This window comes from Triticum urartu, chromosome 4A, assembly GCF_056163025.1.
Source record: "Triticum urartu cultivar PI428250 chromosome 4A, HENAU_Tu73, whole genome shotgun sequence".
Taxonomy (NCBI): Eukaryota; Viridiplantae; Streptophyta; class Magnoliopsida; order Poales; family Poaceae; genus Triticum; species Triticum urartu.
Genome location: NC_141876.1, coordinates 536,459,023 through 536,519,970, shown reverse-complemented (window position 1 = coordinate 536,519,970; position 60,948 = coordinate 536,459,023). Strand labels below are relative to the sequence as shown.

At 45.7% G+C, this 60,948-nt stretch overlaps 6 protein-coding genes across 9 annotated transcripts; 5 read left to right on the top strand and 1 right to left on the bottom strand.

Moving 5' to 3' along the window:
- The first annotated feature begins 3,296 nt into the window (after positions 1 to 3,296).
- On the top strand, positions 3,297 to 5,455 carry LOC125552629 (uncharacterized). The gene is made up of 4 exons (XM_048716246.2): positions 3,297 to 3,612; positions 4,247 to 4,472; positions 4,705 to 4,789; positions 4,883 to 5,455. Exons 1-4 carry the CDS (start codon positions 3,365 to 3,367, stop codon positions 5,197 to 5,199), a joined length of 876 nt encoding a protein of 291 aa, XP_048572203.2. The 5' UTR covers positions 3,297 to 3,364; the 3' UTR covers positions 5,200 to 5,455.
- A 688-nt stretch (positions 5,456 to 6,143) lies between these two features.
- On the bottom strand, positions 6,144 to 9,779 carry PUB49 (plant U-box 49). Its single transcript, XM_048716244.2, has 11 exons — positions 9,512 to 9,779; positions 9,002 to 9,064; positions 8,809 to 8,912; positions 8,585 to 8,676; positions 8,399 to 8,488; positions 8,232 to 8,307; positions 7,760 to 8,121; positions 7,405 to 7,661; positions 6,992 to 7,280; positions 6,617 to 6,724; positions 6,144 to 6,521 (listed from the first exon to the last, which is right to left on the bottom strand). The coding sequence occupies exons 1-11, from the start codon at positions 9,637 to 9,639 to the stop codon at positions 6,318 to 6,320; spliced, it is 1,773 nt and encodes a 590-aa protein (XP_048572201.2). The 5' UTR covers positions 9,640 to 9,779; the 3' UTR covers positions 6,144 to 6,317.
- Positions 9,780 to 9,908: 129 nt separating this feature from the next.
- LOC125552628 (uncharacterized) lies at positions 9,909 to 12,557 on the top strand. Its single transcript, XM_048716245.2, has 5 exons — positions 9,909 to 10,193; positions 11,442 to 11,586; positions 11,677 to 11,747; positions 11,837 to 12,040; positions 12,174 to 12,557. Exons 1-5 carry the CDS (start codon positions 9,948 to 9,950, stop codon positions 12,261 to 12,263), a joined length of 756 nt encoding a protein of 251 aa, XP_048572202.1. The 5' UTR covers positions 9,909 to 9,947; the 3' UTR covers positions 12,264 to 12,557.
- A 276-nt stretch (positions 12,558 to 12,833) lies between these two features.
- On the top strand, positions 12,834 to 17,654 carry LOC125552626 (uncharacterized). Of its 3 annotated transcripts, XM_087518814.1 has the most exons (3): positions 12,834 to 15,964; positions 16,663 to 17,103; positions 17,176 to 17,654. In XM_087518814.1, the coding sequence occupies exon 1, from the start codon at positions 13,169 to 13,171 to the stop codon at positions 15,845 to 15,847; it is 2,679 nt and encodes an 892-aa protein (XP_087374940.1). In that variant the 5' UTR covers positions 12,834 to 13,168; the 3' UTR covers positions 15,848 to 15,964; positions 16,663 to 17,103; positions 17,176 to 17,654. The 3 variants fall into 3 exon arrangements, with proteins under 3 accessions (XP_087374940.1, XP_048572199.2, XP_048572196.2); XM_048716242.2 differs by having other exon boundaries at positions 16,663 to 17,654; XM_048716239.2 differs by having other exon boundaries at positions 12,835 to 15,964; positions 16,933 to 17,654.
- A 111-nt stretch (positions 17,655 to 17,765) lies between these two features.
- On the top strand, positions 17,766 to 21,938 carry LOC125527074 (endo-1,4-beta-xylanase 5-like). Of its 2 annotated transcripts, none has more exons than XM_048691648.2 (5): positions 17,766 to 18,757; positions 18,857 to 18,941; positions 19,101 to 19,147; positions 20,067 to 20,459; positions 20,553 to 21,938. In XM_048691648.2, exons 2-5 carry the CDS (start codon positions 18,881 to 18,883, stop codon positions 21,774 to 21,776), a joined length of 1,725 nt encoding a protein of 574 aa, XP_048547605.1. In that variant the 5' UTR covers positions 17,766 to 18,757; positions 18,857 to 18,880; the 3' UTR covers positions 21,777 to 21,938. The 2 variants fall into 2 exon arrangements, with proteins under 2 accessions (XP_048547605.1, XP_048547606.1); XM_048691649.2 differs by having other exon boundaries at positions 17,766 to 18,761.
- A 2,394-nt stretch (positions 21,939 to 24,332) lies between these two features.
- On the top strand, positions 24,333 to 36,830 carry LOC147976468 (protein FAR1-RELATED SEQUENCE 5-like). Its single transcript, XM_087520868.1, has 5 exons — positions 24,333 to 25,076; positions 25,431 to 26,187; positions 34,937 to 35,754; positions 36,218 to 36,325; positions 36,661 to 36,830. Exons 1-5 carry the CDS (start codon positions 24,359 to 24,361, stop codon positions 36,828 to 36,830), a joined length of 2,571 nt encoding a protein of 856 aa, XP_087376994.1. The 5' UTR covers positions 24,333 to 24,358.
- The last annotated feature ends 24,118 nt before the right edge of the window (positions 36,831 to 60,948 follow it).

The window sequence follows — 60,948 nt, the reverse complement described above, 5'->3', positions numbered from 1 at the left end:
CACTTAGATTTTTGCCAGTGTAATTTCCCTAAAGTAAACTGTATAATTGCTCTGTAATTACTATGTAATTCATGTGATTTTTGCACTGTAATCTCCCATTTCTGATTTTCACTGTAATTCATGTGCTTTCTTGGCTGTATGCCTTTTGATTACTCTGTAATTTGTGTCAGGTTTACACTGTAATTTCTTCTGTTCTTGAGTGTAAGTTCCATTAGTCTACACTGTAAGTGGTGTCTCCTGGTTGTGTTATGCGCTGGGGCTGTGTATTAGCTGGGATATGTGGAGGGGAGGGGTAGTACAAGGTGAGATCTGGGCCTTTTTGTGGGTTGCAAGTTCAAGGTCAGCTGTTCGCTGCTTTTCCTCTTCTTTTAGTTGTCAGGTGTAATTACCTAATTTTTCCAGTGTGAATTGTCATAGTGTAATTACAATGGATTTAAAGTGTTATTTCAATGTAGTTATAGTGTAATTTATCTCAGCATTACAGTGCAATTTGTCCTAGACTTACAGTGTATTTTCACCTAATATTTTTTCAATGTCATAGTGTAATTACAGTGGATTTATGTAGTTGCAGTGTAATTTATCCCAAGTTTACAGTGCAATTTGTACCAGACTTACAGTGTATTTTACCTAATTTTTCCACTGTGTCATAGTGTAATTTATCCCAACTTTACAGTGCAATTTTTGTCCCGGACTTACAGTGTAATTTGAATGTAGTTACAGTGTACTTTACCTAATAATCCCAATGTGATTTTTATCATAGGATTTGAGTGGATTCTTAAAGTGTAATTTAGGCCAGTTTGCACAGTAATTTTATCTAGATTTTCAGTGTAATTATGTCCAGGTTTAGCTAGTTTTCACTGTACTTTGCTTGGATAAGTACTGTAGGGATTTCGAATGCTTCAGCTAAATTTATTTTTTGCCATTTTTACACTGTAATTTCTATGGTTCAGAACTGTAATTGTCAGTTAGAATATAGTGCATTTTTACGCTTGAATTGGATGTCTTTCACCATTATTTAACTTCTTTTCCTTTGTTGTCTTTGTGTTCTGTTTATAGGTTTAAATGGGTAAGCTACGGAAAGTCTCTCATCGGGATATTCCATTAGTATCATATTTATAGAGTGCAGATTCTCGGAGTGAACCTTTTGTGCCTAATGATTTTGCAGAAGAGCTTCTTATCGTGTGTCTCTGGTAGTTTATTTATTTCTACTTCTTTATTTGTTTATTTCTTTATGTTCTTAGTTTGATGTATTTATTTTGGTCTGTGTTATTTCTTATTTGTTTTGCAGGAACTATCTGGTAATGAAGGAGGGTTCGACAAAGCTCTTCCAAAGTTCTATCTGAATCAAGTCTGTTTTATTTTATCTTGTATTTTTTATTAATTTTGATTTTGGGTATTTACTTTCGGGCGACCCTTGTGTTTTTGTTATTTTCAGGAAGTAAAATGCTTGAAGAGGAAATTATCATATGCTTCAAGGAGGAATGTGTATAGTTCCTCATTATTGTTTATTTGTTCTTTAATGCATGTTCCCCTGGTTTAGGGTTTTCTCAGCATATCATAATTTTAGAGATTAGTATTGCTATATTTCTTTTGTAGTATGATTCTTCAGTGGATGTCCCTGATTGTGTTTTTTTGGTAATCCCCAATGTTGTAGCCCTGCAATTGCCCTATGTTATCAGTCTTAGATCCCTCCAATGATTTTTTCAGTTCCCTTTGTATTAGAGTGTAAGCTCATGTATTAATGTGTACTTTCAGTAGGTTTTTCGTTGGTAAATCATGTGTGCTTAATCATGTATTTGGCAGTATTTTTCATGTGCTCACACCATAGTTCATGAGTTTGCCATGTTTTCATTACACTGTGATATTCATGTGATTTCTAGTGTAATTCCAATTCTTAGTCACTGTATTTTTAGATATGTTACAATGTAATCTACCCCCAGAGTTGTACTATAATTCCCATGAATTTCCTGTTTTTCATTTTTCATTTGCTCTTCTTCTTGTTATTCATATGTAAGCAGTACGGTTTTCAGAGTGTTCAGCCGTATTTGTGTAGTTTATGCGTAAGTTTTGTATTTTACTAAGGAATTTGTAGTAATCTGAATAAATATTTTGAGTGGTTGAAATGTTATTTTTAGTTTTGTTGCTTGTGTATTTCAAAGCTTTATTTGCTTATTTGTTCTATTGTATGTGTTTTGATATGTGTTTCACTTTTGCTATTGTTTTGTAGAGACAGAAACGATCTAGTGATTTCGCTTGTGCCACTTTCACTAGAAATTCTGGGAAGTTCTTCTCTGGTGTTGTCGATGAAATGTGTCCTAGATATCAGGGTGTTATCCAAACATATGGCATGGGTTGTCTCTTAAATTTACCATAATTACAATTGATGTTGATCTATCTCTTTGTAGATGAAGAGAAATTCCTCCTGATTTGTTCATGTGAGAGGTGAAGAGAGAAGATGGTGAGCAGTTGGGGCAGTTGCTGACCTGTGGATGTTGCTGAATCCCCTTTGATGTTTTTCCTTCTTGCTCCACGTCAGGTACATCCTCCTCTCCGAATCCCTTTTGATTTCTGTTTGCTCTCCCTTCTTCTCCTCCCCCCTCGCCCATGGCCGCCTCCATCTTCCCCCTTCTTCTTCCCTTCTGATTTGCTCTTTTGTGCTGTTAGGTGTGATCTGTCGAGTGATTTGTGGGAAGGGTTGCCCCTTTTCATGCGTTGCAAGTTGCGCACGTGTTGTGTGGTTGCAGAGATCAAGAGGGGTTGGCCCCTAATTTTTCTGGAGTGGTTAGTTGTCCAGCGAACCGGGTCAGATGTTTTCCCCGACCCGTTTTGATGTCTCTTTTGTGCTGTTGGCTGATTTTGTGGTTATACAGATGTCATTTGTTCATTTGTCAGGAAATTTGAATGTTGTCGAATTGAAAAACAGTCAAATGTCAAATAGACAGTCCCAAAAGATATGTCATTCGTATGTAGTTCGTATTAAAATATGTAAAAAAGACTTATATTTAGAAACAGTGTGAGTAGTAAAAAAATGTGTGCTCCAGTTTGGCCCGGTGATTTTGGCCTGTTTAATCGCGGAGATAAGCGGCGTGATTCCCTACGCAACTTAACTGCCCGCCGCGTATCAGCAAAAGGATTACACCCGTGTTGCGCAAGGACTCAACGTGGACGCCCCCCTCGTGCACCGCGCCCCACCCCACCATCCGTCCGTTCCAGGACCAACGGCCAAGATCCCGCGGCGCCCCCCTAATCTGAAGCGACCTTCCCCAACCCTCCGCGGCTATTAAATACCCGGTCGCCGCCATTCTCCCCGGGCTTTGATCGATCGAGTCGATTCTCGCGCAGAGCTTGAGAGAGATCGGAGGCGATGGGAGGCGGCAGCATGGGGATCCGCGCGGCCGCCAGGGCCGCCTTCATCGGCGGCTACCGCTCCGCCTCGAACGCCCGCCGCTCCGCCCTGCCCTCCTCCTCCGCCGCCGCGGCCGACACCCGCCCCGTCTCCACGGCCACCACCTTCGACGACTGGTACATCCCCGACCGCGAGGTGTTCGGCCCCGTGCCCTCCCACGAGGAGGCCATGGCCGCCACCCTCGACCTCAGGGACGCCTTCGAGATGTGCGCATCCCTAAACTATACTAATTACTTGCCACATCTCCTTCTTGCTTCCTTTGTTTTACCAGATTAATTACTTGCCAAACTGGTGATAGTTTGATAGATATGGTTCATGTCCATGAAGTTTTAGTTGCAAACTGATGCGATTGCACGTCTGGTTGTTATGCAGTGACAGAGCCCTACATAGTGGTTGACTCTGTTCTGTTCTTCTTTTTCAGTAGATAGTTCTTATCTGCTGTCCGGTGTAAGACAAAATTGGTATCAGGAGCGTTCAGCATTTTCTGATAGATTCAATATTTTTTTAATTTAGGCACCCTTCATGTTTATCTGTGATGTTCCTGTCCCCAATTGCTCGTTTGCTGGGATCGTGCCATCAGAATTTTGATTCACAGAAAATCACGCCGGTGCTTGTTTAGGATTTCCATTGCATGTTCTGACAGGATTGCCTGATCCAAACCCTAAAAATATCTCACCGTGTCTGTCATGTAGAGTTGTTCTTCCAACCATGTCATATAATTCTGTATTCGATTAGTTTCCTTATGTGCCTTTTTCATATGTATGCCGCTTTGGGCCTTTTGGCTTGTGTGCCAGATGTTGTGTTTGCTAACAAACTGATGACTTGTGTTCATGCAACCAGTGCCAAGATTGATTCCCATGGTGGCCGCCTGGATATCTCCAAGACACATATCTCCCATGATGGCCTTGATGATCCCACAAAGGTTGCTCAGGAAACATTTCAGGATCATCTCCATTCAGAAGCATCTAAGCATGAAGAGAAGCATGACAGTTTATCCGTTGCCTCTGGATCCTCTGCACGTGTTATTGAAGCCTTCACCATGCTACACGAGAGTCCTGAAGCTCAGGTAATTAAGCTCCAACTTATACTGAAGGTGTCGGCAAGGTCACCCTAATGATGTGTTGTGGAGTCATGATTTTTTCATTTCTTCCTGCTAGCATCAGAAGATAAGTTGATTTCATATATTGGCATAATGTCAGCCCTCTTTTTGTATTCATGCAACTTCAGTTGGCATTAAGTGCAAACAACTCAGAGTTGTTGTTTATTTACCTGAAGCATGGGTTCTATTTGGACTGCAGGATGTTGTTGCTTCGCTTGCTTCTGATAAGAATGTCTGGGAAGCTGTGATGAAGAACAAGAAACTTGTGGAGTTTTACAAGACAAGTAAGCGCCCAGCCATCATTTAATACATCTAATTCAGTTAACCATTAGAAAAGTATAATAAATAACTTGGTTCATCTATCTTCCCGTTCTCAGACCTCAGCGAGTCATCCAGTGTCACTGACGAAGCTGAGCAGAGCGACGCCGAGAGCTCGCAGAGCAGCAATGGTGTCGTCTCGCCGGCAGATGCATTCAGTGATTACATTCAGATGATGAAGGCGTTCGTGTCGGAGATGGTGACGAATCTTTCGAGCATAATGCAGGACCTGGTGGCCACGTCAGACGAGGGCCAGAGCAAGGGGAGGTTGAAGACCCTGATCATCAACTCCAAGAAGGATTTCACAAATGGCCCGTCGTCCTTCGTGCTCCTGGCCATCGCGTCTATTCTGGTCGTTTTGCTCAAGCGTGCATAGTTCTAAATAAAACAAAGGAGCTGGCAGAGTGGTTGTTCTGAGTTTAGTTTCGTTTCAGCTTTTTGAGACAGACAGGATTTGATCTTCTTTTTCTACTTATTAGTTCATCAAATGGTCGATTCTACGCACTGTACAGGTCGACGTTAAGTCTTTTCAAGGGTTTATCTGGTGGCTGTGTGTTCACCTGGGGATGAACATGTTCTGCATGATGTTTAGCTGTTACTGCAACTTTATATGATGGAGTTTAGTTTTCTTTTGGACTGGTTTTAAGTTTAGCTGTTACTGCAACTTTATATGATCTCGTTCTGGTTTAGCCATGTTTCAAGATATTCTGGTTTAGCCACATGTACATATCTGTGCAGTGCTCCAGGGTTAGCCCCAGTGGCGAATCTAGAAAAAAATGGAGGGCGGGCTGGGCTGCCTGGGTCATGCAAATATGTGTTGGATTAGGCCTGCAAGTAGTTGGGCTGGGCCTTAAAACTAGTAGTAGAAATAAATTTTACAGTGCTGGAGAGGGGGCTCCTGTTAAAGCCCCCCAGTAGAATCGCCCCTGGTTAGCCCTCCATACCTGAGTATCTAAATTACTCAATGTGGTAAGGTTTGTACATAACACCAACAAAACAATATTGATAGATTTTTGTAGGTACACACTCATTTTACACATATGCAGCAAATATGGCACACAAGCTGCTAAGCTTGGCAAAGGCGTGTGTACCCCATCCAAATTGATGCCTCACTCATTTGCCTTTCTATTAACATCACTCTGAGTCATTTGGCTTTCTATTAGCATAATTCTTAGTGGAACACAAGATCTGTATGCGCACATCTAAAGAAAATATCATACGTATTATGCATAAATATTTATGCGGCTCTTGCTCCAGACAGTTGTGTCTCACTTGAGGCTTAAAAGTTTTTCTGTAATAATTCATACATAGATACTCGAGTACGGAGCATACGTGTTTGATTAAGTTGTGAGATTCTGAAAAATCTGTTGTGAGCTGTGAGACCGCATTCTGGGCAGTTAATACACTACCATAACATGGGCGCACATGCTCAAATGTTACAAAGTTTCAACTGGTTGTTTCTTCTGAGAAGGGGAAATTCACGTATACAGGGATCTACCATCCAGAGAAATCTTTGAATTCTACGCTAGGAGCACTCGCTTTTCTCTTCTTGCTTGAATCATCTGCTGCAGCGGCATTTCCAGTGGCATCAGCAGAGCCAGCCGTCCGAGCCTTGAGATACTTGCCAACTCCACCACCAGCGCTCGCTGAAGCAGAAACACCAGTCCCTGGGTTGCTATACCATGACCCCACCTTATCCTGGATTAATGCAAATAAACGTTCAAACAATCAGAGATGTATAAATGCAAAGAAGCACTTGAATCTAATTGAAACAAGATGCAAAGCAGCATTACATGATCTTCATCCTTGTTCTTCTCCTCCTCCTTTGCCTTTTCTTCTTCCTCGTCTGGTTCCGTGTAAGGATTCACAAATACACTAACTTTCAGTAACTTTATTTCCTCCTGTTAACAAAGTTGAAAACCAGGAATACCACGTTCAGATGTTTTTGTCCAGTGAAAAAACAACTATGCTGAACACAACACATCAATTATACCTAAAATGGTATGGAACATATAGTGCTTAGAAGACGAGTATACTGCAGTTGTGCCAAAGTTTAATGGCCAGCATATTGTGGCCACAATATCTTGTTTGCGTAAAACTACGAGGTATTTTCATTTCTAAAGCAAAGTAAAAAAAAATGCGGATGAAACTAGAACAATCATACTAACCAATGGGCGGTCGTCATCATCAACAGGAACCTTTTCCATTGCTGAAAGATTGTGCAGACCACCAACCACCATGCCAAACACTGTATGTTTGAAATTTAAATGTGCTGCAGACTTGTATAGGATGAAAAACTGCGACCCATTGGTATGGGGCCCAGAATTCGCCATGCTGACAACACCTCTTCCTGAATGTAGCAGCTTTGAATTCAATTCATCCTTGAAAGGTTGACCCCATATGGACTCCCCTCCACTTCCTGTGCCAGTTGGATCACCTCCTTGAATCATAAAGTTTCTGTAAAAAGGTGATGATCAAACCGGACAACATTTAGATATATAGCCATAATCAAGGGAGTATAAAGAAGGGAATGATTGAATGGACCGGATTTGGATACGGCTAATAGAATAGGAGAACATACTTGATGCTACGATGGAAGATAAGACCATTGTAGTAACCATTTTCACAATGTGTTAGGAAGTTTTCACATGTCCGAGGAGTAATATCACAATGAAGCTCCAAATTCAAATCACCATGGGTGGTATGCAACTGAACATATCCTTTCTTTTTTGGATTCCTTTCAACTTTAACATACTCAAATTCATTTTTGGTAACGGGATCATAGGAAGTCGATGTGAAAGAACGTGAAGCTGCTCCAGTAGTGTAACGACTTTTAACCTGAAATCAGCGAATCACCTCCATAAGACAAACACTAACTGCACAAGTAACAAAAGGGCTATGTAAATATAAGACATGAAGATGAGATGAGACTATACCAATTTAGCATTTATAGGATCCCGATCCCCTGCCCTGTGCATAGCAATTCTAGCAGCAGTTTTCTCAGCAGTGCCAGATTTTGCTGCTGCTGCACTTCTGCCATGAACAGAAGCCGAAGCAGCATCCACAACACTGAATGGTTGAGGAGGTTTAGGTTCTTTGCTCGATTTTGAGTCACTCTTCTCTTCTTTTGCTAAAAGGACAGCCAGTGCGGCAGCTCTTTCCTTTTGAGCTTTCTGTCCTCCACCACCATGCAGAAAAGCTAATTTTCCTTTTTCAGTCCCAAGTTCCTTCATCATTTGCTTAAGATCACCGGCAACATTTATGTTGTAGGTTGGATCATCTTTCATCCGCTGCAACTCTGCAAAGAAGTTGGATAGTCAGACTACATAAGTTGATCTACATCAAAAGGATAGATACAAAGCAGCCAACACAAAATAAGTAAAATGGAAAGAGGATGCATAATTGAACCTTCATCATCAAGTTTGAGGCCTTGTCTAACATGATCAAATTGCCCTAGGACCTTGGTATCAAGCGCATTTGGATTCTAGAGAAGTCAGAAGGCAAACAGTATTAGGCTAGGGTATTAATTGGCAGTAAGACAATGCGTAATATATATTGTCCTTCCAGACAGCTACCTGAATTGTTATCAAGTCCTTTCGTGCGAAGGGCTCATCGGTTAGCAACTCTTTCCAATTCTTTGGCTTAATGTTAAGCTCCTGGATTGCCTATGAACACAAAGCAATAATCAATCAGCTACGAGCATACCAAATTGACCACCTGAAAAACACTATTATATAAGCTAACCAAAGTCTAAAGCCCACCTCATAACAGAAGACGTTCCCGGTAGTCTTTACAGCAACTATATGCGTGAATTCTGTAAAAACTTTATTTAAAACAGGACACTGGAACTCTCCTGCACGAAAAGAGTAAATATTAACACAATGACACCAGAAGATCAACTAACATCAAAGGAATTTACTACTGTTCAAGCAGTTCTATTTGGTTCAGGCTACATCGACTTTTTCATGCCATAGATTCAACCCACCATCTGTGTTCTTGTGGAAAGTGAGAGGAATTAGATCCTCCTGCTTCAGTGCTCCTCCAGTTACCGGATGCTTCCCGAATTTTTTAATATATGGGATTATGCTCCTACATTCAGAAGCAAAAAAAATAAGAATCCCTGCCTTCTCAGCTCTCCTACCAATAAGTTATCCAAGAAGCAACTCCTAGGCACTTACATCAAATCGAAGACGCTTCCATCTGCCGTACACACCGGATCCTCAAATGGCAGGAACGTGAGCCTAATATCCAATGAAATGACAATCAGTGGCTGAAGAAGAGGGATTGACTTTACTTACTACTCCCTCCGTTCCAAAATAGATGACCCAAATTTGTACTAACTTTAGTACAAAGTTAGTACAAAGTTGAGTCATCTATTTTGGAACGGAGGGAGTAATCAACTGCTAATGTGGCTAAATTCGAATAGTATGAAGGTTCAACATCCAGAGCTGAATTTGAGCATTTGGAGCTTACAAAGGTAACTAACTAGCTTAACTGGTGGCATATATACCAACTAAAATATCCACAGAAAACAAGTTCATGCCCTAAGGAAGAAACCCTATAAGCTCAAGCTCTCCGAAATTCGATTCAGAATCCTAAATTACCAAGAGAACAGAGGTAAGCAGGCAAATCTTCCAGCGAGGCTGGTGCGGGAACAGGGGAAGCGGGGAGGGAGCGTAGGCAATTACGCGCAGCAGTAGAAGGGGAGGCGCTGGAATGGCGCGATGGCCTCCCTGTTCTTGGCGCCGCCCCACTCTGTCGCCCACTCCGTGGCCGTTATGAACATCCGGTCCTTGCTATGCTGCTTCTTCCCCATCTCCGACTACCCTATAAGCGCGGGCCTCCGGCCGGTGGTGCGGTTGCCCTGCCGGGCGGTCGGGTTTCGCCGGCGGCGAGGTGGGACGGCGAGATTTGACGACCGCAAGTGTTGGGTCGGGGAAAGAGAAGGGAATAATAGGCGGCTCAGCCCGTGATAGAATACACGGCTCGAGCCGCGCGGGTCGGTGCGAAACAGATTCGCCCCGGCCCGGCCCAACCCAGCGCACAACCGGCCCAAAAGCAGAGCGCAAGTGCGCACAGCGCACCACCGGCCGAGCGAGCTGAGTCGTCGATTCGAGCAGCGGGATGGGCGGCGGCGGCGGCGGCAGCCCGACGGCGAGCAACAGCAGCAGCGACGATGACGGAGACGCCTCGTGGAGGGCGGCCATCGACTCCGTCGCTGTAGGGGGCTTCGGCTACCCGTCGTCCAACGGCGCGGCGAAGGCCGCCTCTGGCGGCGGCGGCGTCGAGGAGGACAGCAACGGGCTGGAGCAGCCGCCGCAGGATGAGGGGAAGGCGCAAACGCCTGGGCTCAAGCTGTACCAGATCAAGGTGTCTTGCTTTCCACGTTCGCCCCTTGCTTTATGCTTGCTAGCTGCATAATATTCTTCTGCTCCTGATTCAGTGCCGCAGCTGCAGCTCATTGGTTGACATGGTCCTCGGTTTTGTTGTGCTGATTCAGTGCTGTCTTCAAAGCTTGATGCATACTTCATTCTTCCTGTGGTCCTTGGACGAACTAGAATTAGCTGGTTCACTCGGATTAGTCTGGGTTTACATAGCAAGTTAGCAATAGCAGCTGCATTTGCTTCAATTGTACTCCCTCCGTTCCTAAATATAAGTCTTTTTAGAGATTCCAATATGGACTACATACGGAGCAAAATGAGTGAATCTACACTCTAAAATACGTCTATATACATCCGTATGTAGTTCCTATTGAAATCTCTAAAAGGACTTACATTTAGAACGAGGAGGGAGTATATTCGAGTGGGATATATCAGTGTTACCAGCGGATGCACATACTTAGCTACATTCTTGCAGAGTAGCTACGGTTGGCAAATTGAGAAAACCCATCATGTTTCACCCCATAGACTGAAGTTGTGGATATAATCAATCATGTTCCACTCCATATAGGATGTGTACTGCACCATTGCCATTTTGGAGGTTTTCTCGCTGGTTTGATAAAATGCCACAACTTACTATGCCGCTACCCAGTAAAAATCAACTTTGTCAGTACCCAGTAAAAACGAACTGGCTTTGCCACTAGGAAATAATGCCCCATCTTGCATTGCAATCTATCCAATTCCCCTTATTGCTTTGACCTTTTGGTAGATGCTCCGTTCCATGTGTTAAATAATTTACGGTGGGCCTCCGGATCATCATATTAGTTTCCGTTGGTACCTGTCCAAGCCACAAAGTAAGTTCATCACTTGCATGATCGTTTTAATATGCAGTAGTTTGCAAATACACCATGTGATTTACATTCTATGTCTACAGAATTCTGTACTGTTTACTTGCATGATCCTTTTCAGAATGTAGTAGTTCATCACTTCACCTGGCAAGCCTGATGAGCAACTAGAAAAAGCTGGCACATGTTGCCATGTATTCACCATTCAGACCTGCCAGTCTGCAACTATAGTATAACCATTTCACTTAAACAGATTTTTCCTGTTTAAGTTTTTTTTTCTCTGCCCTTCATTCAGTTGTTCTTCTGTTTGTATCATTCTTTCTTTTGGTTAGGCATTAGGAAGTCATACTATGTTATGCATTATGATCTTACAAACTTCATTTGATTTGTTTCAGGTAAGAAATATGTTGGACAATATGTTAGAGAGAAATCTCGAAATAGTGAGGAATCCTTGCTTGAACGTGGCTGACCCCGAGGAAACAGGGGGAGGGATAAAGTTATTTAAAAAGGCACCTCCTGGCATCAGAATGGATGCCGTAGGTATGATGTGAATGTGATTATCTTTAATAATCTTGGTGGATAAATCCTTTCATGATGATAATACATATTCATACTAATGTTTATTTCTAGATAAATACCATGTGCAACTCAAGAGACCAAAGATTCTTCCTGGGCCAGAGGTCGACGAGAAATCAAAGAAGGTTTGATATATATTTTCACAATAATTATACATATGCATGTGAGCTTATGGTTGTATGTTTTACTGATCGTACTGCGACCCTGATTTCAGTTCAGACATATGCTTCAGTCTGTTGTTGTTGATGGTAACGACGTACTTGTTTCCGCGAAAGAAGCATCCCAAATATCATTGGCTAGAATGGAAGCTAGAGAAACTGCAGCAAAGACCAAAGCCAAGAGGGAGGAAGAAAGGGTGAACCAGCTGAAGAAGGTCAGGGGAGAGAAATGGCTTCCTTCCATTGCTAGTAAAATGAAGGTAAATAAATGCATACTTTAAATCACTCTTCAATGGCTAGTTTGGTGGGTTTGTTGTTGTACAACATCGACCAACATTTTGTATTAACAGATATATGATGCCAGCATGCATTATGTTCATATTGCCTCTGCAGAAAGAAAAATCTTGGGAGCAATGGCAGGAAAAAAAGCTCAGGAGCAACGGCGGTGATGGTGGATCATTTCAGCTGGGCCGCATATGCTAATCTTTTAGGCCATCTATGGGGGGTACCCTTTTCTGGATGCCACAAGCCCACAATTGCTTTGATAACTTCTATTTTGCCATTTATCCATTTGGCAATGATGGTCGACAAGAGGATTGAATTGGATGAAAAGATAGAATGTTGGACTGACGATTTTGTTCTAATCTAGAGAACGTAGCTTATCAGTACCTTCTCATGGAATTTTTGTAGCAAAATTATGTTATATTTCAGGATTGGATATACTTGAGCAGTCTCTGCCTCGCAACTGGGACCGAAATCTACGCCACAATTGCATTTTGTGTGGGGGAATTCGTATTTATTTGATGAATCAGACACCCCCCCCCCCCCCCCCCCCCCCGGCGTCCCCAAGGAGGAAGAAGCCTTCGTCCGATCCTGTGAAGAGGGGAGGATCGCCACACATCAGCGATGCTTCCAAGAAAAAGCACGGTGCTTGCCGGCGTCGCTGTATTTAAGTTTAAACAATTATATAGAAAAACGGGCTATTATTTACAACAGTAAATAGTATATAGATTGTGAAAATGTATGTTTATGAAGAATTTTAATGAATCTTATATTATACTCCCTCTATTCACTGTTATAAGATGTTCTAACTTTTTTCTAAATTGAATGTATGTATGTATAGACGTGTTTTAGTGTGTTTGTTTACTCATTTCAGTGTGCATGTAGTCCATATTAAAAATATCCAAAACATCCTATAATAGTGAACAGAGGGACTAGATGCTATATTGAATCTAGAATAAGTTTGACTTAGGAAAAAAAAAGAACTTCACATAATTTTGAACAGATGAAGTACTCAAAGTGACCAATCATGCACTATCCCAACCAGCCTCCATAATTTGGGCCCATAATTTCAGCACTATTTTGTATGCAGCCTGGAACTTTTTCAAATGCATGGAGTGACCAATTCATATTTTTATATGGTAGTGTGGTCCCAATTTCTTCTAAAAAAAGGTGAAGTCCCTATTCTACTGATTTTTGTTTTTTTGGGGTTTAATTCTACTGATTTTTGTTCGAGTCTAGAACACCCTACTCTACTGATGGGCCAGAGTACAGTCCACCAGAGTCTCAGGGCCAGAGCCCACAGCCCGCAGGGCAGCCCACACCACCATGTCCTCTCTTCCCCACAGTTTCCCCGCTTCCCTCCTCTCCACTCCCCCTCGCCGCGCCGTCACCGTCCGCCGCCTCCCCTCCTCCCCATGGACACCCCGCCGTCCACCTCCGCCTCGGCCGCAACCGCGTCCGACCCGGACGCGGCGCTCGTCGCGGCCGTGGCGGACGCGCTCGTATCGGCGTCCCGCCTGCCCGCCCCGGTGCCCATGCCCACCCTCCTGGCCGCCTACCTCCCGCGCCTCACCGCCTCCCACCACCCGCGCGTGCTCGCCGTCGCGGCCTCCAACCCGGCGCTCGCCTCGCCGGAGTCGCTCCTCGCCTACCGCAGCTTCCTCTCGCCGCCCTCCTGCCTGCCCTCCCTCCTCCCGCTCCTCCCCGTCCTCCCCTACCGCCACCTCTTCCCGCTGCTCCTCTCCTTCGTCCCGCTCGACCCGCTCCGCCACCTCCACCGGCACCTCCTCGGCCACCTCCCCTCGACCCCTCTCGCCGACGCCGCGCTCTGCGCCTACTCCCGCCTCCGCCTCCCCCACCTCGCCGCCCAGCTCCTCCACTCCCTCCGCCGCCGCATCCGCGTCCGCCCCTCCCTCCAGGCCGCCAACGCCGTCCTCTCCGCGCTCGCGCGCAGCCCCTCCACCTCCCCGCAGGCCTCCCTGGACGCCTTCCGCTCCCTCATCGCGCTCCGCCTCCACCCCAACCACTACACCTTCAACCTCCTCGTGCACACCCACTGCTCCAAGGGCACCCTCGCCGACGCCCTCGCCACGCTCTCCACCATGCAAGGGTTCGGCCTCTCCCCCGACGCCGTCACCTACAACACGCTCCTCCACGCGCACTGCCGGAAAGGCATGCTCGGTGAGGCGAGGACTCTGCTGGCGAGAATGAAGAAAGAGGGGATCACGCCCACGCGGCCGACGTACAATACCCTTGTGTCGGCTTACGCGAAGCTGGGGTGGATTAAGCAGGCGACCAAGGTCTTGGAGGCCATGACGGCCAACGGGCTGGAGCCTGACCTGTGGACGTACAATGTGCTTATCGCTGGGCTGTGCCAGGCAGAGAAGGTGGATGAGGCGTTTAGGCTGAAGGATGAGATGGAGCGGCTCGGCACTTTGTTGCCTGATGTAGTGACCTACAATACACTCGCTGATGCGTGCTTTAAGTGGAGGTGTTCGTCTGATGCACTGAGGCTGCTCGAGGAAATGCGTGAGAAGGGGGTGAAGCCGACTTTGGTCACACATAACATTGTTATCAAGGGGCTTTGCAAGGATGGGGAATTGGAGGAGGCGTTGGGGTGTTTCAAGAAGATGGCAGATGAAGGTTTAGCACCAGATGTGATCACGTATAATACGTTGATTGATGCATACTGCAAGGCTGGCAATGTCGCCAAAGCATTTGCACTAATGGATGAGATGGTCGGTAGGGGACTCAAATTGGACACCTTCACGCTTAATACCGTGCTATATAATCTGTGCAAGGAGAAGCGTTATGAAGAGGCTCAAGGGCTGCTACAATCTCCATCCCAAAGGGGTTTTGTGCCCGATGAAGTCAGCTATGGCACAGTGATGGCAGCCTACTTCAACGAGTATAATCCGGAGCCTGCTCTGCGTCTGTGGGATGAGATGATTCAGAGGAAGTTGACACCAACTATTTCGACTTACAACACATTGATCAAGGGGCTTGGCAGAATGGGGAGGTTGAAAGAGGCGATTGATAAGTTGAATGAGCTCATGGAGAAGGGGTTGGTACCAGATGACACCACGTACAATATCGTCATCCATGCCTACTGCAAGGAAGGGGACTTGGAGAATGCCTTCCAGTTCCACAACAAGATGGTGGAAAATTCCTTTAAGCCAGATGTTGTTACTTGCAACACTTTGATGAATGGACTGTGTCTGCAGGGGAAGCTTGACAAAGCAATGAAGCTCTTTGACTCATGGGTAGAGAAAGGGAAGAAGGTTGATGTTATCACATATAACACCCTAATACATGCTATGTGCAAAAATGGGGATGTTGATGCTGCTTTGCATTTTCTCGCTGATATGGAGGTCAGAGGATTGCAGCCTGACGCGTTTACCTACAATGTTGTGTTATCTGCACTATCTGAAGCAGGGAGACCAGAAGAAGCGCATAGTATGCTGCATAAGTTATCTGAGAGTGGAAAATTGTCTCAAAGCTTTTCTTCTCCCCTCTTGAAGCCTTCTTCTGTAGATGAAACAGAGTCAGGGAAGGATCACGAGGGTAATACTGAGGAAGAAACTGGTGGAAATCCACAAGATAGTGCTCTGGAGGCCTACACAAAACGCGTAAATGAGCTATGCACCGGTGGGCAATTCAAAGAAGCTAAGGCCATTTTGGATGAGATGATGCAAAAGGGAATGTCTGTTGACAGTTCAACGTATATAACTTTGATGGAAGGGCTTATCAAGAGGCAGAAAAGGCAAACACATGCAGCTGGGTAGTACATACCATTGATCTTTGCTGCTCTTTGATGTGGCATCAGCCGGAGTTTAGTCATAAATCTGGTAAATTTGAGTGCTTGATATCTCGGAGGAGTGTGATGGGCATAAAAGAAGCAGGTATGTGATCTGCTTCTTTCTCAGAAATTCACCACTAGAATCTTGTTAGTTTTTCAGCTGCAATACAAAGTAAATCATTTCACAGTCAAATCTACTAGATGTAAAAAGTATGTTATTGCAGTTTAAGTACATGTCTTCTAAACTTTTGTGCCTGATGAATTTACTGCTAGGTTTTCAGCCAGTGTGTGATGCAGCGCTCGCTGGCCACCTGCACTGTAGTTTTCCTTTTTGAGGGTTTCCTTTTCTTTACCAGCCAGAAATTGGAGGGCCACCCCCTCTTTTTTCCAAAAAAAGAAACATGTTTTCTAAAACCTGTCCAAAGGAAACAGCTTATACCGAAAAGCTTTATGTTATCTGCAAGCGCAAGCTCCGGATCATAATTGTTGTATGCTGAACAGCATGTTTGGTTGCCAACATACTTACCTGGTACTTTGTCAATTAAAATGGATGTTAACTTTTGCATGTTCTAGGGCCATAGTGTCCGCCATTTGTCTCAATGCTGTCAAACTCTTAAGCAAAGGGGTAATTGTAGCTAGAAAAGGTCTTACCTAGTTTAGATCCTTGGCGTAATGTTGTGCTACCACACTAATATTGGCCGTCATGTGGCAAGTCCAGTAACCTACTTAATAGTTAATCGCCTGCCCTGTAGACTGAAGGTCAGTAACTCGGTTTACTCCTGTTACTTTTTCTTCACGCAGCAAATTCTAGTCCGCGTTCAGTGATGTTGGATCTTTGCTTAGAAGAAAATTGATCATCATTGTGAGTTGTTAATATGCGAGAATTACCCTCTGTCCCTCTGGGAAAGCCCGAGAAGTTCACGGTGAACAAGATGGCTGAAGTGTTCAAATGTAATGAGTGCATCATACTCCAGTTTTCAACCTGTCATGATCATACCTAAATAAGAAGGAATGAATTAGTCTGCTTCATAGAAAGATGGCTTAACCACTCTTTTTCTGTCCCTCGTGAAGAAAGGAGCCAAGCATAGGACACTGCTGTCTCCTTGCCCCCGCCGGCTTTGTTGGTCACGCACGGCCCACGCAGTGGACTATGGGAAGGTAGATACACATACCTCTCATCAGCTCATTGTAATTTTCAGTGGACTATGACGGCCGTTCCACAGCTAAGTTTACTGCCACATGGTCAGTATTTTAATTCACCTGTTCGGTGCGGTGTATATATACAAGACTTCACAAATGGACAAATGAATGCAGGTACTGCTTTTGTTTCTGTGTTCCGTGACCGAGTGACTGGTACTTCTGCATTCTTTTTGTCAATGCGAGTAGTGGCCACTACTATACTGTGATGTGACTTGGAATTTGGAAGCTTCAGTCAACTTCTTATGGCTTGAGACGGCCGGTATTTTATATCGGGCCTACTCATACTGTGTCGTCTTTGCTGATCTTATGGGCCTGTTCATAAGAAAAAACAAGTGTTAATTTGATTCGCACTTTGGAAAGAAGCGTTCAGGTTCATTTGATACCTACAACGGAAGTTGAGAACTTGAGGCGAGGTGCTTCCTTACTTACTCGCCCTTGACCCGACTACGGAGGGAAGAGATTCCAGGCGAAGAATGTTGGCATATTGTTGAAACCAAGCGGCTAGTTATAAGATGCAATAGTTGTATGGAAATAAAATATTGACTTTTGCTCCCATTTTGAACGGATACCACGCTAGGTATATGTGTTCATCAGTCACTGATGTGTAGAACTCCTTTGCCCTCGACGGAACGAAACGGGACGGTGACGATGGGCGGCGGCAGCAAGGACATTCATTTCTTGATCGGCGGTGTCTCGTTGCAGTACCACATTCACATGTTGATTTTTGGCCTGTTGCGCGCGCACTTTTCTGCCACGGTAGTGTGCCCAGCGCACAGCATTCTGAATACAACCGCATCACGAGCCGGCCCCTAGCAGCTCGGGGCGGACATTTGTAGCAGCCGTGCATATATAGGTTATTAAAACCGACCCCACGGATTCACATGACGATCGATCGGTCGACCTGGACTTCCGCATAGGCATAGGCGTCGTATGCACGGCCACTGACCGCGTGTCCGGGCCGGGCGCGCCGGCATCGAATCGCCTCCTCTGAGGAATTCCCTGTCGCCGCCACATGTAACGCCAGTCGCTGTAAAAGTTTCTTGTTCCGGCTCCACGTGAACCCCTCGGCCCCGTAGACGACGCTAGCCGGTTCACATGCGGCTCACAGGCGTCAATGCACGGCACAGTCAATTCGTCAATAGCAGCAGCCGCCCGTGCTGAATGCTCTGAAATCTGAATGCCACTACCAAAGCGCGCGCGCACACACACACAGAGAGAGAGAGAGAGAGAGAGAGAGAGAGAGAGAGAGAGAGAGTTCGCATTCGTAGGCACCGGCTAAGCTAGACAGAAAAGAAAAACTAGAGTGGAGCAGTACGTGGAGAATTAGAAAGGCCAAGTGTCTTGCGCGGGCGGGCGACGGATCGGCATCCAGCACCCCTCCGGCCGCGCTTGCTTGGCAAGCTCGATCTCCTCCCGTGCGGGTGGTGAGGTGAGCGCGGCCAGCAAGCAAAGCGCGCGCGCGCGACGGATATCATAATCTTTTGGCCCCGTCGCCGTCGCGGGGGGTGTTGCTGTTGCCCGCCCTCCCACTATAAATTCGGGCGGCAGGCCACGCAAAGATCGTTGGTGCGGATGTCCAGGGAACAGAGCAAGGGAGCGCGAGTGTGAGCGTGGACTGGACCGTCGTCTACCTCTGCCTCTTCTTCCTCCTCTACCTACTGCCGCTCTTGAGCAAGTGCCTTGGTCTCTTCAGGGGGTGGGTAAACCCTCTATCTATATCTGCCATTGCCCTGCATTCCTCTTTCTCTGTGCTCTGTTTCCTCATTGCCATTGCCCTGGTTGGCGCTTACTGCAGAGCACGAACTGCTGACCGACGGCGATGGCTACCACGATGGAGAAGCTGGTGTTCTTGCTCTTATGGGCTGCTGCTCTAATGGAAGGTACGCAATGCGAGTGATTCAATCTGCTATACCACTTTGCAAGCTACTGCCGTGTATCCTTGAACCTATGAACCAATTATCAACCGGATAGTTGCATTCCATGAGAAATCGACGTGGTTTCTTTGTAACGCAGCTGGCTAACCATTTGCTTCCATTCAGGTTCCATGGTGAAGTCTCTCCCGTACGATTCTTCCGCAAGCGTCGAGGCAAGCCCATCCACCCATTCATTCATTCTCTCATAGGAGAATTACTCGACCCTTACGTTTGCAATAGCATAGATAACCCATGTACAAGGGCAGATGATTTTTTAAGCACGAGGTTGGGTTAGCAGAGGAGATTACCATGCATGGGCCACGTCGTTATTCCTCACGCAACGGGGTTAATTTGCCACGCAAGTTAAAACGGGCCAGTGGGTTTCCCGCCCAAGTTAAAATGGAATGTCCTTAATTCTCTCTTACCTAGTAGTACGTACCTTAATATGCTTCCCAGTGCCATGCACGATAGCGGCCGTCCTAGTGCAGTGCGCAGACGTGTTAGAGAAGTTGGCTACACCTCAAAACAAAACCCCGTAAATCATGCACATATAGTCTGAACTGGTCTGGACTATGGAAGAATGTATAAATTTTCTTTGGGTCTACTTCTCTATGTTTTTGTCTGTCTTTATGCTGTCTTTGTGATATAATACAATAATAATACTATAATGGATACAGTCAAAGCAAGCGGAAAGTATCTGAAATTAGTGGTTAGTGTTTGATTATCTGCTGATCCAGCTGATTAGGCAACGCAAAGCATCTGCATATCCCAAGACGAAAGCAATATGGACGCCGAGTAGATGAAACTTGTGCACGGCGGTCATGCCGCAACTGGCCGATAGAATAGAAATAACCAGGAAAGGCGGACGGTAAAAGCCGGGTGGCAGGATCAATTTCCGGGTCTGTCTAGTTTCTACCCGGCCTAAACCAGGAAATCTGTTTCGCGTCGACTTCTAGACAGGCGCCTCTTTTTTAGAGATAGTCTAGTTCGGGCACTGGGCTCAAACCAGCTAAAAATATACTACTATGCACAAATTGTATTATTATTCTCAGAGTATACGTCGGTCGTCTGACTTGTGTGAGGTGGATGCAGTGCTTGGTTGAGCCGATGGAGCCGCACTACGGCGGCGGGCTCATCGTCAACCCGGACTTCAGCGCCGGCCTCCGGGGCTGGTCGGCCTTCGGCTACGGCAGCGTCGCCGAGGGCGCGTCGGTGGCCACGGGGAACCGGTACGCCGTGGCGGGCAACCGGACGCGGCCGTACCACAGCGTCAGCCAGAAGGTGTACCTGCAGAACGACACGCACTACACTCTGTCCGCGTGGTTGCAGGTGAGCCATGGTGCCGCCGCCGACGTGTGGGCGGTTGTCAAGACCGCCGACGACTTCGTTCACGTCGGCGGCGCCGTGGCCAAGCCCGGGTGCTGGTCCATGCTCAAGGGCGGGTTCACCGCCGCCAACGCCGGACGCGCCGAGATCTACTTCGAGGTCCGAATACGCTCCATCATCAATTAGTTATCACGTGCTAATTAACGGGCAAATCATTGAGTTGATTAATAGCGTGTTAGTGCATGCATACAGAGCAACGCGACGGTGGACATATGGGTGGACAGTGTCTCGCTGAAGCCGTTCAGCAAGGAGGAGTGGGCGGCGCACCGGACGGAGTCGACCCGCGCCGTGCGGAGGAAGATGGTGAGGCTCCAGGCCAAGGACTCCGGCGGGAACCCGCTGCAGGGCGCGGAGGTGTCGGTGGAGAACGTGCGCAGCAGCTTCCCTCTGGGCGCGGCCATGAGCCGCGAGATCCTGACCAACCCGGGGTACCAGCAGTGGTTCACGTCCCGGTTCACGGTGACCACGTTCGAGAACGAGATGAAGTGGTACAGCACGGAGCCGGCGCCGGGGCGGGAGGACTACACGGTGCCGGACGCGATGCTGGCGCTGGCGAAGCAGCACGGCATCGGGGTGCGCGGGCACAACGTGTTCTGGGACGACCCCAAGCAGCAGCCGCGGTGGGTGCAGTCGCTCCCCTACCCGGAGCTGCTGGCGGCGGCGTCGCGGCGGATCCGGTCCTTCGTGTCGCGGTACGCCGGGCAGGTGATCGCGTGGGACGTGGTGAACGAGAACCTGCACTACTCCTTCTTCGAGCGGCAGTTCGGGTGGGACGCGTCCACGGCCTTCTACGCGGCGGCGCGGCTGCTGGACGCCGGGTCGGCGCTCATGTTCATGAACGACTACAACACGCTGGAGCAGCCCGGGGACATGGCGGCGGCGCCGGGGAGGTACGTGGACCGGCTGCGGCAGATCATCGCGTCCTACCCGGAGAACGGCGCCGGCATGGCCATCGGGCTGGAGGGGCACTTCACCACCCCCAACATCCCCTACATGCGCGCCGCGCTCGACTCGCTGGCCCAGATCGGGCTCCCCGTGTGGCTCACGGAGGTGGACGTGGCCGGCGGGCCGTCGCAGGCGCAGCACCTGGAGGAGGTGCTGCGGGAGGCGTACGCGCACCCGGCGGTGCAGGGGGTCATCCTCTGGTCCGCGTGGCGGCCGCAGGGGTGCTACGTCATGTGCCTCACCGACAACAACTTCAGGAACCTGCCGCAGGGGGACGTGGTGGACCGGCTGCTCGCCGAGTGGAGGACGGCGGCGCAGACCGGCACCACCGACGAGCAGGGCTACTTCCAGGCCGAGGTCGCGCACGGCGACTACAAGGTCACCGTCAGCCACCCCTCGCTCAACACCTCCGTCTCGCAGAGCGTCACGGTCGACCTCGGCTCCGGGAACCACTTCTTCATCCAGGCCTAGTAGAATAAAAAATGCTTTCGCTAGGTGTAATGCAGAAATGTTCCAGGGCATCGGAGTAGTAACTATTGAGAAATCACTACGTGGTACTGTAGAACACACTAGATTTAGCCATTCATGTACACAAAGTTTACACCGTATAAAAAAGGAGGCCGTACTACTTTACACGATTCCCGGATGAAAATGTTCCGTGCTTCGTCTTATCGGGCTAGCTTTGGCTTCAGGTCAAGATTAGCTGCGGCGGCGGCTTGTTGGTCTCTTCTTCTCACACGAAGTTCCTTTCTGGCAAATCCAATTACACGATGTCATCCCATGATCACGTCTTGTATTATCTTATAGCACTAGGATAACCAGAGAGTTCATGTCATCCGGATGCAAACAAATCGAAATCACGAGCGAGACGCAGACAAAGCAAAAAAAGAAAAAACATTCGGAATTGCTAACTCACATCTAGATGAAATTTAAGGATGTCGCATCTAAGTCTCTGGCCATTGAATCTGTTTGTTGTAATCTTGTGCAAAAATCTTGATCTTTTGTTTGCCTCTGTCGCTGTCGCTTGTTGCATCCCGTCGTTCTTTTTTTCCGGCCCATTCTTGTTTGTTGGCCCGTTATGGTCATTAGGCCAGGGAAGGGGCGGGCCACTTTTTTTGTTGGGCGTGTCTAGTGGGCGGCCGGCTGCCCACTAGTACAACCGAGCGGCCGGCTGAAAAAGGAAACCCTCTGTCCCCATGAAACAGAGAAGGAAGGCAACAGACCGATCGACCGGCCACCAAACAAACCGATCGAGCGCCCACGTAGCCAGCTGTCCCCAGCTCGCACCCATGCCCCCGCTCGCCCCCACGTCTCAGCCCCTCCCACGCTGCCTTTTTCTTCTTCTCCACGTCAGAAGCAGATCCAACAAAAATCGCCCCCAACCCTTCTTCCTCCTCCTACACAGCCGCCATGGGAGCCCCAAAGTAGAATGAGCTGCTTCAAGATCTAAAAGGCAGGGTGGTCAGAGCCATACCAGGCAGTAAGATCAAGCAGGTAAGCCCCCTCTGCACCTCTTCACTTCCCCCTTTCTTGTACTGCATAGGCATATGTAAACCCCTTTCTTCATGGATCCATGGAGAATCTGCTTCAAAAAAGAGGTGAATCTGGCACATCACACCAGCCTACTTAATATTACTGCTGGATGTGTTAAACATGCCAAAAACTACTTGATGCATGCCAGACAAGTTTCTACCATCTGGATGTGTTAAACAAGCCAACTAAAAACAAGTTCTCTGGCCAATTAAAACATGATTAAAGCCAACTCAACAAAGCATTGTAGCCAAAAACTAAACATGCATTCTACCAACTTATAGTTATTGTTTGCAAAATGAACAAAAAATTGACTGCCCAATAGATATGTGCAACAAAAAATTCATAAATGTGCAACTGAACATGCATCCCATCCAACTGAACATATATTCTGGCAACTCGGCATGCATGCTAGCCAAAACTAAAACATGCATTGTACCCCACGTGTTATCTGGCCAACTAAAAAACATGTATCCCGGCCAACTAAACATGTATCCTGGCCAAGTAAACATGTATATTTCGCAATACATGTTTGTGAGTGAACACTTTGGGAAAACGGTAGTATATGTGCAAATAAAAAACATGTTTTCTGGCCAACTAAACATGCATGTTGGCAAAAAACTGAGAAAATGTATCCTAGCCAACTGAGACATCTCTAGCCAACTGAATGTATTAACTGTCCAACTGAACATGCATGTTGGCCAAAAACTAAAATAAATGCAACCTGGCCAGCTGAGACATCTATTCTAGCCAACTAAAAACATTGAATGTCCAACTAGATATGTATGCTGGCCAAGTGCAAAGATGCATCCTGGCAATTGAGACGTCTATTCTAGCGAAAACCAGAAATCTGTAGTGCAACAGGAAAAGCACAAGAACTTTGTCCATGGCTAATGAAGCCACAAACCATATTAACATATTCACACATATAATCTTGTCCCACGCATATATTCTGGTCCCACACCTATTGCAAACCATATTAATATGTTCAAATATACCAGAACTAGAAACATAAACGACGATGAAAAACATATAACTATAATCTGTCCTCCAATTCTTCTTTCTTCTTTCACCTGGATTTTCCTTCTCAAATGTAGCATCCAATTATGTGCAGAAAAATCTGAAAAGAGCTCCTTGCGAAACGGAAACCTATAGATCATTACAACAAAACAAAAAAGGGGAAAGTCAGAAAAACTCTGTAGCAAAAAGAAGTCATGCTTTTGCCAGTTATTTACTACAAACTGTGCAACTAACATAACAAATCTGTGCAAACAAAAAATTTCATAACTGTTATAATAAAAGATTATGCTACAGTCATGTTGTTTTTGGAACTAAGATTATCACAAAATGGTGTGCAACTGCCTATTTACTAAGTTTTTAGGTTGTTTGAAACACTCAATGAGCTTCCTCGTGATATGGATCAGCAGCAACCCAACATACAACAAGGAAATTGGACAGAAAATGGTCGATCTGTTTACTACATGCAGGCAAGTCGTGATGGTAACCCTACGGGCCATGACAATATGGCAGGCCAGTCATCAGCTCGTGGTGCCCCTGTAGTGGTGTCTTTGCAGTCAGAGAGCCATACTCTTGATGACACAGGAACCGAGGCAAATGTTCCTGGTCCAACCAGGACTGAGCTAGAAGCTGGGGCTGTTGACAGAGCTGTGCAAGTAGAAGAAGGAGAGGATGAGGCTGGTTCTCAACCTATGGAACCCTATGTTGGCATGAGGTTTGACAGCCTTCAAATTGCTAAGGATCACTACAACAGCTACGCACTACGGATGGGTTTCTCTATCAAGATGAACACCTCTAGACGGACAACCCGCACCAATGAATTGATAAAACAACAGTTTTGCTGCAACAAGTTCAAGAAGCCCAAAGCTGATGATGGAGGAGCTGAGGCTCCTCCTGTCCTGGACCCTATTCTAGATCCAAAATCTGTTAACAATGATGAGGAGATGGAAGAAGAACCTCCAATATTTGCTGAAGAGGAGGCTGGTACTAGTAAGAAGAAGAAGAAGAAGCGCAAACGCGAGACAATAAAGCAGACTGAATGCAAGGAGAAAATGTTGGTGAAGCTGATAGATGGGCGATGGGAGGTGACGCACTTTGTTCGTGACCACAATCATCTGCTTGTGAACAAACCATCATTGTCCAAATACTTGAGATCCCACCAAGGTATCTCACCTGATGAAAAGGAGTTTCTGCGCATCTTGTATAACTGCAACTTGACTACAGGTGTGGTGTTTTTCTATATCCCTTGAAGAATTAAGTTTCCCTCTAGGCAGTCCAGTGTGCAACTGTTATGGTACTACTGTGCAACTGAAATGGCTTAACTGTGCAACTGGTGTCCAACTTCCCATGCTTTTTGTATATCACTTTTGGTGCTTCTTGTGCACCTAGATTGTCTTTACTGTGCAACTACACAATGTCCTGTATGCAAAAACTGCAAAGTGTTTTTAAAAAGGTGCAGCTAGGTGTCCATTTCCTGCAATTATCTTCTGTGCCAACACGTGTCCTATTACTGTGCAGCTGGATGTGCCATTTGTGCAACTAAAAAAAGGATATACTGTTTGTTTTTGTATTATGCAGGACGAATGATGCATGTAATGGCAGAGTTCTATGGATCTGAGATGATGGTGCCATTCGGACCAAAGGCAATAACAAATCTTTGTACAAGTTTCCGTAGAGATGACACAAAGGAGGGTGATCTGATTGAGACAATTGCGCACTTCAAGGATATACAAAAAACCGATCCAGACTTCTTCTATAAGGTGAAATATGAAGAGGACAGAGTTGTCAACATATTTTGGGTGGACGGCTTAGCTCGAAAAGCTTATGCGGAGGCGTACCACGATTGCATATCGTTTGACACCACCTACATGACCAACTTGTACAATATGCCGTTCGCGCCCTTCATAGGAATAAACCGACATGGCCAATCTTTCATGCTGGGTTGCGCGTTTGTGAGGCAGGAGTTGGCATCGAGCTTTGATTGGGTCTTTGGAGCATTCCTAGAGGCTATGGATGGCAAACCTCCTGACAACTTCATCACCGATCAGGATGGTGCGATGAGGCAGTCAATACAGAGCATCTTTCCAACCACCGTGCACCGCTGTTGTCGATGGCACATCATGAAAAAGGCTCAAGAAAAGGTTGGTTGGCTGCTGTGCCGGAATCCAGGACTCTCTGATGATTTCAACAAGTGTGTTGACTTCAGCTTCACTATAGACGAGTTTGAGCAGAATTGGGCTGGGTTAATGATGAAGTATGAGGCTATGACACACACGCACTTTGAGAAGTTGTACGAATACAGGTCAACTTGGGTGCCGTGCTACTTCAAACACAGGTTCTGTTGGGGAACGTTGCAGAAAACAAAAATTTTCCTACGGTTTCACCAAGATCCATCTAGGAGTTCATCTAGCAACGAGTGATTGGATTGCATCTACATACCTTTGTAGATCACGCGCGGAAGCGTTCAAAGAACGGGGATGAGGAAGTCGTACTCGACGTGATCCAAATCACCGGAGATCCTAGCGCCGAACGGACGGCACCTCCGCGTTCAACACACGTACGGTCAGCGTAACGTCTCCTCCTTCTTGATCCAACAAGGGGAAAGGAGAGGTTGAGGAAGATGGCTCCAGCAGCAGCACGACGGCGTGGTGGTGATGGAGCTGCAGTACTCCGGCAGGGCTTCGCCAAGCTCTATGGAGGAGGAGGAGGTGTTGGAGAGGGAGAGGGAGGCACCAAAGGCAAAGATGAGAGGTCCTCCATCCCCCCACTATATATAGGGGGGCCTAGGGGGGGCGCCGGCCCTAGGAGATGCAATCTCCTAGGGGGGCGGAGGCCAAGGGGTGGGGGGCTTGCCCCCCAAGCAAGGGGGCGCCCCCCCTTTAGGGTTTCCCCCACCCTAGGCGCATGGGCCCTAGGGGAAAGTGGCACCCCAGCCCACTTTGGGCTGGATCCCTTCCCACTTCAGCCCATGGGGCCCTCCGGGATAGGTGGCCCCACCCGGTGGACCCCCGGGACCCTTCCGGTGGTCCCGGTACAATACCGGTGACCCCGAAACTTGTCCCGACGGCCGAAATAGCACTTACTATATATAATTCTTTACCTCCGGACCATTCCGGAACTCCTCGTGACGTACGGGATCTCATCCGGGACTCCGAAAAACATTCGGGTTACTGCATATACATATCCCTACAACCCTAGCGTCACCGAACCTTAAGTGTGTAGACCCTACGGGTTCGGGAGACATGTAGACATGACCGAGATCGCTCTCCGGTCAATAACCAACAGCGGGATCTGGATACCCATGTTGGCTCCCACATGCTCCTCGATGATCTCATCGGATGAACCACGATGTCGAGGATTCAAGCAACCCCGTATACAATTCCCTTCGTCAATCGGTATGTCACTTGCCCGAGATTCGATCGTCGGTATCCCAATACCTAGTTCAATCTCGTTACCGGCAAGTCACTTTACTCGTACCGTAATGCATGATCCCGTGACCAGACACTTGGTCACTTTGAGCTCATTATGATGATGCATTACCGAGTGGGCCCAGTGATACCTCTCCGTCATACGGAGTGACAAATCCCAGTCTTGATCCGTGTCAACCCAACAGACACTTTCGGAGATACCCGTAGTATACCTTTATAGTCACCCAGTTACGTTGTGACGTTTGGTACACCCAAAGCACTCCTACGGTATCCGGGAGTTACACGATCTCATGGTCTAAGGAAAAGATACTTGACATTGGAAAACTCTAGCAAACGAACTATACGATCTTGTGCTATGTTTAGGATTGGGTCTTGTCCATCACATCATTCTCCTAATGATGTGATCTCGTTATCAATGACATCCAATGTCCATAGTCACAAAACCATGACTATCTGTTGATCAACGAGCTAGTCAACTAGAGGCTTACTAGGGACATGTTGGTGTCTATTATTCACACATGTATTACGATTTCTGGATAACACAATTATAGCATGAATAAAGACAATTATCATGAACAAGGAAATATAATGATAATGCTTTTATTATTGCCTCTAGGGCATATTTCCAACAGTCTCCCACTTGCACTAGAGTCAATAATCTAGTTACATTGTGATGAATCGAACACCCATGGAATTCTGGTGTTGATCATGTTTTGCTCTAGGGAGAGGTTTAGTCAACGGATCTGCTACATTCAGGTCTATATGTACTTTACAAATATCTATGTCTCCATCTTGAACATTTTCACGAATGGAGTTGAAGCGACGTTTGATGTGCCTGGTCTTCTTGTGAAACCTGGGCTCCTTGGCAAGTGCAATAGCTCCAGTGTTGTCACAGAAGAGTTTGATTGGCCCCGACGCATTGGGTATGACTCCTAGGTCGCTGATGAACTCCTTCACCCAAATTGCTTCATGCGCTGCCTCCGAGGCTGCCATGTACTCTGCTTCACATGTAGATCCCGCCACGACGCTCTGCTTGCAACTGCACCAGCTTACTGCCCCACCATTCAAAATATACACGTATCCGGTTTGTGACTTGGAGTCATCCAGATCTGTGTCGAAGCTAGCGTCGACGTAACCTTTTACGACGAGCTCTTCGTCACCTCCATAAACGAGAAACATTTCCTTAGTCCTTTTCAGGTACTTCAGGATATTCTTGACCGCTGTCCAGTGTTCCTTGCCGGGATTACTTTGGTACCTTCCTACCAAACTTACGGCAAGGTTTACATCAGGTCTGGTACACAGCATGGCATACATAATAGAACCTATGGCTGAGGCATAGGGGATGACACTCATCTCTTCTATATCTTCTGCCGTGGTCGGACATTGAGCTGAGCTCAATTTCACACCTTGTAACACAGGCAAGAACCCCTTCTTAGACTGATCCATATTGAATTTCTTCAATATCTTATCAAGGTATGTGCTTTGTGAAAGACCTATGAGGCGTCTTGATCTATCTCTATAGATCTTGATGCCTAATATATATGCAGCTTCTCCAAGGTCCTTCATTGAAAAACTCTTATTCAAGTAGGCCTTAATGCTGTCCAAGAGTTCTATATCATTTCCCATCAAAAGTATGTCATCTACATATAATATGAGAAATGCTACAGAGCTCCCACTCACTTTCTTGTAAACACAGGCTTCTCCATAAGTCTGCGTAAACCCAAACGCTTTGATCATCTCATCAAAGCGAATGTTCCAACTCCGAGATGCTTGCACCAGCCCATAAATCGAGCGTTGGAGCTTGCACACCTTGTCAGCATTCTTAGGATCGACAAAACCTTCCGGCTGCATCATATACAATTCTTCCTTAAGAAAACCATTAAGGAATGCCGTTTTGACGTCCATTTGCCATATTTCATAATCATAGAATGCGGCAATTGCTAACATGATTCGGACGGACTTTAGCTTTGCTACCGGTGAGAAAGTCTCATCGTAGTCAACCCCTTGAACTTGTCGATAACCCTCAGCGACAAGCCGAGCTTTATAGATGGTCACATTACCATCCGCGTCTGTCTTCTTCTTAAAGATCCATTTATTTTCTATGGCTCGCCGCTCAACAGGCAAGTCAGTCAAAGTCCATACTTCGTTTTCATACATGGATCCTATCTCGGATTTCATGGCTTCTAGCCATTTATCGGAATCCGGGCCCGCCATCGCTTCTTCATAGTTCGAAGGTTCACCGTTGTCTAACAACATGATTTCCAAGACAGGGTTGCCGTACCACTCTGGTGCGGAACGTGTCCTTGTGGACCTACGAAGTTCAGTAGCAACTTGATCTGAAGTTTCATGATTCATCATTAACTTCCTCTCTAGTCGGTGCAGGCACCTCAGGAACATTTTCTTGAGTTGCGCCATTTTCCGGTTCAAGAGGTAATACTTCATCAAGTTCTACTTACCTCCCACTTACTTCTTTCGAGAGAAACTCCTTCTCTAGAAAGGATCCATTCTTGGCAACAAAGATCTTGCCTTCGGATCTGAGGTAGAAGGTATACCCAATAGTTTCTTTAGGGTATCCTATGAAGACGCATTTTTTCCGACTTGGGTTCGAGCTTTTCAGGTTGAAGTTTCTTGACATAAGCATCGCATCCCCAAACTTTTAGAAACGACAGCTTAGGTTTCTTCCCAAACCATAATTCATACGGTGTCGTCTCAACGGATTTCGACGGAGCCCTATTTAAAGTGAATGCGGCAGTCTCTAAAGCATAGCCCCAAAAAGATAGCGGTAAATCGGTAAGAGACATCATAGATCGCACCATATCTAATAGAGTGCGATTACGACGTTCAGACACACCATTACGCTGAGGTGTTCCAGGCGGCGTGAGTTGTGAAACTATTCCACATTTTCTTAAGTGTGTGCCAAACTCGTGACTCAAGTATTCTCCTCCACGATCTGATCACAGGAACTTGATTTTACTGTCACGTTGATTCTCAACCTCACTCTGAAATTCCTTGAACTTTTCAAAGGTCTCAGACTTGTGTTTCATTAAGTAGACATACCCATATCTACTCAAGTCATCAGTGAGGGTGAGAACATAACGATAGCCACCACGAGCCTCAACACTCATTGGACCGCACACATCAGTATGTATGATTTCCAATAAGTTGGTTGCTCGCTCCATTGTTCCTGAGAACGGAGTCTTGGTCATTTTACCCATGAGGCATGGTTCGCATGTGTCAAATGATTCGTAATCAAGAGACTCTAAAAGTCCATCAGCATGGAGCTTCTTCATGCGTTTGATACCTATGTGACCAAGGCGGCAGTGCCACAAGTATGTGGGACTATCATTATCAATCTTACATCTTTTGGTACTCACACTATGAACATGTGTAGCATTACGCTCGAGATTCATTAAGAATAAACCATTCACCATCGGAGCATGACCATAAAACATATCTCTCATATAAATAGAACAACCATTATTCTCTGATTTAAATGAGTAGCCATCTCGAATTAAACGAGATCCTGATACAATGTTCATGCTCAAAGCTGGCACTAAATAACAATTATTAAGGTTTAAAACTAATCCCAAAGGTAAATGTAGAGGTAGCGTGCCGACGGCGATCACATTGACCTTGGAACCATTCCCGACGCGCATCGTCACCTCGTCCTTCGCCAGTCTCCGCTTATTCCGCAGCTCCTGTTTTGAGTTACAAATGTGAGCAACCGCACCGGTATCAAATACCCAGGAGCTACTACGAGTACTGGTAAGGTACACGTCAATTACATGTATATCACATATACCTTTCGTGATGCCGGCCTTCTTGTCCGCTAAGTATTTGGGGCAGTTCCGCTTCCAGTGACCACTTCCCTTGCAATAAAAGCACTCAGTCTCGGGCTTGGGTCCATTCTTTGGCTTCTTCCCGGCAGCTTGCTTGCTGGGCGCGGCAACTCCCTTGCCGTCCTTCTTGAAAGCTTTCTTACCCTTGCCCTTCTTGAACTTAGTGGTTTTATTCACCATCAACACTTGATGTTCCTTTTTGACTTCTACCTCTGCTGATTTCAGCATTGCAAATACTTCAGGAATGGTCTTTTCCATCCCCTGCATATTGAAGTTCATCACAAAGATCTTGTAGCTCGGTGGAAGCGACTGAAGGATTCTGTCAATGACCGCGTCATCCGGGAGATTAACTCCCAGCTGAGTCAAGCGGTTATGCAACCCAGACATAGTGAGTATGTGCTCACTGACAGAACTGTTTTCCTCCATCTTACAGCTGAAGAACTTGTCGGAGACTTGATATCTCTCGACCCGGGCATGAGCTTGGAAAACCATTTTTAGCTCTTCGAACATCTCATATGCTCCGTGTCTCTCAAAATGCTTTTGGAGCCCTGGCTCTAAGCTGTAAAGCATGCCGCACTGAACGAGGGAGTAGTCATCGGTACGTGCCTGCCAAGCGTTCATAACATCTTGTTCTACAGGGAGAATAGGTGCGTCACCTAGCGGTGCTTGTAGGACATAATCTTTCTTGGCAGCTATGAGGATGATCCTCAGGTTCTGGACCCAGTCCGTGTAGTTGCTGCCATCATCTTTCAGCTTGGTTTTCTCTAGGAACGCGTTGAAGTTGAGGACTACGTTGGCCATTTGATCTACAAGACATATTGTAAATTTTTTAGACTAAGTTCATGATAATTAAGTTCATCTAATCAAATTATTCAATGAACTCCCACTTAGATAGGCATCCCTCCAGTAATCTATGTATAACATGATCCGAGTTAACTAGGCCGTGTCCGATCATCACGTGAGACGGACTAGTCAACATCGGTGAACATCTTCATGTTGATCGTATCTTCTATAGGACTCATGTTCGACCTTTCGGTCTTCTGTGTTCCGAGGCCATGTCTGTACATGCTAGGCTCGTCAAGTCAACCTAAGTGTTTGCATGTGTAAATCTGTCTTACACCCGTTGTATGTGAGCATTGGAATCTAACACCCGATCATCACGTGGTGCTTCGAAACAACAAACTGTCGCAACGGTGCACAGTTAGGGGAAACACTTTCTTGAAATTATTATGAGGGATCATCTTATTTACTACCGTCGTTCTAAGTAAACAAGATGCAGAAACATGATAAACATCACATGCAATCAAATAATAATAGTGACATGATATGGCCAATATCACATAGCTCCTTTGATCTCCATCTTGGGGCTCCATGATCATCTTGTCACCGGCATGACACCATGATCTCCATCATCATGATCTCCATCATCGTGTCTCCATGAAGTTGCTCGCCAACTATTACTTCTACTACTACGGCTAACGCATTTAGCAATAAAGTAAAGTAATTTACATGGCGTTTCTCAATGACACGCAGGTCATACAAAAAATAAAGACAACTCCTATGGCTCCTGCCGGTTGTCATACTCATCGACATGCAAGTCGTGATTCCTATTACAATAGCATGAACATCTCATACATCACATATATATCATTCATCATTCATCACAACTTTGGCCATATCACATCACAGAACACTTGCTGCAAAAACAAGTTAGACGTCCTCTAATTGTTGTTGCAAGTTTTACGTGGCTGCAATAGGGTTCTAGCAAGAACGTTTTCTTACCTACCTGAAAGCCACAACGTGATTTGTCAACTTCTATTTACCCTTCATAAGGACCCTTTTCATCGAATCCGCTCCAACTAAAGTGGGAGAGACAGACACCCGCCAGCCACCTTATGCAACTTATGCATGTTAGTCGGTGGAACCGGTCTCACGTAAGCGTACGTGTAAGGTTGGTCCGGGCCGCTTCATCCCACAATACCGCTGAAGCAAGATAAGACTAGTAGCGGCAAGAAAGTTGACAACATCTACGCCCACAACAAATTGTGTTCTACTCGTGCAAAGAGAACTACGCATAGACCTAGCTCATGATGCCACTGTTGGGGAACGTTGCAGAAAACAAAATTTTTCCTACGGTTTCACCAAGATCCATCTAGGAGTTCATCTAGCAACGAGTGATTGGATTGCATCTACATACCTTTGTAGATCACGCGTGGAAGCGTTCAAAGAACGGGGATGAGGAAGTCGTACTCGACATGATCCAAATCACCGGAGATCCTAGCGCCGAACGGACGGCACCTCCGCGTTCAACACACATACGGTCAGCGTAACGTCTCCTCCTTCTTGATCCAGCAAGGGGAAAGGAGAGGTTGAGGAAGATGGCTCCAGCAGCAGCACGACGGCGTGGTGGTGATGGAGCTGCAGTACTCCGGCAGGGCTTCGCCAAGCTCTATGGAGGAGGAGGAGGTGTTGGAGAGGGAGAGGGAGGCACCAAAGGCAAAGATGAGAGGTCCTCCATCCCCCCACTATATATAGGGGGGCCTAGGGGGGGCGCCGGCCCTAGGAGATGCAATCTCCTAGGGGGGCGGCGGCCAAGGGGTGGGGGGCTTGCCCCCCAAGCAAGGGGGCGCCCCCCCTTTAGGGTTTCCCCCACCCTAGGCGCATGGGCCCTAGGGGAAGTGGCGCCCCAGCCCACTTTGGGCTGGATCCCTTCCCACTTCAGCCCATGGGGCCCTCCGGGATAGGTGGCCCCACCCGGTGGACCCCCGGGACCCTTCCAGTGGTCCCGGTACAATACCGGTGACCCCGAAACTTGTCCCGACGGCCGAAATAGCACTTCCTATATATAATTCTTTACCTCCGGACCATTCCGGAACTCCTCGTGACGTCCGGGATCTCATCCGGGACTCCGAAAAACATTCGGGTTACTGCATATACATATCCCTACAACCCTAGCGTCACCGAACCTTAAGTGTGTAGACCCTACGGGTTCGGGAGACATGTAGACATGACCGAGATCGCTCTCCGGTCAATAACCAACAGCGGGATCTGGATACCCATGTTGGCTCCCACATGCTCCTCGATGATCTCATCGGATGAACCACGATGTCGAGGATTCAAGCAACCCCGTATACAATTCCCTTCGTCAATCGGTATGTCACTTGCCCGAGATTCGATCGTCGGTATCCCAATACCTCGTTCAATCTCGTTACCGGCAAGTCACTTTACTCGTACCGTAATGCATGATCCCGTGACCAGACACTTGGTCACTTTGAGCTCATTATGATGATGCATTACCGAGTGGGCCCAGTGATACCTCTCCGTCATACGGAGTGACAAATCCCAGTCTTGATCCGTGTCAACCCAATAGACACTTTCGGAGATACCTGTAGTATACCTTTATAGTCACCCAGTTACGTTGTGATGTTTGGTACACCCAAAGCACTCCTACGGTATCCGGGAGTTACACGATCTCATGGTCTAAGGAAAAGATACTTGACATTGGAAAACTCTAGCAAACGAACTATACGATCTTGTGCTATGTTTAGGATTGGCTCTTGTCCATCACATCATTCTCGTAATGATGTGATCTCGTTATCAATGACATCCAATGTCCATAGTCAGGAAACCATGACTATCTGTTGATCAACGAGCTAGTCAACTAGAGGCTTACTAGGGACATGTTGGTGTCTATTATTCACACATGTATTACGATTTCCGGATAACACAATTATAGCATGAATAAAGACAATTATCATGAACAAGGAAATATAATAATAATGCTTTTATTATTGCCTCTAGGACATATTTCCCACAGGTTCTTCCCCTTCCTCCAGTCTACACAGCGTAGTGAGGGATTCAACGCCGTCCTGAAAAGATATGTGAACCCACACAACTCAATGCTGAACTTCGTCAAGCAATATGAAAAAATCCAGAACCACATCCTTGCCAAGGAAGGCTGCAATGATTACAGGATAGAACACCTTGAGATTGAGTTGTGGTCCAACTTCCCAATAGAGAAGCAAGCTTACAAAACCTATACTAGAGACCTTTACCGCAAGTTCAGAGAAGAGTTTGAGCTGATTGGATGTTATAATGCATTCCAAGTTGGTGCTGATGTGTTTGAGCTCAGACCGAACCAGGAATTTGTTGCGAAATATGGTTCTCGAAACTACTTGGTGCAGGCAAGGGTGGAGGAGGGTTCCTATTTGTGTGAGTGCTGTAAAATGGACAAGGACGGCATCCTCTGTTGCCACATCCTCAAGGTGTTCACCCATGTTGGCGTTGATGTCATACCGGAAAGGTACCTGCTAAGACGGTGGACACCTACTGCTGTACCTAGTGCGCCAGCGACTGGTTATGAGCAACTGGATGAAATGCCTCCTCAATCAAAGAAGCAGATAAGGGAGAGGAACATGATATACGATTTTCGGAAACTAGCAAAGTTTGCGAGTGGTTCTGATCCAGCACAAGCTATTGTATACAAGCATATGCGTGCAGCACGTACCGAGATCGGCCACCTGAACAAGTCCAAGAAAAGGAAAAAACCGACTGCTGCAACGGGGCCATCAGATGATGGCAACCCTCGAGGACCTCCTCCACCTCCAGGCAGCAATCAGGGGGCTCATCATCCAGGTAATTACCTGCCCCAACTCTTGATCTAACTAGGTGTGTAACTTCAGTTGCACACATCATTGTGCCCAGTTGCACACACCATGGTAGCCACTTGCACAGAACATACTGCCTAGTTGCGCACGCTGTGTTAGTTCAAGCATCAAGATAACACAACTAACTTATTTTTCCAGTTATAGGTGATGTCAACCCTCAAGGACCTCCTCCCCCTCCTAGCTGTACACGGCATCCTCCGCCACCTCCTCCCCCGCTGCTCCTCCCAATGGCCCTATAGGCAGCACTCAGGGGGCTCGTCGTCCAGGTAATTACCTGCCCCCAACTCCCCATCAAACTAGGTCTGTGACTCCAGTTGCACACATCATGGTGCTCAGTTGCATCGAACAGGCTACCTAGTTGCGCACGCTGTGTTAGTTCGAGCATCAAAAAGATAAACAGAACTGACTTGTTTGTCCTGTTCTGCCTATAGGTGATGCCAACCCTCAAAGACCTCCTCCCCTGCCAGGCCCAACTAGCAGTGCACTTTGTGCTACTCCCAATGGACCTACAGGCAGGACTCAGGGGGCTCATCACCCAGGTTAGTACCTTCACCGACTCCAAAACAAAAACTAGAGTGAGTGACTTTAGTTGCACATATCATAGTGCCTAGTTGAACAGAACATGCTGCCTAGTTGCGTGCGTTGTGTTAGTTTGAGGATCAAGCTAAAAATCTAACTTGTTTTTCATGTTCTGCCCATAGGCGACTACAATCCAAGTACCATGACAGGCCGTGCTACTGCAGGTGTTTTTTTCAACTTAACTTGCACACAGCAACCAGTTAGTTGCACAAAATGTACTGTGTGGTTGCACAGAACATCAGTGCTGGTTGCACAATAACAAAAATACTAAACTTTTTATATGATTATTACACAGGTGATCGTGACGGTCCTACTGCCCCGTTGGAGGCTGCATCCCTTGCACAAGTTTCTGATGATTTTGTGCCCAGGGATCCTCCAAGGTCTACTACAAAGGGTAGGGCAAAGAGTCGACAGTACAAATCGGCGCTGGAGCTACACCCAAAGAAGAAAAACAAATGCAGCTAGTGCCAATCTACAGAGCACACTGCTAGTGTGTGTCCACAGAGGCTCCTGTGATTCTGTTTCCTCATTTGTAACTTTGGAACAAAAAAGGAAAATAATGATGTCTTTTTTAGCAATGTTGGGACCAAAGTTGACACATTCAGCATCTATGATTCCTCTTTATCTAATTTATGCTGCTTGAATTAGTTCATGCACTGTGTAAAAAAAGTTGCTATTTGTGCCTTTGTTGGCAACTGGTTAAATATTTAGTTGTTGAACAATTGTATATCCAGTGCTCCTAATGTATCAACAAAAGTGATGATATTGAGTTGCAAACGCAATTACTAGCAGTGTGCAACTACAAAATCTGCTTAATAAAATTGTACAAACCAGCAACTTCCTCCATGGAGCAGAAAAAAAGAAAAAAAATAGTACTGACCTACTCCTTGTCGTATCTCAGCAACTTCCTCCATGGGGCGGTGTTGTGCACGCTGGTGACCCAATCATATGCCAGCTTCTTCCTGATGTTGAGTACTTTCTTGGGGTCGTAGTTGGGCAGTTGGCTACCATTCCACTCGGTGGCGTTAAGCAGTGCGAACAACCCACACTCATTACTGCAAAAATGGGCAAAAAAAATTTGTCACATAAAATTAAAACCAAATAAAGGTAATGCACTCTGTGCAACTGCTTATGTCCTACTGTGCAACTGCTTCTGTTCTACTGTGCAACTGCTTATGTCCTACTGTGCAACTGCTTGTGTTCTACTGCAACTCATTATGTGCCACTGTGCAACTGCTTACGTGCCAGTGTGCAACTACTTATGCGCCACTCTGCAACTAGCTAGATAATCCATTAGAAACTCATAAAAATGATAAAACAGATTGAAGACTAGTACTGTGTCTTAAAAATACTAAAGATTGCACATGTAGAAAAATTTAAAAACTACAAAATGATGGTATATGATTGAGAAGGAATGAAATGCTTATTGTCTTACTTGCCGAGCTGCTTCGGTACGTCAATGTCAATAATCTGGAAGTGCTCGATGCTGAACTTTGGGTAATGCTTCCTCCATAGCTGGCGTACTGCCCCCGCGATGGTAGAGGCGGTGTTCATCAGCTCAATGTTGTCCAGCGTCCTGCTTGAATCAAGAACTTCGAAGCGTCCGTCCCTCAAGTTGACACTGAAGACCCAATAATGCCTCCCTCCGTCCTTATCGGTTACATCTGCGCACTCGAGCACTGGCAGCATGACCTGCAAGCGTGAACGATTTTAGACACAAAATCAAGCTGTAGCTAAGAAAAATAGTAAAAGACTTGGTCAAGTTAAAAACAGGTTGCAATAAGTATCTGCCAACTAACAGATGTGTCATGTGCAACTGGACATGCTGTGGGTGCCAACTAAAAAAAGATTGATCATGTGGGCACAACACTCACCAAGTCTTTCTTGTCGAGACGGTTCTTGTAATCAAACTTCTTGTTTATCTCATTCACATTGTGGATCCCTTGCTATAATTTTATCTGCACAGATTATAAAACATGGCTCAAAACTCCTTAGTAGGTGAAAGGCCTCCCTCAAATGGTCAACGAAAAAAGTGCTACAGAACAAAGATGAGGGTAAAAACAAGGTTTTGGAAAAACTTACAGAAAACCTCAGTGGCATAACAACCTTCTTTGACCCTTCTGGTAAGTTATCCATGATGTGTAAGATTCCAGTCTCAATAACAATTTTTGACAACCATTGAACCGGCTTCATCGAATCAACTAACTCCTTTAAAGAAATGTAGAAAGCACCATACCTAATTATCTCAGGGCTGATTATTTTTTGAAAGCAATAAAAAGACAAGTTAGCTCGAAGGTTCACAGCAGCAAAAAAAATGTGCATGAAATTGAAAACAGAACAGTGTGCAACTAAAAGCCCTGTTCTGTGCAACATGCTATGCTTTCTGTGCAACTAAGTGGCTGGTCCTATGCAACTGAAAAAGATATGTATGTAGGTTGTGGGGAGTTAGTTTACCTGGTAGCTCCATCATCTGCTCCTTTGTGATGCCTGACCCAATACAAGAGGGCAGTGTAAAGCTTGTTCACTACCTCATTGGTGCTGAAAGTCTTCTTCTTGTTGTAGTCGATGAATGAAGACCTTTGAGATGCTGCGGGCCTTCTTACCCTCCTCTGTATTCGTGCAAGAGGTGGTCCCGAAGAACTGCTCGTGCCAAGTTCTGGTTCTGCGCATATCGGGGTGTGGCAATTCTCTGGTGAACCAACATCTAGTTCTTGAGCTATTGCCTTGCCAGCATCAACAACATCACATCCTTCATTCACAGCTGCTGGGTCCAACTCACACTCATCGATGCAGATCACACCGGCTTCTGCTGTTTCTGCTGCTGGAGCAGGTGCTGGAGCATCACCATCTATGCCGAGGTCAAAAGATGGTGCATCGCAGAACCCGTCACCATGATAAGAGTTTGATCTTCGTAAGGGTTCAAGGACCAGGGCATCTCCTTGCGGCACAAACACGGGTGCATCATTCACTGACTTGGTTCGCAATAGTGTTGTAGTTGGCGGCTTTGGAGGCTTGCACCTACTTATAATGTCGAACACCTCCTCTTGTGTTAATGGTTGCTGAAAGTTAGCTCTTGGGAACGGCACTTTGATAGTCAGATCACCTCCTTTTGTGTTTGGCATTGAAGCATCTCTATGAGTAGGCACCTTGGGACTTGCAGTTGCAGTGGTGCCTTCCTGACCAGCTGTAGTGGTTTTGACTGTGACCATGCTGCTAACTGACACATCAGTTGGCACACTGGTATCTGTAGTTGGCATCTTTCCAGTCTGAGTTGGCAGCAACCTAGCAGAACTTGGCACCCCTGCATCAATGGCTGCGGCTCGCAGTTCTCTCTCGTCTCTGAACCCCAAATCTTTTGTGGCCTGTTCCCCCTTTGCGCCCCTGGCAAACTTGACAATCTTTTGCTTAGGTGGTTTTGGTGGGACTATTGAAAGGGGAGTCTTCCCCTTGATCCGTTGAACTTCTCTGACATTGGTTGGCTCTCTGCTCACTACACTTGGCATATCAGTTTGAAGCACAGCTTCCTTGACCATATTTACTTCAGCATCTGCACTCACCATCTTCTCCTTGGTTTGAGGCAACTGCAGATTCTTCTTCATTGAAACTGCTTTACGCTTCTAGACCACATGAGGGTTTGCCCTGGATGCTGCCTTGCTCTTGCTGGAGCTTAGGTCTGGGAGCTGCTTTAAATATTCCTTGTATTTTTCCTTTGAATGAACCCAGTCAAGACCCTTTCCTGCTTCCTCCATGTCAATTTGATTCTTTTCAGCATCACTTGATAAGAACAGGCTCTTGTCAATGGCAAAGTTGATCTTCTCACACATATCTTTGTCGCTGAAATCTGGCACGGGAAAGGTGGTTGGCAAAGCTGGCTTTAAGTTGCAGAGCTTGAACATATCAATGCTGCCCTAAGACTCTACTTCGTCATTTTTCTTTGACTTCGGCAAATCCTTGTCTTTCCAGCAAGTTTTGTCAATCAACATCTTTAGTGTGCTCCTGCTACTCAATGAATTGCTGCTGCTCGCAGGGGTGGCATGAGTGCTAGTCCTCCTGGATGTGTTGCCACCTGTACCACCAGAACCAGGGGCGTTGTCATCATCATCGTCATCGCTGCTGTCGCTGCCTCCATTGGATCCCCCTTTATCATCACCATAATCATCCTCGTCTTCTTCATCATCGTCTTCTTCCCTCTCACTGCCATCAGCTGCTGCGCCTTTGTCTTCTCCCCTCTCACTGCCATCAACTGCTGACCCTTTGTCCCCGTCCCCCTCTTTGGCCTCACCTTCTTCTTCCTCCTCCTCTGCATCACTATCTTCTTCCTTGTCCTCCTCCTCTCCTTTGTCCTCTTCTTGTTTGTCCTCCTCCTCCTCCTCCTCCTCTTCCTCCTCCTCATCCTCCTCCTCCTCTGCATCTTCTTCATTGTCATCCTCATCCTTGTCCTCCTCCTCTGATTCATCCGCATCTGTGTCCTCATCGTCGTCAGCACCTATCGCTGCTTCCATTTCCTCATCTTCTTCTGACTCATCCTCAACAAACTCTTCTTCTTCTTGTATAGTTGACCGCCATCTCTTTCTTTTTGGAGCACGGCGTGACGCCCCAGTTTGCATTGATGGCTGATGTACGTAAGGATCAATATCTGGTTCCTCGTCATCGATCTTGGCAACTGCTTCAATGAAGGTGCCAACCTGTTCAGTTACAGCCTTGCACAGCTCATTGACCACTTTCGCAATCTTTGCCTTTTTCTGCATCAACACAAAAAAAATTAGTACTGATTCAGTTAGAAAAAATAATAAAAAGTAAAAATGTCTGTAACTAACCATGATGTGATAAGCAAAAACGACTAATACACACTTTCTGGCCAACTAAAAACATGATTCTAGCCAACTACACATGCACTGTGGCACAAACTAAAAAACATGCATTCTGCCAAAAGTTGATGACAATGGTTGTAAATGAATACTTTGACTATCCAAAAGAACATGTGCAACTACAAAAGCTTATATGTGCAACTGAACATACATCACAGCCAACTAAATTATGTATTCTCGCAACTACAAAAGTTATACATGTCCATCTGAACATACATCCCAGCCAATAGAAAAATATTGGTAAGTGATACAAGTTTCTGTATGCAAAACACTAACCTGCGGATTGTATGTTATTGGTAACTTGGATGCTACAAATGCTTCAGCTTGCAAAATTCCACCAAACAGTGGTGTCTGCTCCGTGCCTCTATACTCCTCTTTAAGCTGATGTGAAAAAAAAGAGAAACAGAAAATAACAAGGTTATCAAAATAGATTTGTGTGTTGAATGAAACCACACGTTATAACCTGTGCAACTACAACAAGATACTGGGGTAGACAAATTCAACTATACATATATGCAACTGAACAAAGACACAAAAACTATGCAACACACATGGCACCTAAAAAAAGTTTCTACCAACTGATGCAACACATCTGTGCAACAAGATTAGTAAAACTGTGCAACTTAAAAAAGATGATGTGCCAATTTAAAATGAACATGTGTGCAGATTGCCAAACTAAAAGCTACAATCTGTGCAACTACATGCATTGTTGTGCCAGCTGATGACAGTTTTCTGTGCAATTTCCAAAAAGAGTGACCAGACATCAAAAGAACATAGAAGGAAGATACTGTTGGAAAAAAACAAAAAAGAACTCACTTGTAATTTGCCGAACACACCAGGAGAGATAGTATCCTTCTTGATCACCTTGGCAATTAGAGTACTATCCCATGCATTCGATCGTATCGCGCAGTTGCTTACTGGGATGTCATGTACGAGCGCATCAAGGTATAGTATCTGCACCAGACCCAAACAAAAGAAAAGGCCAAGTTCAGTTATTGTTATCAGAATTTCAGCAAACTATAACTGCACAGAAAGAACAGGAACAGATGGAAAAAGTGGTCGTTTTCACTAACCATCAAGTGATACAAGCAGCAGCAGACAGTTTGCTTCTCCTGGTCCATGTTCCGGAAAGCTTCGTTAATGTGTTCTGCTACAAAGAGGCAGATGTTTGTATTCTTTAGCATTTGATGATCTAGCACAAGTCCATAACACTTTGGGTTGAGCTTCAAGGCCGTGGTTGGTGCTAGAAAAGTGCTGAAGGCAACCGCAAGCCAGGCCATAAAGAATGTGTCATCCGTTCTTCCAGCCATATCCTGAATCATCTTGAGCCATGTAGTGATCTGGGGATGAGAATTTCCAGTTATGTTGAAAGCCTGTCTGAATCTCCTAGTGGCATCCTTGTCAACTAAATATCTGACTTTTGGACCCTTGTTTGGGAGATCAAATACCCTCTGAACACTGTCAGCATCGACACGGATCCTTCCCCTTCCTGGGAAAACCATTTCAGAGGTCTGTGGCTGGTAGGACCGCACCAGGAACTTAGTGAGGTCCGCTGGAAGTGTGTCTGATAAGTTCAATAGCCCCCCGACCGACCTCAAAACTAGCTCTGATTTCTGTAGTGGGGTTAGAGAGGCGTTGAAATTTGCAAAGCGCGCCGGTGATGCCCTTATCCTGCCTGCTTGTGATGGTCGCTCCACATCTTCCCCTGGAGCCACCTCAACTCCTTCACCGCTGCCCTGTTGATTAGAAAATGAAAGCATTACACAAACATTAAACACAAGAGAAAAAACAAGAATGAAAAAAAACTAGCAATCATCATTTGGATCAGTATTAGAATGAGCTATATATTCATAAATTGGATCATGCCAACTAATATGATGTATTTGTGCAACTAATAAAGCTCATGAGGACAACTGCAAGACTGCCAGTGTGCAACTGAATGTGCAACAATAAAACAGTAAATAAAAAAAGAACGAGACCTGGCAGCTACAAAAAGTTCTAGTGGATGTGCAACAATAAGAAATGATACTGCAACACAAGAGAAACAGTAACTAAAAAAAGGTTTGCAAAGAACTATTCAAATAGCTCATAAACACACACAAAAAACCCACATACCTCAGCATCTGCTGCGGAAGATGCGACAACTTCTCCAGCAACTGCTGCCTGCACAAAAAAATGACCACTGATGTCAACTATGAAAAGATGCCAACTAGTGAACTACAAGATGCCAACTAATGCCAACTAATGTCAACTGTATTTAAATCAATATGACTAGAGATGTCAACTACAAAAGGTTGTTATTGACAGACTAAAAACAAAAATAGTGGTCCGAACTGCTGCATAATTTACTTATATTTGAGATTTTACTTACCCTAGAAGATGACTCAGCTCCCTTGCCAAGTGCTGCACGTCTAGTCCGCTTTACAACACGGAACTGATCAGCATCCTAAGAAAAAAAATAAAAAACATGAGCATGGGAAAAAATGTTATATGACCCAAACAAAACCAAAAAAATGGACTTGTGTCATCAGCATGCCACTTACCTCAATATCCTCTCCCTGCTCAACACTCTGCGCAGGTCGTGGCTGGCGATTAGCAGGACGCTTCAGTTCTGGCAAAGCAGCTGACTTCCAGAACGCTGATTAAGCAACCAAAAGAAAACATGAAAAAAAGACACTAGCATACATGCATAAGTTGAAAACAACTCAAACACAAAAGAAAAAAGTGAATAAAAATACATCTCCTTCATTGCCATCCGCATCTCCTCCTATTATAACCATTTTTGCCCTGCGGCAGGAAATACAACAAAAAAAACATAGTTAGAAGATGTGGACAACCAACTACTACAATGATGCAGCCAACTGGGCAGTAAACCTTGTGCAAACTGGACATCAAATAAGCCAACTAACTTTTTTTGCCTAGTTATTACTTGCCAACTGTGACAAGTAATACCTAGGCAGAAAAAATTTAAGTAAAGGCAACAAGCTCAGTGAGATAACTTATTCTGAAAAAAACGTCCCTAGTTGAACATGAGGGGAGACACATGAAAACAACCATATCCACAACAAAAAGACTTGCACATTGAGAAAAATTAAAAATGGAAAATTGGCAAGCATTGGTACTAATTTGCACAAATCAAGGGGTCCTAGTTGCACAAAAGCACGAGAATAACACATAAATCACCACAGCCACCACAACGCTGGTGGATTGGGTAGATTATATTGGAAAACTGGCAAGCATTGGTGCTAAAATTGCACAAACAAGGTCCCTAGTTGCACACAGCAGAGGGGAAAGCAGCCAACTCATGCGTAAAATGAGTTAGAAGATGCGCAAAATGAAGTACAGAACCAACTAGTACATGGATGCAGCCAACTAATCAGGCAACTTGTGCAACTGAATGACGCGTAGACAGACAACCTAGCACAAAATAGCAAGCAAACTAAGCAGGGAAACTAGTGTCCATTGTAAAACACATGGACAACCAACTTGACCACAAAAGTAGAGCAACTTGTGCAACACAAAAACAATATATATATACAGCCAATTAGTATATGGATGCATCCATCTAATTATGCAAATGAACAACATATAGACGGTCAACCTAGTGCAAAACAGCAAACCAACTAAGCGGGACAAACTAGTGCAGGTGTAGAACATATGGACAGCCAACTAGTAAAAGTGATGTAGCCAACTGAGCAGGCAACTTGTGCAACTGAACAATATGTAGACACCCAACTAGCAAAAAATTGGTGCAACTGCAGAACATAGGGACAGCCAACTACTATATGAATGAAGCCAACTGGATAGAATTTTGTGCAACTGGAACACAAGTGTCTACCAACTAAAAAGTGGCCGTGATACAAGTTTCACCCTCTTAGTTGGTTTGCACAGGTAATGGTCCCTAATTTGCACAGGTACTAATTTGCACATGTAATGGTCCCTAATTACAAACAAGAGGAGAAAAACACATGACCCACGAGAACCACCATAAGGCTGGCAGATTGGCTATATTATCTCAAAAATTGTCTACTACTGCTCCTAATTTGCATGCAAGGGGCGACAGAGTTGCACACCACGGGGGAAAAACACTCATCAAAAACACCAGATCCACTGCGAGGCTTCAATCCACAGAAGAGGCTCTATCGCCGCGAACCACTCATCCTCCCTGAACCATATGCACGAGCTCACCCCCTACTGCAACGCAAAAACCACGGGATGAGCACAACCCTAACCCACCCCTGCCAATCCGGCGGTTTCCCAAACGAAGTAGTCCGCTGCGGTGACCTCAACCTCGCCGGAAAATGAGTTCGACCTCCCTAACCCCGACCGCGACCTCGACCTCTACCTCCCTGACAACGACCGCGACCTCACCGGAAAACGAGCGACCTCATCAGAAAAAGGAGGACGAGCGAGTGGAGAAACTAGCAGGGACGAAGACGAGGAACGCGCGTAGGAGCAGTACCAGAGCCGCCGCGGACGATGACCCTCGCGGCGCGCCCTGTCGTCGACCACAACCCGGCGGATTTGGAACCGCCTCTGAGCACCAACCAACGGCGAAAGCAAAGGGGGAAAGTGGAGGAATGGGCGGCGAGAGGTGGGGGTGGACGGGGTAATGGCACGAAATTCGAAACCGCCGCCCACTACGCACGACGGCTAAAACGCTGGAGAACTGCCTAATCCTCGATGACATGCGGGTCCCACGGACGATTTATCTCGCGGGCGCGGCGCAATCGGACCAGGCGACTGGTCCACATGCGGGTCTAAGCGGCGCGGCCCCACCTCCCGACCAGGGGACACCTGGACACCGTGCGGCGTCGATCGGGATGAGATCGAGCGGCTCTCGTTCGGCCGCTCGTTCTGTCTGTTTAGTGGCTGGCCGCTTTTTAGATTTTAGGTTTTTTGTTTGGTTGGAAAAAAACTGCATGGTGTGCATGTTCGTGTCAGATAGCTGGGCCATTTTTTTGTCTTTTCGAGCTTCATTTTCTTGTCTATTTTTTGTGGTGTGTCCACTCACTGCAGAAATTTCATTTGTAAGCTCTTTTTATATTTTCTTCTTCATTTTTCTTCATTGTTGCCCCTGTTGACCTGCTGTATGCTGCTGCTCTTTGGCATCTCTACGTGGGTTGCTGGGAGTTTTTTTGCCCTCTCTTGTGTGTTTTAGGCTTGGCTTTTTTCCTTTTTGTTTTTTAGGCTGTGATGCTCAATTTTTTTGCTTTTTTCTGTATATATATATGTGCAATTTTTAATATTCATATTTTTGGCACGGCTCACATGTTGTTGTCCCAGCACAAGTGATCTGCGCATCCTTGTCCATGTGTTTTTCGGTCGTTTCTGTGTTTGTGTTTCTTTTTCTTAGTTTTTTGAGCAAGATTGCTAAAATACATATAGACGAAATTTAGTGATCGCATATCTAGATGTCCAGCCGTCCGATCTAATGTGTCTTTGTTTTTCGTGCTAGAGTGATCACCCGTGTCATGAACGATCCGGGCCATGTTGTATAGTCTGTCGGGTCGTGAGGCCTACAGCGGAGCAGGAGTGTTTTTCCTTTTTTTTCTTTTTTGTTAGGCCGTGTTGCCTTTGTTTGTGTTTTTTTAGAATACAAAGAGTGCAGCCGAGAGAATATTACATGGATACGGCAGCCTCCCTCGAGTCGTCACTCCCCTCTTATGTTCTTCCATTTTTATTGTTTTGTTTCGAATCCAAAGGAGACGACCTAACCTGGCGGATCTGAGGCTCGAAGATGGCAGGGAACGTTGTTTTTTTGGTTTTCCCCTATTTGTTTCATGCACTCTTTTTTCCATGTCATTTTTATATACTGCGTAAGCAAGTGTTTGCCTAGTTGTTTTTTTCACACAAATAAAAATATCCTGATTTTACTTTGTATGTAAACCCCTCGACTCTAGAATAGAGCTATTTGTAGTTTTTGTAGTCGCCTCATTTGCAAGTAGTCATCTCAAAAATTGATTTTTTTGTAGTTGTCTAAGCTGCAAGTCAACCGTCGACTCACAACTACGGGGACGTATGTTTGTACGGGCACAGTTGTAAGTTAACCATCGACTCGCAACTAGAGAGGGGCGTATGGTTTTAGGGCCTCTAGTTGCAAGTCAATCATCAACTCGCAACTAGGGTGGGCGTATGTCTGTAGGATCCCAGTTGCAACTCAACCATCAATTCACAACTAGGACGCGTCATACTTTTTCTGTAGTTGCCCCAGTTGCATGTCAAACATTAGACTTGCAACTAGGGGGGCGTGTGTTTGTAGGGGCCTAGTTGCAAGTTAACCATCAACATGCAATTAGGACGCTTCGTACTTTTTTGTAGTGGCCCCAGTGCATGTCAACCATCGACTCGCAACTAGGGGGCGTATGTATGTAGGGGCCAAGTTGCAAGTCAACCATCGACTCGCAACTAGGACGCATCGTACTTTTTTGTAGTGACCCTAGTTGCATGTCAACCATCGACTCGCAACTAGGAGGGGCGTATGTTTGTAGGGGGCCAGTTACAAGTCAACCATCTAATCGCAAGTGGGACATGTCAAACTTTTTTGTAGTTACCCTAGTTAAAAGTCAACCATCGACTCGTAACTAGGGGGGACATATGTTTGTAGGGGCCCAGTTGCAAGTCAACCATCGACTCGGAACTAGGGGGACGTATGTTTGTGGGGACCCAGTTGCAAGTTAACCATCAACTCACAACTAGGATGCGTCGTACTTTTTTTGTAGTGGCCCTAGTTGCATGTCAACCATCGAGTCGCAACTAGGGGGCGTATGTTTGTAGGGCCCCGGTTGTAAGTCAACCATCGACTCGCAACTAGAGGGGGCATATGTTTGTAGGGCCCCTAGTTGCAATTCAAGCATCGACTCGCAAGTAGGGCGGACGTATGTCTGTAGGAGCCTAGTTGCAAGTCAACCATCAACTTGCAACTAGGACGCGTCATAATTTTTTGTAGTGGCCCTAGTTGCATGTCGACCATCGACTCGCAACTAGGGAGCGTATGTTTGTAGGGGCCTACTTGCAAGTCAACCATCGACGCGCAACTAGGATGCATCGTACTTTTTTGTAGTGGCCCTAGTTGCATGTTAACCATCGACTCACAACTAGGAGGGGTGTATGTTTGTAGGGGGGCGGTGGCAAGTGAACCATCAACTCGCAAGTTGGACGTGTCATACTTTTTTGTAGTTACCCTAGTTGCAAGTCAACCATCGAATCACAACTAGGGGGTATGTTTGTAGAGCCCACTTGCAAGTCAACCATCGACTCGCGACTAGGATGTGTCTTAATTTTTTGTAGTGGCCCCAGTTGCATGTCAAACATTGACTCGCAACTAGGGGGCGTATGTCTGTATTGGCTCAGATGAGTGTCAACCATCGAGTCGCAACTAGGACGCATCGTATTTTTTTTGTAGTGGCCCCAGTTGCATGCTAACCATTGACTCACATCTATAGGGGGTTGTATATTTATAGGGGATCGGTTGCAAGTCAACCATCGATTCATAACTAGGACGCGTCCTACTTTCTTGTAGTAGCCCCAGTTGCATGTCGACCATCGACACACAACTAGGGGGTGTATGTTTGTAGGAGTCCGGTTGCAAGTTCATCATCGACTCGCAATTGGACGCATCATACTTTTTTGTAGTTTCCCCAGTTGCAAATCAACCATCAACTTGCAACTAGGATGCAATGTACTTTTTTGTAGTGGCCCTAGTTGCATGTCAACTGTCGACTCGCAACTAGGGAGGGGCGTATGTTTGTAGGGGGCCAGTTGCAAGTTAACCATCGACTTGCAACTAGGATGCATCGTACTTTTTTGGAGTTACCCCAGTTGCAAGTCAATGATCGACTCGCGACTAGGGGGAGGGGCGTATGTTTGTAGGGGCCCAGTTGCAAGTCAACCATCAATTCACAACTAGGGGGCAAATGTTTGTAGGGGCCCAGTTGCAAGTCAACCATCGACTCGCAACTAGGGGTCAAATGTTTGTAGGGTCCAGTTGCAAGTCAAACGTCGACTCGCAACTAGGGGGCAAATGTTTGTAGGGTTCCAGTTGCAAGTCAACCATCGATCACAACTAACTCTTTGATCTCCATATTAAGTTTAACCTTTTTATTTTTCACCAAGACAATCATTGATACAAATTATTGCAAAGTAAAATGATTTTTTGTGCAACCATGATAGAGATTAGCATGGCTCTCTCATTGAGGACTGAAAACAAACAGCCACCCATCCATGAGAAAATGTTTCTTTTTTCAAATTTTGAAAATGCTTGTGTTTAAAAAATGTACGCAAATTTTGGGAAAAAATCATGTTCATGTTCATGGTTCTATTTTTATACACAAATTCAAATAATGTTCGCATTTTTAAAATTTTGTTCGGAGTTTTAAAAGATCTTCATGCTTTTAAAAAATGTTCACGTTCATGTTTCAAAAAATGTTCCCATTTAATAATAATAATAATAATAATAATAATAATAATATAGGTTTGCATTTTCATGAAATGTCTGAGGTTTTACAAAGTATTTACAATTAAAAAAAGGTCTGTGTTTTAAAAATATTCATTTTTTCTGAAAAAAAACATATTTTGAAGTTCCAAAAGCCCGTCTCTAATTTCTCGCTGTTGATGGTTTCTTAATGTTGTCATTCCATTTGGGACATGTCAACTGGTTAGTGAGGAGCGCAGGTAGTTGTCAGGTCCCTAGGTCGATCTATAGCAAAATGGGCTGGGCGGTTGGGGGCACCCTATACGAGGAAAAACACAGCTGGGCACTAGGCATGAAGGATTTTCCCATAAAAAGAAACCAACGCAAAGGAAAAATCATCATCGGACAAAAAACAAATAAGAGGACCACAAACAAAACTTAGATGTGACATAGTTATGTCACATCTAGATGTGTTCTAGACACACCCAAAAACATTTTTTTCCTTTCACGAGTTCAGACGTGTGTGCTGCACCGCATCAAAAGTTGCAAACCTAATTACTTCAGTCGAAGCAACAAAAAAATCCATGCGACATTCCCAAACAAATTACATAGGCTCTGCCGCTCTACTGTCAAAGATATCGCATCGCTTTTTTCTATTTGTTACTCCTTCCGTTTCTTTTTTACTTTGCATATAAAATTTGATCAAAGTCAAACTAAATAAAGTTTGACCAAATTTATATAAAAATATCAACATCTACAATACCAAAGTTATATGGTATATAAAAGTTAATTCATGATGCATCTAACAATATTAATTTCATATTTGTGAATATTGGTGCTTTTTCCTATAAAGTTAGTCAAACATTACAAAGTTTGTTTTTGACCAAAAAATTTATGCAAACTAAAAAGAAACAGAGGCAGTATCTAACCCGCGACGCTCTCCGCTGCAGTAATGTCATGAATACGAACGGGAGAAACTCTAAACCAAGTCTTACAAATTTTATTCAGATAGTCTTCCCTAGCTAGATTGGGTGATGCCTCGTTGGCAGAGCGTCTAGCCCACAACACTCCGAAATCATCGAGCGAGCCGAGAAGTTCCTTAATCTCTTCTATGAGAGGCCATCACCTGGACTTGTCTAGCTCCTTCAACTTCAGCGCATGCATGACACCCTGGTTGTGTGCCTCCAACGTGATCTTCCGAGCGCCCACCTCGATCGCAAGTTGGACTCCTCGTCGGCAAATACCGTGAAAACTGAACATGACAACAGAAGCTAAGAAATAGGCGGAAGTAGCGGCGATAGTTACAAGAGGCAGTACCATGCAAGCGGTACTACCATTCTACTACCGTTTCACTACCACTTATAAAACAGAGACTCACAGAAGCTAGATTCCAAGCGGAAGTAGGAGCGACACCGGTATGCAGAAGTACCGCCTAAGCGGAACTACCGTGGACTAGAGCGGTACTACCGCCTGGATGCTGTAAGACTGTCCAAGCAATAACAGTTGAATCCTCCATGCCGGGGGAAGGGTTAGTGGGTGCAAATGGGTTTGTGTACGTGTTAATTCCACCCATACCTTTCCAAAGCAAACCCCTTCTTAATAGTACGTATTTTCTACGGCTCGAGTCAACTGAAAAGAAATGCCGGAAAACCGTCTTCACTCTTTCTATCACCTAGGGGAATAAAACTGTCCCGTGCCATATATAAGAATATCCGAAATGCTCAATGCACACGGTTAGTCCGCAAAACGCATTGTCATCAATCACGAAAACCATTAGAGACATGCCCTAACAGAGATCTTGACCCAAGTGGAAGGCTCTCTTTAGAATGTTGGTGGTGGCTGAGGGGGTGGTGGCGGTGGTTTTGATGGTACCGGCCGAGAGGATGGTGGTGGTGGCGGCGGTGATGTTTACTTCGACGACCACTTGTTTGAGTTCGTGCATGCCTTTGGTTGGCTCGATCCACAACATACACATGTTATGTTTATGGTGATTTTGGATCAAACTTGTGTTTGAAGAGATGACTTTTGGATGAACTATGCATGTTTTAATTTTTAAATCGCAATGATGAAATTATATGTTATAACGGTTATGTTGCAGTTTTTAATTTCAATGTTTTTGTGATATATATTGTGAAGTGTTTGAAGTTCATGCAGCTAGAAAAAAAATCTATACAAATTTTTTACTCTACTAAAGTTTAGGGGATCAACTAGATGCGGCCACTTATAGAGGAGTAAAATTTTCCTCATCAAACTTTACTCGGCCAAATCCTCCTTTAACTTTTAGGGGATCGGTTAAAGTTGGCCTAAGCGAATAGCGTTGATTTGCGTGTCATGTCGCTGTGCTTTGGTGTGTGTGTGTGTGTGTTATGCGTGCCGGGTCTTTCTCCGGTGTGATAAGAAATATTATACCCGTTCCTAATTAACAGTGTTGTGCTACCTTTCGATAAATGCATGTATTTCTTTTTTTGCTCAGATGTAAAGGCAATGCATAACATATTGATGTATAATGATGTTCTCTAAAGTTTCTCTTTGTTAAGTATTTTTATTTTGAGAACATCCTCTCTTAATGAAGTATAGCATAAAACCACCACAACACAACTGAGGCCAACGTTCCTCACATTTCGATCGTATATTAAAAATATATAAAATAAGAACTAGTAGAACAGTTAGCTCACTTTAATAATGTTTCCGGCCGGTTGGATCTGCCTATAAGCGTTGACTTGCACCAAACATTGGTACTCCCTCCATTCCAAAATAGAGTGCGCCCGCGCTTTCCGAGGTCCAACTTTAATCATAAATTTAACCAACGAGACCAACTGTGGCGGGAGAAAAAAATTATATAATTGGAAACTTCTTTCGAATACAAATTCACTGATATAATTTTTGCTCCCGCCGCAATCGGTCTTGGTAGTTAAATTTACGGTCAAAATTGAAGCACGTGGATAGAGGAAGCACTACATTGTGGAATGAAGGGAGTGTTGTTTGTCTGAACCGTAACATTGATGCTGTTTGTCTGAACCATTAAGCTCGGCTAGCGAGGCTGCAAGTGGGACGTACCGCCGGAGGTCACATCTACCACATATTATAAGTGGGAAGCCCATATCTACACACATAGCTTTAAACGGGAGAAGTGGACACGGGTGTGGGAGCCGACCATCCAACGTTGTCTGCATACATTTTAAAAATTGTTTGAACTGACCGGGCGAAATTTGCGCAAACACGACGGATTTTCATATAAACCGGATGTAATTCATTACATTTTGGACAAATTTTAACTCAATCCTACTCTAAACCTAATCTAAATGATTGTCGGCGCGCATTCCCCATGTCCGGCCATGAGCCTGAGAATATGAAGCTCTGGCTCTTGCCTTCGCCTTCTCCAGTTCCGCCTCGACGCTCTCAAGCTCTGCCTTTGTAGCCCCCGCCTCTGCAGCCATGAGCCCCAGAAAGTGAAGTTGTTCACCTCCACGTCGTCGCCAAAGCGGCTAACCGGCCGACGATGTTGAGCCCACCAAGCTTGGCTTCAATGAGAGGGGAGGAATTGGGAAGCGGCGGTGACCTACCATGGGCTACTCTTCCTTGATGTCGGTAGCATCCGCGGATGTGTCAGCTTTGTGGTTGTGGCGGCGGGGCACGACTTTGGCGGAGCTAGCGATGTCGACCTCGTCGTCGCTCTTGCCAAGCATCTCATCCACCGCATCATCCATCTACTTGCAGGTGGCCTCTAATTCCACCTGATGAAGCCGGTATTGCTAGCGGCCGCGATGAATATCGCAGGCGGAGCGGTAGGACTCAAGTAGCGCCTCCTGGTTCCCCACGTCCACGTCAGGCGCGATGGTCATGCTGGCAGCGAATTGCTCCTTCGCGTGCCGATGCTCGTCGAGGAGGCTGAGGCTGTAGTCTTGGTCTCTTGCGCCTCCTGCTCCCCCCGTACCATGTCCGTGTAATGAGCATGGGCCTCGCCGATGGTGATGCTGGCATGCACCGACGAGGAGGGTGATGCCGACTCATCCTCAATTGGGACGTCGTCGGCCTCCGTATGCCGGCCGGCCTGCTAATGCCCCACAAGTATAGGGGATCAATCGTAGTCCTTTCGATAAGTAAGAGTGTCGAACCCAACAAGGAGCAGAAGGAAATGACAAGTGGTTTTCAGCAAGGTATTCTCTGCAAGCACTGAAATTGTCGGTAACAGATAGTTTGATAGCAAGATAATTTGTAACGAGCAAGTAACGGTAACGATAAATAAAGTGCAACGAGGTAGCCCAATCCATTCGTGGCAAAGGACATGCCAAAATGTTCTCTTATGATAAGCAAAGCGTTCTTGAGGGTACAAGGGAATTTCATCTAGTCACTTTCATCATGTTGGTTTGATTCGTATTCGCTACTTTGATAATATGATATGTGGGTGGACCGGTGCTCAGGTGTTGTTCTTACTTGAACAAACCTCCTACTTATGATTAACCCCCTCGCAAGCATCCACAACAACGAAAAAAGTATTAAGATAAAATCTAACCACAACATTAGACTTTTGGATCCAAATAGGTCCCTTACGAAGTAGCGCATAAACTAGGGTTTAAGCTTCTGTCACTCTAGCAACTCATCATCTAATAACTACTCCACAATGCATTCCCTTAGGCCCAAATACGATGAAGTGTCATGTAGTCGACGTTCACATGACACCACTAAGGGAATCACAACATACATATCATCAAAATATTGAACGCATATCAAGTTCACATGATTACTTGCAACATGACTTCTCCCGTGACCTCAAGAACAAAAGTAACTACTCACAAATAATAACCATGCTCAAGATTAGAGGGGTATTAAATAGCATAATGGATCTGAACATATGATCTTCCACCAAATAAACCATATAGTAATCAACTACAAGATGTAATCAACACTACTAGTCACCCACAAGTACCAATCTAAGGTTCCGGTACAAAGGTTGAACACAAGAGATGAACTAGGGTTTGAGAGGAGATGGTGCTGTTGAAGATGTTGATGAAGATGGCCCTCCCAAATATGAGAGGGTTGTTGGTGATGACGATGACGATGATTTCCCCCTCCGAGAGGGAAGTTCCCCCAGCGGAATCGCTTCGCCGGAGGGCAAAAGTGCTCCTACCCAAGTTCCGCCTCGAGATGGTGACGCTTCATCCTGAAAGTCCTCTCCAGTTTTTTTCTAGGTCAAATTGACCTATATACTAGAAGATGGGCACCGGAGGTGGGCTGAGGAGAGCACAACCCACCAGGGCGTGCCTGGCGGGGGGGGGGGGGGCTGGCGCGCCCAGGTGGATTGTGCCCACCTAGTGGGCCTCCTCTGGTAGTTATTTGCTCTAGTATGTTTTTATATATTGCAAAACAATTCTCCGTAATTTTTCAGCTCATTTGGAGATGTGCAGAATAGGTAACTCTGATGTAGCTTTTTCAGGTCCAGAATTCCAGCCGCCGACATTCTCCCTCTTTGTGTAAACCTTGCATATTATGAGAGAAAAGGCATTAAAAATACTCCAAAAGCATTATTATTCATAAAAACATTATAAATGACAGTAGGAAAACATGATGCAAAATGGACGTATCAACTCCCCCAAGCTTAGACCTCGCTTGTCCTCAAGCGAAAAAACTGATATCGAAAAACATGTCCACATGCTTAGAGAGAGATGTGTCGATAAAAACAAAATGCAGACATGGAAGCATCATGAACATTATTATAACAGTAAAGAACACATAGAAAGATAGGGGCTTATAGTTTTGCCTCCCAACATATTCACCTCAAGGGTGATGTCAACAATAATAACTCACGCTCACCCATATCCAACTGGATATATGTGCCTGGATCCTTCCTCACCACATGATGCTTGCAAAAAGAGAAAATAAAAGGAATAGGGAGGAATACTTTGACTCTTGCATAAAAGTAAATAAAAGTAAAAGATAGGCCCTTCGCAGAGGGAAGCATAGGTTGCCATGCGCTTTTTGTTTGTATGCCAAATCCCTTAGTGCAAAAGAATGTCATGTTATATTGCCCCTTATGATAGCAACCTTTATTATGCAGTCTGTCCCCTTTATTATTTTGCCATCACAAGTTCGTACAACGCTCAATTTTCTCTTACACTAAATGATCCAACACATTTAGAAGCAATTTTTATTGTCTTATTGCACCGTTGACAACTTACTTGAAGGATCTTACTCAATCCATAGGTAGGTATGGTGGACTCTCGAAATAAGATTTTGGTTTTAAGGGGATGCACAATTAGTATCTCTACTTAGTGTAGAATTTTTGGCTAGCAAAGATATTGAGCAAGCACCACATGTTAAAGGATCTATGGAAATATAACTTCTATGTGAATATGAACAAACATAACTCATTACATTGTCTTCCTTGTCCAACGTCAACAATTTTGGCATGTAATAATTAATAGGGCTCACAATCATAAAAGATGTCCAAGATGGTGTATTTGCATGTGAATCTTCTCTTCCCTTATTAATTCTTTCATGAGTTGCATCATTCACCAATGACTTGCTATTCTGCCGAAATCGAGGAGTGTCGGATTCAGGGCTGTGTGGAACCACAAAGGTTCGAACTCTAGGGCCTGTGCAAAGAACTCAACCTCCGGAGCCTAGCAACTTGTCGCCCTACAGCCTAGCCTCACCGAACTCGTGTGAGCGGGGAAGAAGACGAACACGGTAGTTTACCTAGGTTCGGGCCACCTTGCAGTGTAAAATCCTACTCCTGCTTTGTGGTGGATTGGCCTCACGAGGAGGTTTGAGGATGAACTAGTACTGTGGATGAGCTGCCTTGTGAGGGCTCTAGTGGCGAGGGTGGAAAATGGATCTGATCGATCAGGTCCGGGATCCCCTTCTACGGTGGTGGCTAACCTATATTTATAGTGCCTTGGTCCTCTTCCCCCCCCCAAACGTAGGCGGGAAGGGTTCCCACAGTGGCCAATTTGAAAGGGGACAAGTAGTACATCGTATCCTGATGAAAGGTGGTCTTCACCTGCAAAGCTTCTGGTCGTGACGCAGCGGTGGGCTCGGCGATGACATCCATCCCGCCGAACTCGTGGTCTTGGTCTTGTAGCACGGGAATGGAAACCTTTGGTAGATTCCTTTGGAACCCACGCCTGTCCTTGCCTCCTTAGCACCAAAGAGGTAACTGCCCCCTCTGCACCTGCTGGTGCTCGCCTGGCCTTGGTCGTCATGTCTTGCGTCGTCGTAGACTGCTAGAGATATCCGAGAGATCTTGCTACCTTTGCTCTTGTGAGTTCATTCGGATTCGCGAGAAGGAGCCTCTGGTTCCCCCTAGTTCGTGCTCTACGGTTCCGATCATTGTGTGTGGATTAGTCCCGGTTTGTGGTTCTGCGATTGTTCGGACAGCGGGTTGGAGTTCTTGTAGTTTCGGTTAGCCATCCCCAACATACAAGTTGCATCCAACCTTGGCAGGTATAAAGCTAGTTATCACGGCTACTTACAACTAGTTATCCCCCCGATTCGATCCTACGACGTGAAGATCGGACCACCCTCGGGCATGAACTCGTTCATTAGGTTCCCACCTATCACCAACTCCCCAAGCACGACCCATGCCGCGTTAAAGAAGGGCGAGGGCACCCCGGCCCCCACCAAGAAGGATCGACCTTGAAGATTAAGTGGCCCACCTTGCTCCTGAATTAAGCACAAATTGTGATTGTGCCCACAGTACCCCTCTCTTGGCGACCAGGTTGGGCGTCGCAGCGAAGAAGAGGAAGGAGGATGTGGAGCCGAAGGAGCCCCCGGCCCCGAGGGCGCTGTTAGCCTCGGGTCATGGCCGTGGCGGACGTGGAAGCGCGCCGGGCCGGTCTGGCGCGTCCTCCGACCGCACGGGCGACATCTTGCGCGAGCACTCGGGAGCCTCGCCTGCACGAGTCGCCCCAACGGCGCTGCCTGAGGAGGTGCCCGCCGGGGGTGCTGGAGATCAGGGGGCTACGCCCCTTGACGCTGCCGCGACGGTCCCCGTGCAGGGGGAAAGACGGTCCCCCGTCCTCTCACAGGGGAGCACACTCCTAAGGACGTGGCGATGTAGCCTCTGGAGGACCCAACCCCCGCAGGTCGGCATGCCGCAGAGCCATCTGCCCATAATGCGCTGGGGGAGCTCGGAGCCTGATACGTCCATTTTGCATCATATTTTCTTACTGTTATTTATAATGTTTTTATCCATAATAATGCTTTTTGGAGTAATTCTAATTCCTTTTCTCTCATAATATGCAAGATATACACAAAGAGGGAGAATTCCGGCAGCTGGAGATATGAACCTGGAAAAGCTACGTCAGGCCACCTATTCTGCACAACTCCAAATGAGCTGAAAGTTCATGGAGAATTTTTATGGAATATATGAGGAATATTGGAGCCAATAAGTACCAGAGGGGCCCCACGAGGTGGGGCGCGCTAGGGAGCCCAGGCGCGCCCTGGTGGGTTGTGCTCACCTAGGCCCACCTCCGGTGCCCATCTTCTGGTATATAAGTCATTTTTACCTAGAAAAAATAAGGAGATGACTTTCTGGATGGAGCGCCACCGCCTCGAGGCGGAACTTGGGCAGGAGCACTTTTGCCCTCCGGCGGAGCGATTTCGCCGGGGGAACTTCCCTCCCGGAGGGGGAAATCATCGTCATCCTCATCACCAACAACTCTCCCATCTTGGGGAGGGAAATCTCCATCAACATCTTCAACAACACCATCTCCTCTCAAACCCTAGTTCATCTCTTGTGTTCAATGTTGTTACCGGAACTATAGATTGGTGCTTGTGGGTGACTAGTAGTGTTGAGTATATCTTGTAGTTGATTACTATATGATTTATTTGGTGGAAGATTATATGTTCAGATCCAATATGCTATTTACCCCTCTGATCATGATCATGTTTATTATTTGTGAGTAGTTACTTTTGTTCTTGAGGTCACAGGAGAAATCATGTGAACTTGATATGTGTTCGATATTTTGATAGCGTGTATGTTGAGATTCCCTTAGTGGTGTCATGTGAACGTCGACTACATGACAGTTCACCATATTTGGGCCTAAGGGAATGCATTGTGTAGTAGCAATTATATGATGGGTTGCGAGAGTGACAGAAGTTTAAACCCCTGTTTATGCGCTATTCCGTAAGGGACCAATTGGATCCAAAAGTTTAATGCTATGGTTAGAATTTATTCTTAATACTTTTCTCGTAGTTGCGGATGCTTGCGAGAGGGTTAACCATAAGTAAGAGGTTTGTTCAAGTAAGAACAACACCTAAGCACTAGTCCACCCACATATCAAATTATCAAAGTACCGAACATGAATTAAGCCAACATGATGAAAGTGACTAGATGAAATTCCTGTGTACCCTCAAGAATGCTTTGCTTATCATAAGAGACCGTTTTGTCCTGTCCTTTTCCTCAAAAGGATTGGGCTATCTTGCTGAACTTTTGATACTATTATCTTTACTTGCTCGTTACAAATTACCTTGCTATCAAACTACTCTGCTACTTACAATTTCAGCAATTGCAGACATTACCTTGCTGAAAACCACTTCTCATTTCCTTCTACTCCTCGTTGGGTTCGACACTCTTACTCATATAAAAGAGCTAAAATTGATCCACTATACTTGTGGGTCATCAAGGCTATTTTCTGGCACCGTTGTTGGGGAGTGAAGCGCTTTTGGTAAGTGGAATTTGGTAAGGGAACATTTATATAGTATGCTGAAATTTATTGTCACTTGCTACTATGGAAAACAATCCTTTGAGGGGTTTGTTCAGGTATCTTCACCTCGTCCGGAACCACAATTAATTACCCCTCAACCTACTGCACCTACTGAAATATTGAATATGAAATTCCTTCAGGTATGATAGAACAACTGCTAGCTAATCCCTATGCAGGAGATGGAACCGAACATCCTGATATGCACTTGATATATGTAGAACAAATTTATGGATTGTTTAAGCTTGGAGGTCTACCCAGGGTTGAAGTTATGAAGACCATTTTCCCTTTATCTTTGAAAGGAAAAGCATTGTCATGGTATAGGCTATGCGGTGATATTGGATCTTGGAATTGGAATCGTTTGAAATTGGAGTTCCACCAAAAAATTTATCCTATGCATCTAGTTCATCATGATCGGAATTATATATATAATTTTTGGCCTCGTGAAGGAGAAAGTATCGCTCTAGCTTGGGGGAGGCCTAAGTCAATGTTATATTCATGCCCCAATGATGAGCTCTCAAGAGAAATTATTATCCAGAACTTTTATGCTCGGCTTTCTCGTAATGATCAAACCATGCTTGATACTTCTTGTGTTGGTTCTTTTATGAAGAAGACTATTAAATTTCGATGGGATCATTTGGAAAGAATTAAACGCAACTCTGAAGATTGGGAACTCGGCAAAGGTAAAGAGTCAGGTATTAAACTTAAGTATGATTGTGTTAAATCTTTTATGGATACCGATGCTTTTCAAAAGTTTAGCACTAAATATGGACTTGACTCTGAGATAGTAGCCTCCTTTTGTGAATCATTTGATACTCATGTTGAACTCCCTGAAGAGAAGTGGTTTAAATATCACCCACCTTGTTGGGGATATAGCTACCAGGTATGACCCGCCCAGGAGGGGCCGGGTCAACCCCAACGGCGGGTTACAAAAGAAGCCCAGTAATATTCAAGGTGATGGTTTATTAAAGACTTGTAGAAGGCATAAGCCCAGAGGCGGCATGAGGCCCAATATTGTAAACCGCCATATGTAAAGAAAGACTTGTAAAGAAAGGCATATAAAGAAGTCACCGAGCCGGACACGTTTTATGAACCGGCCGGGACTCTGTAGGCCGCCAGGCGTCAACCCGTGTATATAAGGGGACGAACCGGCAGCGGCTTAGGGCACGAAAGAACAATTCGAAGTCAGGCAAAGCGGATTCGCTCCCTGGCCATCGAAACCCCAACAATTCCAACACAACTAGACGTAGGCTTTTACCTTCATCGTAAGGGGCCGAACTAGTATAAACCTCTCGTGTCCTTTGTCCCAATTAACCCCTTTAAGCTTCCTAGTTGCGATGGCCCTACGACTAAGTCCTTTTGCTAGGACATCTTCCATGACAATTCCATGATAGTTGGCACCCACCATGGGGCCAGCGCACGGTGGATTTGAGTTCTTGAAGGGCAATTTCGAAGGGCTCAAGGGATACGCTATGGGCCGGATGACCAAGAGTCGTCGCGGCAGGCTCTACATCGACGACGAAGGCTGGGGCCCCGAGGCCGGATCAATTGAGTATGGGTACCGGGTCCCCTTCGGCGGAATCCATGTCTTCATTGGC

Excerpts from the sequence above, each read along its gene's own strand:
- LOC125552629 (XM_048716246.2), top strand. The coding sequence starts at position 3,365 with ATGGGAGGCGGCAGCATGGGGATCCGCGCGGCCGCCAGGGCCGCCTTC. Across the intron at positions 3,613-4,246 it reads CTCAGGGACGCCTTCGAGAT|TGCCAAGATTGATTCCCATG; the intron begins GTGCGCATCCCT and ends TCATGCAACCAG. Across the intron at positions 4,790-4,882 it reads TGTGGAGTTTTACAAGACAA|ACCTCAGCGAGTCATCCAGT; the intron begins GTAAGCGCCCAG and ends TCCCGTTCTCAG.
- LOC125552628 (XM_048716245.2), top strand. The coding sequence starts at position 9,948 with ATGGGCGGCGGCGGCGGCGGCAGCCCGACGGCGAGCAACAGCAGCAGC. Across the intron at positions 11,587-11,676 it reads CATCAGAATGGATGCCGTAG|ATAAATACCATGTGCAACTC; the intron begins GTATGATGTGAA and ends GTTTATTTCTAG. Across the intron at positions 12,041-12,173 it reads CCATTGCTAGTAAAATGAAG|AAAGAAAAATCTTGGGAGCA; the intron begins GTAAATAAATGC and ends TTGCCTCTGCAG.
- PUB49 (XM_048716244.2), bottom strand. The coding sequence starts at position 9,639 with ATGGGGAAGAAGCAGCATAGCAAGGACCGGATGTTCATAACGGCCACG. Across the intron at positions 9,065-9,511 it reads CTCCCCTTCTACTGCTGCGC|GCTCACGTTCCTGCCATTTG; the intron begins GTAATTGCCTAC and ends ATTGGATATTAG. Across the intron at positions 8,677-8,808 it reads TTTCCACAAGAACACAGATG|GAGAGTTCCAGTGTCCTGTT; the intron begins GTGGGTTGAATC and ends CTTTTCGTGCAG.
- LOC147976468 (XM_087520868.1), top strand. The coding sequence starts at position 24,359 with ATGGCAGGCCAGTCATCAGCTCGTGGTGCCCCTGTAGTGGTGTCTTTG. Across the intron at positions 25,077-25,430 it reads TAACTGCAACTTGACTACAG|GACGAATGATGCATGTAATG; the intron begins GTGTGGTGTTTT and ends TGTATTATGCAG. Across the intron at positions 36,326-36,660 it reads TCAGGGGGCTCATCACCCAG|GTGATCGTGACGGTCCTACT; the intron begins GTTAGTACCTTC and ends ATTATTACACAG.
- LOC125552626 (XM_087518814.1), top strand. The coding sequence starts at position 13,169 with ATGCATGGAGTGACCAATTCATATTTTTATATGGTAGTGTGGTCCCAA.
- LOC125527074 (XM_048691648.2), top strand. The coding sequence starts at position 18,881 with ATGGCTACCACGATGGAGAAGCTGGTGTTCTTGCTCTTATGGGCTGCT. Across the intron at positions 19,148-20,066 it reads ATTCTTCCGCAAGCGTCGAG|TGCTTGGTTGAGCCGATGGA; the intron begins GCAAGCCCATCC and ends AGGTGGATGCAG. Across the intron at positions 20,460-20,552 it reads GCGCCGAGATCTACTTCGAG|AGCAACGCGACGGTGGACAT; the intron begins GTCCGAATACGC and ends GCATGCATACAG.